Source organism: Primulina eburnea, chromosome 4 (assembly GCF_022965805.1).
Source record: "Primulina eburnea isolate SZY01 chromosome 4, ASM2296580v1, whole genome shotgun sequence".
NCBI classification, from domain to species: domain Eukaryota; kingdom Viridiplantae; phylum Streptophyta; class Magnoliopsida; order Lamiales; family Gesneriaceae; genus Primulina; species Primulina eburnea.
This window is the reverse complement of record NC_133104.1, coordinates 34,428,831-34,500,919: the sequence shown is the minus strand read 5'-3', so window position 1 is coordinate 34,500,919 and position 72,089 is coordinate 34,428,831. Positions and strand designations below refer to the sequence as shown.

General features: G+C 37.0%; 1 protein-coding gene and 1 pseudogene across 2 annotated transcripts; both read right to left on the bottom strand.

Annotated features, from left to right (window-relative positions):
• Positions 1-13,438: 13,438 nt before the first annotated feature.
• Positions 13,439-20,934, bottom strand: LOC140830992 (pumilio homolog 1-like; annotated as a pseudogene).
• Positions 20,935-43,748: 22,814 nt separating this feature from the next.
• LOC140830991 (cysteine-rich receptor-like protein kinase 29) lies at positions 43,749-70,563 on the bottom strand. 2 transcript variants are annotated; one of them, XM_073194624.1, is made up of 7 exons: positions 69,646-70,563; positions 45,859-45,996; positions 45,647-45,771; positions 45,023-45,233; positions 44,690-44,927; positions 44,442-44,593; positions 43,749-44,366 (listed from the first exon to the last, which is right to left on the bottom strand). In XM_073194624.1, the coding sequence occupies exons 1-7, from the start codon at positions 70,460-70,462 to the stop codon at positions 44,269-44,271; spliced, it is 1,779 nt and encodes a 592-aa protein (XP_073050725.1). In that variant the 5' UTR covers positions 70,463-70,563; the 3' UTR covers positions 43,749-44,268. The 2 variants fall into 2 exon arrangements, with proteins under 2 accessions (XP_073050725.1, XP_073050726.1); XM_073194625.1 differs by having other exon boundaries at positions 43,750-44,348; positions 69,646-70,562.
• Positions 70,564-72,089: the final 1,526 nt, after the last annotated feature.

The following is a 72,089-nucleotide window of genomic DNA, read 5'->3' as shown; positions in this document are numbered from 1 at the left end:
ATTTAAGCTTAAATAATTATTATAACTCCAAATTTCTAATTTGGGAATTTTATGCTAAGGTTTGATTTAATTCGAGATTTAAATGCATTAATACGTCACGTTTCAAGATTAAATTAAAAATTCCTCGATTTAAGCTAAATAAAAATATGAGGAAATTCATGTAAGCTTAAATAACTATTCAGGACATGTTGAAGTCAAGAAATCAAGAAAAAAAATCAGAAACGTAAAAATGTCACGATTAGGGGTAAAACGGTCTTTTTACACCCAAAATTAGTAAAGGTCATGGCAGTGCCCTAAATGCTGTTTTTATGATATTATGTTCATGTTCAAATGTTTAAGAAATGTTCATGATTTATTTTAAATGTCCATGAAATTTTATGATTAAAATTGACATTTAAAATACATGGTGCACGCTTGGTTTCAAAAGAAAATACATTCATGCATGATTTTATAAGGTGATGAAAACATGAAAATATTGATGAAGGTGAAGTAATTGTGACTACGAGGATTTGAGGTTATGATCAAGAATAGGCCAAGGCTCAGTTGACGATCTTGTGTCGCTGATGTCCCCGCCGCCCAGTACTGTGGTTTCATGTAGATGGTACCATCGTCATGTCATGTCATGTCAGGAATTGAGGATTTGAGGTTACGATCAAGAATAGGCCAAGGCTCAGTTGACGATCTTGTGTCGCTGATGTCCCCGCCGCCCAGTACTGTGGTTTCATGTAGATGGTATCATCGTCATGTCATGTCATGTCACGTCAGAAAAGTCACAATTAACGATCTGAATTCAATCAAGAGAAAGATAATGTTATGATCATGAAAAGAATCACGTCATGTTATCACGTCATGTTATTATGTCATGTTATAATTGAGGAAAAGATAAAGGTTCAGGTTCATGTTATGCATCATGAAAATATTTACGAAAATTTTCATGCTCAAGTTTATGCATTTTCATGAAATGATATTTTAAGTACAAGTATTTTCACTGTTGCATGTGATTTTATATCTGTTACTCGTTACAAAGATTTGGTGTATTGAGTCTTTAGACTCACTAGGTGTGATGGATGCAGGTGAGGTTGAGGGAGGGCTTGACGCATGAGATGACTGGACTGAAGGTGCACACAACCCGAGGACCAGCGCTTCTACTTTTTCCGCACTCACGATCATGATTACGTTTTTACGTTAAAAGATTTTTAAAACCATTTATTTATGCTTTAGAGTGGTTTTGGAGAGGAAAATACGTTTCACGATTATTGCTTTCTAGGTTTGGTAACTAATGCGATTATTTTATTTTATGACGTTTGCAATTGATTTTTAAATGCTAGCTAGCGAATGTTCGAGGTCATGGACAAAAATATTTTATTAAAATATTTTTACAAGGACCGAAATTTAAAAAAAAAAAAAATTTCTAGTACATTTTAAACGCAAGAACATGGGACGTTTCATTCACGATTGGTGGAGGAGCGGTGTCATGGAAATCTTCTAGGCAAACATGTATAGCTCGATCCACGATGGAATCCGAGTTTATTGCTTTGGACAAAGCAGGAGAAGAAGTCGAGTAGCTACGAAACTTCCTAGAAGATATTCCTTGTTGGAATAAACCAGTGTCTTCTATTGTTATTCATTGCGATAGTCAATCAGCAATAGGAAGAGCACAAAGCAGTATGTACAATGGTAAATCTCGACATATTCGTCGGAGACATAATACTATAAGACAATTGATCTCAAATGGGGTTGTTTCTGTTGAATATGTGAAATCAAAGGAAAACCTAGCGGATCTGTTTACTAAAGGTATAAATCGAGATCAATTATACAAACTAATAAGGGGAATGGGCTTGAAAGCCACAAAGTAAAAATGTTTATAGCGGTAACCCAACCTTGTGAATTGGAGATCCCAAAACCTTGGTTCAATGGGAAAACTAAGTTATAAATATTGGTTGAACACTTGGAAACAATGAAGGATCATTCCTAAAACGTCCAAGTAAAATGTACCTGCAACTTGTGGTGAGGTTAAAATTTTTTAATGATTCCTATACCTAAGAGGTAGAGTATGGCAGGATACTCTTGATAGGAGATCACCTATATAAGTGTGAAGTGATGGCCGCTTCAATAACACTTATGAATCTAGGATATGGTCCAGGGCCGAAACGGACACAGCATGAGAACAAAATATGTTAGAGCTATTGTTGTGTAAATGTTGTTGACTTGGTTTACATAAACGGTTGAATGGTTCAAGACATCGCGTCACCAAGCAACTAGTAAATCCGATAGTATTTTACTACGGAAGGTTCTAAGCCAAAAGCTACCTTTCCCGATGCAATAATAGTTCAAAAGAACTTTCAAGTGGATCTGCATACATGCATAAATTTCATTCATGTGGGGGATTGTTAGAGAAAATGTGAAAAAAATGGAAATGTGAATGGAAATGTGGTTGTCCGACATTGGAAGCTTAGAGAAAGGTTTTCTTCCTTATTAGTTCTAGGGTGGACTAAGGGTTTGGGCCCCAAGGGGTACCAAAGCTTTTAGAAGGGGGGAGATGTTACTAGGCTAGGTCTCGGTGAATTAAACACACAAGCGCGCGCCCGCCCGACCCGTCATGGCTCGGCGCGGTGCGGTGAGGTGAGGTGGGGTGTGGTGTGGTCTTTGACCAACATTAATCTTTTGGACTAAAATTATTTGAAGGAATAAATTTTATTGGTGTCCGAACAAAAGCTGAAGCGCCCTTGCACGTGTTCATGCGCGCAATATTGCACACAAACAGAAAGCAGCGCACGGCCGCGCATGATGTCGCGCAGCCGCGCGTGCCACACTATTTTTCAGTGTGCGCAGACAGAACAGGGCGCGCGGCCGCGCCAGTTCTCGCGTGGGTGCGCGCGCCTTGCTGTGCGGAAGAAGAACAAGGCGTTCCTTCACCGAAATCACATGTCTATTCACCCAAAGATTACACCTTTGTGCGAAAAGTTGTGCCCATTCTAGATAATCCTTGATGCTCTATAAATATCCTTTACATGCATTCATTTACACACTTTTGCACCAAATTCCTTCCCACATATTGCTGCAAAATTTCGTTCTACTCACTTGAAGGTTATTACAACTTTTGTTCGTTGCAATCTTGAGTTTGTTGTGCTACTACTCTTGATCGAAGTCGTTGTATCTTAGGGACGATTGCCGTTAACGTAAAGCACTTGTATACGGGCAATATCGTCTTGCGGATAAAGAATTTATATTTGCCTCGACTGAAAGAATCGTTGCTGCTTCCTTATCCCAGAGTTTCGAGAAGGACACCACCAGGTACAAACAACAATAACTAGATCCTCATCACAAGCTCATATTCACTTCCAAGATTTCACAATTTTGTTGTTGAATGTTTTTTTTTGTCACTGTAACTCAAATTTTGATCTTGGCAAATGGTTTGCGTTTTAATCTCTGAATGAATGGACGAATGATTTGGGTTGTCAGGTTATCTAGATAGCTGTGAGAGATTTCTTGCAGAAAAGGGAGAGGGAAAGGTTTGACAAATAAGAGGATGCTCAGAAGAAAAAAAATGGTAAGATGAGGAAAATCGGAGCTAGAGCTGGGCCTAGGGGATTTAAGCAGAAGATAACCATTTAACCCAATACATCAATCACAACTATCAAACCCTAACTCTACCATCCTTCAATATCTCAAGAACAAGAATAAAAACCACTTACCTTAGTCCCTTTTCCTTAGAAATATGAAGTTCCAACTTCGGATTAAAGATTAATTGCTTGAATCAAAGGGACAAAAGAAAGAAATAAGAACCCTAGCCAAGAACCGATGGAGAAGAGAAAGGGAGATGAAGGAAAATGAGTAAAAAGATGATCCCATCCAATTTTATGCCTTCCCAAACACCAAAACACGATTTTTAACATTGCTGGCCACCCGAGCGAACATCTTTTTCCGCCCGGGCGCGGAACTCCCGGCCAGAAATCCAAAATTTTCGAACCACGCTCGCCTGGGCGCACATCTTTTTCAGCCTGGACGCAGCTCTGCGCACAGCTACATCAAATATTGCTTCCGAAACACCTCTTCCCTTCAGAATTAGGAAAAGTGGTAAACATGAAAGTTGTAGCCCTATGTCTTTTCTTGACTCTCCCCAAATTTCAGGTCATTTGGAGGTCTGAGTAAAAAGTTATGCCCATTCTCCCAACATATGTCACTGGAGGAACGACGAAACACACGACACATTTCGGGGCACTTTTGGCTTATCTTCCACAATGATTTAAACAAAACCCATAACAAGAAAGTTATAGCCTTATGTCTTATGTTTCTAATTGAAGTGGCCTCACCTCATTTGGATCAATATATAAATTATCATGAATTTAATCGTAACGCCGGTACTATAACACTACACGTCATCTATAACCAACCATACTATAAATCATAAATCGAAACTCTTAACATCCAAACTATACTTAAACTTGACCAAGTAGTCAATAAACATATGAAATCTTATATCGTACTGTTCACCAGGCTTGGATATTACATGAACAATGTTTCTTTTGTTTGATTGTGCATCCCTTGTGAGGTAGAGGCATAAGGTGAAATCAAAGTAAATTGCTATGCAACAACCATTTATTTCCTTTTTCTGGTTCACCAGTACAACAATCATATTGTTGGAACTTTTTCAAGTTCGCAATCTTGATTTTGATGATAACAAAACTTGTTAATTGTGTTACTAATTATCTACCTTAGTCATGCAGAATCTAGGATCACTCTCGAGATGTTTACATCGCAAAACTGAAGAAACAACTGATCGCACAAATTGAATCAGTCTAACTGGCTACGTCATTTAAGCAGTACAGCTGATTGACCAGTTGATAGGTAATTCAGCAGGAAAATCTCAGAAGCCTGGCCAGCTGAAAGAGTGTTCAATTGAACCCAGCTGATCAGTCCAACTGAACGAATGTTAAATCAGTTCAACTGACGAGTCAACTGATTTCACCATCCCAACTGAAAGATCAGTTCAAACTGACCAGTTCGAAGCATCAGTTAGAATCCTTCAGTTTTTGATGATAAATTCCTTCGAGTGGATTCCAGCTGTGCGAGAAGGTACAAAGTCATTGTCCAGTCAAAGGACAATAATGGACGTTGCATCAGAGCATTAAAGACAAAACGCTTCAGAGGGACACTCAAAAAGAAATTGTTGGTTCAGTTGATAAGAAATTGTTCAAATTTTCAAAGAATGATCACATTTTACTTGTTCAAATTTATGTTGATGTCATTATATTTGGGTCAACTAACTTCAAATTATGTGAGAAATTTGCTAACTTGATGCAGGATAAATTTGAAATGAGCATGATGGGTAAAATGACATTTTTTCTTGGACTGCAAGTGAAGCAACTGGAGACATGCACTTTTATCAGTCAAACTAAATACACAAAGGAGTTGCTGAAAAAATTTGGAATGGAATCGTGTTCAGCTGCAAGTACTCCCATGAGCTCATCAGTTAACTAGACACTGATCAAGGGGGAATATCAGTTGAGGCGACACTTTACAGAGGTTTAATAGGTTCATTATTGTACAGAACTGCTAGTCGTCCTGATATTATATTTGATGTCTGTATGTGTGCCAGATTTCAAGCAAACCCTAAGCAATCATATTTTTCAGCTTCCAAACGTATTTTAAAATATTTGAAAGGCACTCAAAATGTTGAGTTATGGTATTCTAAAGACTCCTCTGTCAATCTAGTTGGCTATTCAGATGCAAATTATGCAGGATGTAAACTTGATCGAAAAAGTACAAGTGGATCATGTCAGTTTCTAGGAGACAGAATGATCTCTTGGTTCAGCAAGAAGCAGACATCCATTGCTACTTCCACAACTGTAGCAGAATAACTTGCTGCTGGAAGTTGATGTGCTCAACTGCTCTGGATTCAACAACTGAGAGACTATGGAGTCATTGTCAAAGAATCGCCCATATTTTGTGACAATACAAGCACGATTGCTATTACATACAATCCAGTTCTTCACTCTAGGACCAAACACATAGATGTCAGGTATCACTTCATCAGAGATCATGCCTTGAAGAAGGACATAAAACTGGAATATGTCTCAACTGAACAACAAGCAGCTGACATCTTCACCAAACCGTTGCTCGAGACTAAGTTTTCTCACTTTCGCAATATACTTGGATGAATTGATTTATCATAATCAGTTTTACTGCTAATATGTCAGTTGTTGATTAACTTGTGTTATATATCAGTTCTTAATTTCTAACTGATGTCAGTTTGTTATTTGTCAGTTATTATGTTTAGTTCGTGATTTATTTATCAACTGTTGAGATTAACTTTTGCAGGAAGATAAAAGACATAGATAAACTGATAAACATTTTATTCATCGAAAGAAATTAGCACGGAGTACATCAAAATATTCTTCTTCAATAGTATACCTCCACTTGGTCAACCAACGGGTTCAATCTCCGATGGAAGTCTTAAGGAAGCTATCTGAGTCAGATATACGCTCTAGGATCTTCCTTTCCTTCTGAAGCATTAGCTGGTAGACATATTCATCTTCGAAGATGTCCACCGTATCAGTAACGCGCAAGCGCTGCCGATACTTCTTTAATTTTGCCAACAGTTTGGGGGTGATAGCCTCTCCACACTCATAGAAGAACTGGATCCCTTGAAGCTCCTCCCAGTATCAAAGGATTTTGTGGAAGACTTCATCTTCCATAGAAGTTTATCTTTTTTCCAGAGCTGAGTTCATAAACGCCTTGGCCATATCTGGAGTCTTCGAGCTACTTGCATCTGTCATTATAGCTTCTGAATATTATTTGCTGATATGATTGAGACTAACCGAGTTACTCTTATTTATAGCCCAGGGTCAAGGAAGATGAAAGGACAAAGTCATTACGGCAGACGATTAACCCTGTAAGCATAAGATTTTATTTGATTCGTCTTGCTTAATTCTCGTAATCTTTATTTGCATTTATTAAGGGGGAATATTGGTTTAAAAGGTTAACTGAGAAGATAACAGTTAGTAAATCTTCAACTGAAAAGACACAGTGTTACAATTGCTCGTTCAGCTGATTATTTCACTAATCTTCTCACATAAGTTAACAAATTAACCTTTTTTAATTCCAAATTTAGTGACAAGACTGATTATCAAAGCATTAAATGCTATCTTTCAACAAATGATAGGTTGAAACGTGGACCCTTTTAATCCATGTATTTTCAACACACGCTTTTATCACACGTACACACGTCTTTTATTCAAAATTTCCTGGACTAACACGTGTCCAATAATTCGAACAGTCACGTACATAAGTTCTTTGCCCGCTCCATTTCAGTTTTTTTTCTTCCTTACGCTTACCTAAGATATTCAGAGCAAAAGCAAATTCAAGCCTTATTTTTCGCAGAAATTCAATCAGTTCTAATGGCAAATCAGATTCCCGCTCACATGTTGAATGTTATGGCTATCAATTTTGAATCATTTCTATCAGTCGGAGAGGCCGATGTCAAGAACGTTTTTCTTAAGCTAGAATCAGCTGGACTGAGGACATTTTTGGGCAATCTTCACAGGAGATCTACCCGAAGAAACTTCAGGATTTCTACTCTAATGAAAATATCAATTCTGATGGAAGCAACATCACTACTGTTAATGATCAGTTGTTGACCATTTTTGAAGAATCGTTTGTAGAAACGTTCTTTTTGCCTTCTGATGGGCTAGCAAACCTTGCTGAAGTTAAGGCATCTGATATTGAAGAGATACAAACTCTACTATCTGCTGATGGACGGAAAATCAAAGTTTCCGATCCAAAGAAGTTACTAAAGCACGAAGTTCAGTTGATGGCTGATATTGTAGCCAAGGGGCTATTAGCAAAAGCAGGATCATTTGCTGCACTAACCTTAGAAAAATTTCAATCCATTACTGTTATTATGGCTGATCGAAGACTGAACTGGAAGAACCTTATCTTCAATATCTTGAAGAATATGTTTCAATCTACCAAGCAATCCAAAGGTTTCGCAGTGCAGCTGAGCTATTTGATGAAAGTCAGAGGACTAGTGGCTGATGATTCAGAGAAATCATCAAAACTGAAAATCTTCAACGCCAAAAACATTCTGCCACCAAAATCAAAGATGGAAATGTCTCCTGAATAATTCTTGAAGATCAAGAAGGAGATTGGGACTGAACTAGCTCCTAAATCAGTCCAAAAGAAGAAAACTGTTCAGAAAAAGACAATCAAACGCAAGTTGATTGTAACTAAATCTGACTCTGAGGAGACTCCATCTCCAAAGATCATCAAAAAGCCACGGACTCTGAAGACCAAGCCTGCTGAAATAGTTGGCATTTTCCCAACTGATAGGGTGACTGCATCAGAAACTCAACAGCCCATCGATGATGTCCCTTTGAAAGCAATCCTAACTGAATCCTCAACTGAGGACCAGTTACCTCTATCCAAGATTCTACCTCAGAAGAAAGTCATTGAATCTAGTGACAAGAAGAAGCTTGTTGGAGTTACGGCTCCACTGATCAAAATCTCCGCATATAATCATTTCCCTTTTGCCAGACCGAAAGGTGTAGTGATCAGAGAAGGTATCGATGCAACCACTTCAGGATTAAGCATTCCACATATCCTGACTGATCCAAAGGGCAAAGAAAAGATACAAGAAGAGCCCAGACCCACAAATGATATATAGACACACATTGATCTCATTTGGCAGGAGATTAATGAATTTGCAGCAGAGAAGCTCAAAATTTTTGATGAATGGGTCAAATTCAGGACTCATGTCTTTGCCAAAGAACTTCAGAAGAAATCCAAACTGAGGAGATTTATTGATCTTGAAAAAGTGGTGATGAAGACAGTGAAGGCATCAACCATTGCTCAAGTTCTTGAAAGAAAGAAGTATTTCTTCTATCTTATGAGAGTACAAAGACTACAGAATTTAGTTGCTAAGCTGCGGAAAAACTATGATCCAACCAGTCCAATCGCATTCAATGATAAAGCAGTGCATGCTCAATTGGAAACGGATCTTATCAGACTGTAAACGGAAATCAAACATTGGGAAATGGATCAGGAGTTAATCATCCCAACAGTCGCTCAAGACTTTTCAACTGAAGATTCAGTTCAAGAGTCTCCTAAGGACAGTGTTGCTTCTTCTCAACAAGCAACTGTTCCTTCAACTTCAGATGCTCCAACATCACCAATTTCTGCACCTCCTACTGATAATCCAAAGCTTTACTCTGAAGCTGAACTGACATTGGCAAATCTAGATGAAGTCATCGAGTCAGTTTCGAATGACATTATGGCAGTCAGAACAGATGAACATGTGGCAATAACTGAAGAACCAGCAGATGTTCACACTGAAGCCACTGAAGAACAAGCCGAAATGTCTCATTTTGCAGTACTTTGTGAACCAGTTCAGTCGGAGGTTGTGACTGAACAGGCAGTTCTTAGTCCTCCAAAAGAGGCTCAACTAACTTCACCTTCAACTCAACACATGCAAACTGAAGAACCATTAGTTCAACCAACTGAAGAACCATCTTCTTTGGTGGATCCTCCAACTATCTCTTCTCCTCCACAGAATCTGCAAGAGCTGATGCATGCTGAAACGGAAGTTTCTGACAAGACCTTGGTGGTCTTTGATCAAACTACTGACGCACAAGAACCAGGGCCATCTGGACATATATCTCCTCATTCATCATCAGAAATGGAATTAGTCCTTGAATAGATTCAGGACATTCATCTCAATATGTCAAATATAATGCAAGAAATAAAGGAGATTCAAGGCACTCAGCTTGCTAACTCTCTGAAGCTGAACTCCTCTAGTGAATTCAACTTCGGAAAACTGAAATCTATTCAAACAGCTGTGACATCCATCTCTTTTGCGATCGACGAGTTTAAAAAGAACAGAGGCTTAGCTGAGAGTCTCTCCCTTACTCAAGACTCAATCAGCAAGAGAGTTGAATCTATGGAGACATCTTTCTCAAAGAAAATCGCCTTGCTGCAAACCACTGTGTTGACTGCTGTCAAAGATATTGCAGCTGATGTTAGGATTTTATCTCTCAAAGTTGATGTGCTTGACAAAAAAGGGGAATCAGATAGATTGATGAAGGAATAAGAGAGAATCAGAACTGAAGAGACAACTGGTGTCAGTTATTAGTCGAAGATTATTTGTTTTCTTTGTACGAATCTGTACACTAGAAAAATTATTTTATCTACAATGATTCAAAGCATTCTTTTACTTACACTGATCAGTTTAATAAATTCTGAGTTTTGTCAATCACCAAAAAGGGAGAAATCGTTGAAACCTAAATTTCAGTGATTTGAAAAACTAAGCATCGAATTTATTGGACTAACTGATCAAGTAACCAAGCTTCGCAAATCAACCATCAGTAGCCTAACTGAAGATTAATATGCTTAATATTAGAGGCAATTGATACCAACGCAACTGATTTACACAACTGAACGAGCAGACAACTGACTGATCAGTCGTAAACCTATCAGTCGATATATTCAGTTGTAAACCTTACAAGCTATTGCCCAGCAGCTAATCTCTCAGTTGTACACTTCATTAGTTGAGAACTACACCCGACAAATAGTACAACAGACTGCAACTAGTAGTGGAACGCCGCATTTCAGATATTGTAGTGTACGAATGTCAGAGAATACTGGCGTGGCAATTAACGGATATATGGATTCAAATGTTATTTAATATTACCGTTGAAAGGGAAGCCTATAAATAGGCGAGAAGAGCAGTCGAAGAATAACACGAACTACTATTCTATTTAAGCTTGTTGTTACTCTGCTAAAATCACCACTCATATTCAAATATCAAGAGCTCACTCTTATCAGATATATCAGTAGCAATCAAGGCTATATTTACGAGCTTGTTAGCACTTTGAAATTTTTGTTAGATTCATTCATTTGTGTTATATTCGGTCACGTACTGTAAAAGTTATTGTGAACTAAGAGTTTCAGTTTTGGCAGTGTTAATTCCAAACTGAAGTGGTTCAGTACAACATTTTTATTCGATCAAAGTCTTTTTTGTGAAAATCATATCTTCGTTATAGAAGCGGTGACGTAGGAATTATTCTATTCTCCGAACATCCAGAAACAAATCGTGTGCATTTTATTTTAGTTACTATCAGTTATTCTATCTTTCAGTCAGTTTACTTCCGCAACTGTTTTTCAATTAAACTGATTTTATCGACTGACGAGATACCGAGTGTCAGTTTGTCACTAAACTGAACCCAATCTTCGAAAAAAATTTATAATCCGTGAGTGTTTATTTAACCCCCTTTCTAAACACTTATCACCTACTAACCGATCCTTTCAATGGGCAACTGAGATTCGAATGCCAATCTTGTAACGGGCCTTGTATCCAGGTGGATAGCCATGTATCTTATAGCATGTGTCAACCGTGTGACCTGGAACATTACAGGTTGTGCAGTAGGGTCTCCTTTTTTGAAATTTTTGTGGTTTTCGACTACCTAGTTGTGTTTGAGTATGATCAGCTTTGAGTGTAAAAGCCATGCCTTGATTTGGAAGGTTGGTTCCTTGACGTCCTCCAATCTCCCTTTGTCGTTCTTCTTGGACAAATAAGGCCAAAATTGATTGGTGGCAAAAGATCATGGAGCAAGACTTGACTCCTGATGTGTGAACAAATCGTTGAGACCCATGCAGAATGTCATTGTATAATTCATTTGAACATGTCTCGACGTTCTTTACTCCACTGCAAATGCATTTCCCACAGTTGCACATGGGGCGAAAATGATTTAGCTCTTCCCAAAGAGCTTTAAGTTTGGTAAAATAGACATTAACCGAATCTTGATCTTGCCTAAGATTGAGCAAGTCGCGTGAAGTTGAAAATTTCTATGACCGTTGCTTTGCTGAAATCCATCCTTAAGATCATTCCATATTTCTGCAGCTGATTACGTAAAGAGAACGCTAGCTGATATATCTTTGGAGACAGAGTTCAATAGCCAGGAAATGTCTATGTTGTTACAACTCCAGGCATTCATCAAATTCGTTTCAGATTTTGATGGCTTGGGAATAGATCCATCGATGAATCCGAAAGTGCAATTTTCATTGCTCGGCTCCACCTATTAGTGGTTGGGAGACTAGCATGATTCCTGGATTATCATAATGATGAAGAAAGTATGGACTCAATGGATCATCGACGACAGATCGGACCGGTAAATTCCATGTTGATGAGCCTGTGTTTGCCATGAATTCTGGAGCACTTGATCCGAAAAAGGATTGAAAATAAGATGATGAAGTAGATCCGGTCGATAGAATCTAGCATCTCCGATCGAAAATGCAAGCGATTATCGGAACGGAAGCACTAATGATACCATATTACGGAGATTGAACGAGAAGTGCAGAAAAGCATCTTTGAAATCCGAGAGAAGAAAAAACAGATCATCTTTTACAATCCATGCTTTTAGTTATATATTTTGTTTCCAACCACCTGTAACTAACTTCTGACTGACTTAATGCTATGTTATCCAATCACAAGCTAAAGTTACTTAAAGTTACTCTAATACATTCAGAAACTTTTTGATCTCATCTTTTTCTGAACCAGGGATACACTGATGAACGGAAATTTGAAATGCAAATGTAGTCCTGCTATATTTTTTCGTTTATTTGACACTTGCAGTGGTTTAAAATTAACTACGTGTAGAAAAAGATAGTACCCATTTCTTGACCAAATGAATAAGGCGTTTTCTTTTTTAATCTTGAACGTATGCCAGACATTGTTTATTGGGATAAGTGAAACTAGCTAAGTAGGTGAGCAGCTAAATTTCCATGTTTTAGATTTGAGCAAGTATTTAAAAATAATAATTAAAATGACTCTAAAATATGGAGATAAATTTAAAATCAACTAAAATGCGGTTCACTGTCAAATAAATTTATCTAAACAGACAACAAACTGTTTGATTTATTATTATAAAGTTGAATCTTTAATTTCAACAATCTTGTGCACTAGACTTCGAGCTGCCAAAGATGGTAAGAAATTGAAATAGATTTGGCAATATTGGAATAAAAAAGAAGAAGAAGATGGCTTTCTATTTACTGATTCAGTCGCGTTCCATTGATTATTCGTGCAAACATGCATATTTGAATTTCCAGAGGTACTCTCCAGAGGACAGGCGAGGGGGTTTGCGTTGCGAAAACATTACTTAAAACCAAGCGACCCGTGTCAATCCCCTTCCATCGAATATTATAGTGTTGATATGCAATACAACTTGTGGAGTTTTGATTTCTAAATTCATGAATGACTCCAACCAGCCGACCCAATGCTACAGGTAGAAGAGCCTGGCAGATGCCATGCATACCAATCGCATCCCATTTCTAGGGGATTAAACACACACACGTCTACGCATTTGTCTCCAGAAGCCACCCAAGACCCGATTATATCAGCAATAAACATGCACACATCAGTTTCGATACTAAGTAATGAAATATGTGATAGAAATTTGAAGGGATTAACATATACTTTGGCCAAGTAAGAAAATTGTTTAATTACCATACAGGGCATTGCTCAGCCTCAACCTAGACAACCAATGTATCATTTTTGTACAGTCACATAGCGCACTGTAAACTACCTCACCTTTTTTTTTATATATTACACCCTCGCGCACTTGTAACTCCTCTACGGGGCATCAAGAATATTCGACATCTGAGCCTCAGCTTACTAGTCTCTTGTGTATATAAACTTAAGAACTAAACAATGTACATTTTTAGTACAGGCATTAACTTTATTTGCAAACACAACGTACCATCTTGAAAGAAAGATGAGAGAGGTAGCTCAAACTAGCCTCGGTTAGCTGTACAAAGTTCTTCCCTACAACATTTTAAGCCAGATACAACGACTGAGCAGCAATTCTCCTCTCTGTAAGAACAAACAAGGTGAGTGTTAGTTTAGTTGAGAAAACATAGGGGTAAAGTCAACAAGAATACTACTATATCAAACCATTTAATATAAAAAAATCAGGAAAGAAGAAGTCAGATTTTGGGTTCGGAAAAGATAAGAACTTAACTTAGAATACCAATTTATAAAGTTAAGTTTTTAAAGTGCTTTTTTAGAATAAAAAGCAAAAGCACTTTTATACTCGAGAATGATAGTAAAAAAAAACACTATTTTTATTTTTTTCAAAAGAAGCGGAAGCAAAAGTCCTTTAAGCCACACTATTATAACCTAACCAAACATCAACTCTTGTAATAAAAGGGCATACCTAGAAAAATCTTCTCCATCAGAATGCATAAATCGATTAATTTAATTTTTTGGGGGGAAGGAATTTGCTCCTACACATTCATTTCCAAAATATTCTCATGTAACAACAGCTTTAAGACACATTAATCTTTTTGTCCTCCATGGAAACGTAAGAAAGAGATAAAGTTTGGAGTTCCAGTGATTTAAGTTGAGTAACTAAATTGTTTTCAAGGAAAAAAAATCATGAGAAAAAATGAAAGGTGAGTTATGCATACCCCCAGCAGCAACAAGTTTCTCTACACGGGCTACAATGTGCTTCCCATACGTATATTTCTTCAATGCATTCAAGTGTACTCTTATTCTTGACATGATATGTTCACGCTCTTGATCACTACAAGTTTCGAGCACTTTCTGTACAACATAATTTGCGAACTGATCTTTCATCATAGCCTGGTTGTAGAGAAAAAGATATATAATGTAAAAATACGGATTTGGATAAAAAAAATTATAAACAATCACCAGAAAAACCTGCCTTTTTCACGAGAATATTGGATATACCTTACACTGGCAACTTGCCCAAACCTAAAACCTGCCGTTCTTGGACCGGAAAAATATCAACTCTCTCAATTTTCACTAATTACCTTGACCATTAATTTTTCATCACTTTCCTACACAATCCCAACTAGGAAGGCCATGATTTATAGCACACATCAAATAGCATAATCATTTGACAGCTTTATGGTCGTAATCATGTAAAAAATAAACGTAAAACAATCAAACTTTTTATGAAGGAATGAAGTTGAAGTTACTTCATATAATATAAAAATAGCAAGTAAATGCAACTTCATTTACTCAGCAATTGGCACAACCAAGTAAAATGCAATACGGTAATATTCATAACAGAAGTTGGGAATTTTTTCGCTGTTAGAAGTTGAACTAGTCAAACGAATCACATAGATAAGGAACAATGTAGAGTATACACTCCTCATCGGCACATGAAATATAACGCATATTTCGCACCCAGAGCAAAACATTACAGGGTGATTGCCATCAATTACCTTCAAATCCAATCGTTTAAAATAAAAAAAAATGGTCATCTGACCAAAAAATTTCTCCTTAATTCTTTCCAAACTTCCTTTCCTCAGCATCAACACATAACAGAAAAAGTTGAACAGAAGGTGGCTTCAGTGTCACTTCTATTGCTATCATTTGAAAATGTTACTGAAAACCCTTCTTTTGAAAACAACAATTTGACATTTCCAAGAAAACATTCAATACATGTTCTATTAGGAAATAAAAATTATTATTAAAAAAAACAAGTCATTCCCTCCATATTGTAACGCAAGCTATGCCCCACTGTCTGCCATATCCAACAGATGTGGCAGTAAAGGAGCTGCAAAGGATAATGCCAACACCTTCATCAACACTGGATCTGCTAGTGGTGGTAAGAGAGATTTGCAACAAGGAATACCAGGAAAAAGGAGGATGCAGCCACACATGGGTTGGGGGAGAGAACAGGTGACCGTGAAGTTGGAGATGATGGAGGCAGTGGCAAGTGGAGGAAAGAGAGAGAAACGAGTGAATTTTGCAACCATGTTTATCAGCCACTCTCAGCTCATCAAAGACTTTGACAATCTTCACAGTGAGGAGATTTTTACTTGTACTTAATACAGTCTGCTCTTAAGTGTGTTATTCATATACCAATCTAATTTGTATTTGCAGGACAAATCACTTCTATATAAGGGATATAAACGACACTTAAACGCTGGCCAAATATTTTGTACGCTAAGGAGTACATATTTATCCAAGACAAAACAAATAGTCAACTAAATAAAACTACAAACGATTTGATTTTCCCCGGTTCCCAAACCAAGGAACTACAACAAAATACATTCTCAAACCCCTTCAACATAATTGCCATTAAAATCTTGCGTGGAAAGTGAGAAATACTCTCAAAAAGGAATGGTTGACGATCTGAAATCAAATTCGGAGAAACTTAAACTTGTACCTGAAGAGGCTCATTTTCATCTGTTGTTCCCAGCATCTCGTTCACCAAGAGTTGGCGTTCATTTTGATCTCCAAAAGTCAAGCATTTCTCGACAACATTTGATGCAAACTTTTGTTGGCTCATTTGAACTATATTTCCCGCTAGTTCCTGAATTATAGCCGATCGCTCGTGTGGTTTTCCATGCTCCAGCACATGCTATTAAAAAGATACAAAATCTAATTTGTGAACTGTGGGAAAAACGGAGCAAAGACATGTATCCGGAGCAGCGAGTGTGCAATATCAGAGCATGAATATAAGCTAATAGATGGCCAATCCTGCTCACTAGATATAATCTTTGACTGCTTTTTTAGTTCTTGTTCATTCAAACATTACTTTTGCCTGTCGTCGTTTAGGATGGAAGATAAAGGTGAAAAAATGGAACACTAACGCGCATACTATTTCAGACACAAAAACAGATACATGCAAGATAAGAACACAAAAAATTATGTTAAACTCTCTGAAAATTCACATGGATTGCAAAATTCTTAGAAGATTTATGGACCTGAACAACATAATTTCCATACTGATCCTGTGCCAACATGCTTACAGATCCCAGAATCTCTTCCATCACTAATCTTTGGGTATTTTCGTTCTTGCAATGCTCCAGAACGCGCTGCCAAATAGAATGTTAATCTCAATATGCACATTTAAGCTCCTTACTTAGGTGAAAGCATAAAAATTTCAAGCATGCCACAATAATCTAACCTGTATCACTCGACATCCATACGGATGTGTTGCAAGAGTCACAACTTGGTCAAAAAATGTAGACACAATGAACTGAATATGCTTGTCCGGAACACACTCGATGCATTTCTGAATCACATGATTTCCATTTTGATCCCGTACACATCGCATCACATTCCCATCTAGCTCTCCAACCATCTTTATCTTCTGATCCACATCGACGACCTCAATTGCCTAAATAATCAGACAACATTACATTTCAATTAGTTGTGACACACTTACAAAAAATATACAGCAAAGAAACGAAGAATTAGCCGTAAATGATGCAGGACTGCTTAGTACTTCCATGCCATTTACTGGAGTTTATGAATTAACCGCATAATAACATAGATATAGATTTTCAGGAGTAATAGCTGTTAAAGACTGAGAATTCATATTGACCTTCTGTATCACACGACAACCATACATTTGAAGGCTCAAAGTAAGAACATGTCCAAAAAGCTTGCAAGCCAGTTCTCTTCTTTGGGATGCCATTCCATGCTCGAAAAACTGGAAAGACAGTAATATTAGCAGAGAAGCTGGATTCACAAAGTCTAAGCACTAGCTGTGATGAGTACAAAGCTGTGATCAGTACAATAGAAAAAAAACGATCGACTGAATGAATAACCATGCACTGGGTACCTTTTGGATCACATAATTACCGAACACATCAGTCATCAATGCAAGAGATTCAGGAAAAATTTCCTGGAAAACCATGTTTTTTTCTTCTGTTGTGGCAGTTTCAAGCTTTTGCTGGATGAACCGGCTCCCATATTGATCCGCACTAATCATGTTCATGAAGATTGGAACATTGAAAATCAGACTTGAACGAAAATAAGGATTCAAGGCTATTCAATAAAAAACTTGTACCTGAACTCAACAACGTGACCAACAATCTCAGAAAGTTCGAAGCATTTGGATTTGTTGCTCTTAAACTCCTCCAGTAGAGACGAAGCAAACCTGGCGTCCATGTTGTCCAAGTGCCATGGATTCATTATACCCCCAGCAACATTCCTCATCCCACCAGAAAATCTCATGTTGAACTCACCATGCATCATAGGGCTCCCAGGTCCTCCAGGAGAATTCGGGATCATGGGGTTTGCCAGGGGACTTCCAGGATATGATAATCCAATCCCAAATGCCGGATTTCCATAATAGCCATGAGGACTAGAACCACTGTTCTTGCCACCTAATGAGGCCCCATACTGTGATTTCTGTGGAGATATCAAATTTCCAAGATATGCGTTTTGGAGAAGGTCTATGTAGGAATTACCCATGTAGTTCCTATCCAAAGAGGCATCATTAAGAACTCCAGCTTGTGCTGCAGCATATTCAGCTGTTCTCAAGTATTGCAGATACAAAGGGTCAACAAAAGGTGCTTGCAGCGCACTCCCTGCCATTTGATTCCCCATTCTACCAAGGTTCTGCTCAGTGGTTGCTGCATTAAGATTTGATGCTCCTAGAATCCTAGAGTCTAATCCTGGTACAGCCATAGCAGCAGCAGCTGCTGCTGCAGCATTCTCAAACAGAGGAGGATAGCTAGAGCTTCCCAGCTGGCCTGAAATTGGACTCATAGGATAGCCACTGATCCCATAATTTGAGAATGATGAATTTGGGCTGTCCAAGTGCTGATACGGGGAAAGTAGGCCAACCCCACCATTAAATGCGTTATTAGAAGATCCTTTGCTGTACGGGTTATTAGAAGGAACACCATTTCTCTGCATCTCAGTATGAAGGGAGGTATTACTGAGATCAGATCCACCACCATTGTTAAGACCAGTCTCAAAATTGATCATTTTACCCAACTGATGAACAGCAGACGTATTAAATTGCCCGGTTTCAGGTTTCTTGGCATAAGCACGCTGATTCATGCTATTCGGGCCACCCTGAAGATTAAAAGGGTAATTTTTATGGTCCGCGACAGCTTCATCCATTCGAGATGACAAATTATTCTCCTCATCAATCACACCATTTGAAAGATTCATGCCAGATAAAGCAGTGACTAGATCTGTAGATTCATTTGTGTGAGAAGATACACCATTAAAGGAGTTTGGACTACTGATATTTCTTTTTTCAGAATTGCTCACCCTACCTCCTCCAATAGGAGTTAGGCAAGGACTAGGAGCTCTTGTAATGCGTTGAGGATCGGGAGTAGAGCTTCTTGACAAGGATGCACCAAGAGCTGCAGCATAAGAATAGGATGCAGGGGGTCCAGCATGTTGTGCAGCAGACGACCCCTGAATATTTAAATTACTGCGCGTAGGTTCTGATGATGTCAAATCACGACGCAAATGAGTTAACTCGGCCTCCACCGTATTCTCATCAAATGCATTCCTGCTAGATGGGCGTGAAAGGTGGCCAGAAACTGGAGTAGCACGGGTCAAGTCATCCTGCAAAGATATCATGTATTTTAATCAAAGAAAACAAGATGGGAGAGAGGAGGGATAACATGATTTGGAATCACAAAAGGTAACATCAATCAAAACATTTAAATATGTGGAATAGTAATCCAGCAATATTGGAGGCACCCAAAAATGCATGGGCATCTGCATATTAAAGCCTATACACACACACACACACACACATAAAAGGCCAGAGAAAGAATTGTAGCACTTTAAAGTCAATCAAATCAACAAGATACATGGATTTGAAAATACATCTCTTGGTGATTCACATGCATGGTTGCTCAAACGGAGAATGAACAAACTATAACAGCAGGATCAAACAAATTCTTACAAACAAAAAATTTAATTTTTTAAGCAAGCAAAGAACAGATTTCTAAAGCAACTATCACAACAGTAGGAAAAATGAAAAATGGGAAAAAAATTAATTCAAACCGCAAACAATTTGGACTAATGCAGCAAATATAATAACAAAGGACTGTATAATCCAAAAAAATAATCCAAAGACTCCAAACTCTTTAATTAGATCAAATTATCTTATCCCGACTATTTAATGCAAACACATCAATGAATGTGTACAAAATGGGAACTTCGACTCTGCCAATACTCCAGTCATTCATCTTCGAATGGAGATCATCTCACTGAATATCAAGAATATTCTTCTACATAATTAAATAAGTAGTTGAGAAAGAGGAAAGCAGAGCACATTCACATGATTGTCAATAGAATCTCCAGACAATCCTCGAGCATACAAAACAAGAAGTTAGTATTTCCAACTATCAGCACACCAAGCATCACATTAAAACATGAACGTCCTTCTGGGGTAAAAGAAGGATCCTGCAATTAGAAAGGCCACCATATTCTAGTAACTCACTTGAAACATCTCGACAAGACTCTTCTGCTTGTTACCAAGTCCTAATCCAGGCAAACCAATTAGTCCATCCCCACCCCACTCCACAGTACTCTGCAGTTTGTCCTTCTCATCCTCATCCTCTAGTTTCTTTGAATTGAACCCTGGTGGATTCGAAAACAAAGATCTCCCACCACTGCCATTGTCATTCCTACTATTAACCTTCCTCCTATCCCCAATTGTAGAATTCCCACCTTGCAACCTCTGTGCAAACCGCCAATCTTCTTTGGACATCATAGGAGGCGGCAGCCTCGGGTTCAAGTTGACGTTTGAGTAATAATAAGATAAATAAGCTGGATCAGACCTGAGCTCTTCGTCGGACATGCAACCATTACCATCTTTACTTCTAGCAAAGTCGGCAAAAGATGACGGGCCTCCTCCACCAACATCATGGTTGAACAGCCCACCAACGGCAGTCAGCGAGCCCTCAACAGTAGGCGGAGCTGATCCACTCCTATATAAATTCAGCTCACTTTCACGGTCATCCATCTCCTGCCTCCGCTGTTCACGAAGCAACAAGCCTAACTCCTTCTCCAAATCATCACCAAAGGAACTTTCGTTGTTCCTAGCTTTGGTCTCCTACCCATATCAGATAACATATTTATTCACAAACGGAGAACCCAAATTGTTCACTTTTTCATCCCACAAAAGGAAGAGATTTTAAGAAGAATCCAACACTGCACAACATAGAAAGCAACCGAAACAGAAAATTTCATTAATCAAACAATAAAATGAATAAAAAATAAAAACCCACGAGCACAAATAAAAAAAATCGAATCTTCAAGCTCATAAACATCCAGTTTTTCACCTTCAAGACTCAAGAAACTCCACACTCGAAGAAAAATACCAAGATCATCAGCTCAAACATACGGGAACCACTTACTTTCACCACGGATTCAGGGCCGGGAAAACAAAACAATCAATCCTCGAGCAAGAGCTCATGTTTCCTCGCTTCAGATTTCAAGAAAAGCAGCAATCAGAGTGTTACAAATGAAACCCAGAAAAAAAAAAAAGCTGAGCCCAGAAGCGAGTTGGGTGAGGGTTTGTGTACACAAAAGAGTGGTGACAGAGATGGCCTCGAGAACTTATAAAAACAGGAGATCAATCCGACGGCGAATTTTTTCTTACAAGGACCCCTTTAGGGTTTTGTTTTTAAACTACTGTTGCCCAATGAGTGTCAGATTTGTAATATTATTACAGGCAAGGCAAACTTCATTTTCATTTATCTTTTAACAAAATATTTAATTTTATACTTAGGCATGCCCACTTTCCATAGAGCACATACAAAGTAATTATTTATTTCACATCGAAGAAAAATATTTATTTATAAAAAATCCAAAATATTAAATAATAATTCAAAATAATAACTAATCTTTTCTTCTTTAAAACATCACCAGAGGTTAGAAACATAATAGTCGTTATTAACTGAAAAATATTTTAGCTCAGAATTTTTTTTTAATATAATAATTTTTTTATCTAATACAAAAATATAATCTAATAATATATGATTAATTTAATTCGAACGAATGAGATATAAGCACGACAGTATTTGTAATGGTATTAAGTATATTATCTAAGTAGTTAATTAGAGAAACGGTCATTTATAAATAATTTTTGAAGTGACATTTTTTCCCCTGTGGATAAGATTAAATTTCCTAATTATCGGGTGACTTCCTAAATTATGAGGTGGGGAGGACTCGAACTAGAGTCACTTACAAGGGAAAGAGGGGGAGACCACTTAAACCAAAGCCCGGTCTAAATTCAATTGTATTTTAATTTATAGATAAAGGGAATATTTGTAATAACTAATTTTTAAAGTGACATTTTTTTCCTTTGGATTAGATTTTAATCAATTAATTTTTTTGACGAAATTCAATTGTATTTTAATTTGTAGATAAAGGGAATCTTTGTACTTTAATAGGAATAAATATTACATACATATATATATAATATTACATACATATATATATAGGGTTATTTGACATTATTATTTCTTCATTTTTTTACTTTTAATTTACGACAAAAATCTATGTATTATATGTCATCGTGGAATAAGAAACAGAATGGCATTTACCTTTTGTAAAATACCTTTTGTAAACTTATAGAATAGTATTTGTTTTTCAGATTATTAATTGATTTATTAATTAATACTTTGTAAAGATCTATTTGTCCGTACTACAAGCTGTCTAATGAATAACATATCTTACCTTGTGCCCAATTGTGAGTAGAGTTGTGAAAATGGGTCGATTTATTCAGAATTGCCCACCATTTATTAAAAAAAATTTGGTTTTTTTATAAATAATTTAAAGTTAAAAATTTATTTCAAAAAAAAAATTTTGCTAAATACTTTAATTCGTGGTTATGAGGCACGTATCCTAGTCCACGCAAGCATTATCCGTGCTTCGAAAGCACGAATGCTCCACGTGGGCGAGCATCTGTGCTTACGAAGCATGGATGCTCCAATCCACGTGGAGATAACCCTTCCACCTGCACCTTATCTCTTTCACTCTCATCTCCTTCTTCCTCCTTCTTTACTCTTTCACTCTTTATTTCTCTGTAATGTTCGAAAATTCTCCCTTCCTCACCGAACAACCGTCAACTGTCATGAGTTCGTTGCTTACCTTATAACAAAATTTAGAAGATCGACAACTTATTTCAAAATGACAAATAATCGAGGTCCAGAATATCACATTGTCATATATTTACAAGCGACCCATATGCCATCTACAGTTTTTTCCGTAACCGTTGATGATATTGTCATAGTGAAGAGGTCAGACAATTTGATTTGGAAGTTATACACTGATAATTATATACACAATCATGTACTTGCATACTTGAATCATATGGGTTTTTATGGAGTTTTAGAATGTGGCTCACAAGTTTTTGATAATCATTTGATTAATGTTCTTGTTGAACGTTGCCAGCGCGAGACACACGTTTCATTTTACATTTGGTGAAGCAACTATCACGTTACAAGATGTTTCAATCATTTGAGGTCTAAAAATTGATGGTGATGCAGTCAGCGGAATAGATGTGTCACATATAGTTGAGGAATGATAACACATATGTTTGGATTTGTTGGGATTTGTGTCATCATCAAAATATTTGAAAAGTGGTCATTTGTCTATGACTGCACTACACGACCATTGGATGTCTAACCTTGTTAATGATGGTAGTTCAGAAGTAGATGTTGTGAAATATACACGTTGTGTAGCGTTAATGATTACTGGAGAAATATTATTCCATGATTATCAAGGAGGGTATGCTAGACTCATGTTTTGCAACTGCTATGGGATATTGATAACGTAAAATCTTATTGTTGGGGTAGTACAATTTTAGCATTTCTATACCGTGAGTTGTGTAACGCAACACGTATAGAGAAGACTACAATGGCTAGACCTTTATATATCATGCAGGTATAAATAATGTAATGTGATTATGTAACATGATTTTTTTGTTACTTTTGTTTAACTATTTTTATTATTATAAGAAGATATGGGCATGGAGCAAGATTAAATGTGTTAACCCCGACCGAGATGGGTTAACATTAGTTGTACCTCCCATTGATCTAGATAATATTATTCCAATTTTTTCATATGTTGCACGTTAATATTTAAAATTTATTGTGGTAATATCATGTATATATCTTTAAAAAATTTGATATGTAATTGTATTTGTTAAATTGTAGGTGGAAAATTAGATTTAGTTACACACATTCGTCCACAAATGCTGTAAGAATTATAAGGGATTATCTAGATCATATGAATAATAATGAGATATTATTGAATGTTTAGTATTTTATTCTGATTAAATGAATATTAAAGTTATTTATGATTAAATGAATGTTAAATTTTAACATTTATATTTTTTACAGTTTAATTGGATCGTTTATCAGAAGAATGACATAGATGTAAAGATGATTATTGATTCATACGATAACAAAATATGACGATGTGTTTGTCCCTTTATTTGCTTTGACATCTTCGAGATGCATCGTCCTAATCGGGTGATGTGACAATTCAAAAGACGACAATCGATTCCAGGGTCTGCTCTCGACAACGATGATCTACATAATATCACGAGAACACGTCATCGAAATACAAATTGGAGAGAATATCAAAAAAATTCAATTGAGTTGTGAAATAGTAGGTTGAGATATGTTGCTAAAGGGGGACGACACATGCGATCGATGCAAACTGACGAAGATTACGTTCTATGGTATAATCGAATAACTATATGCACCATATCACCAACAGTTAATGTTGTTGGTTTCAACCATATTCGTACAATACTTTTTCCGAGTAATTTAATGTCTACAAAATTTCAGTACACATTCTTCTTCTTCGCATCAGTCATCATTCGCATGGGGAAGTGATATGGTTAGGCAATCAAGTAGGTTTGCCACTACTGCTCTGTCAACTGAGTTGAATACTGCAGGACCCTCTACTACTCAACCTGGTTTTGTTAGTGATTCGGGGATTTCTGATTTACATTCGTTTGGTCACCAATATTATCAGACTCCATCTTGGAAAAACATAAAAAGTTTCACAAATCTGGTTAATGTTGGTCCTCAGCAGCTTGTCCATGATATACGACCACAGATGAATGTTATTTCACCTATCACTTTTCCAGGTACTCAAATGAGGAAAATCCTGAAGATGTGTCTCCCAACTCTTCTTTTTTCACGTCTAACCGGGTTGTGGTGCAAATCGAACATTGGAGGATCCCAGTATTGCTCATCTGCAATATGTTGAAATCTACCCTCGTACGTTGCTAAGTACTCAGATATATTATAACATGGCTGCATAAGTGTCGTGAGATCTAACGAGTGCCACTTAGCAGTGCAAATAACATGGGAACATGGGACTGCCAAAAATCGTCCATTTACCACTATGAACAATCACTCATTGATAGCTTGACCACCTGCATATGTTGGTCACGACTTGGTCTTCCTACAATAGCAACTGAAGCAGTTTGCTCACGTACATCATATTTGGCAACACGAGGTTCACTAGATTTTCTCGCCCATTTTTCATACTTCCGACATGCATAATCTGACCACAGTTGATTTTCCTGAACTATACGACCACCTCTTGTCACACGTTCGAGGAAATATTGTATGCACCTCAGAAGTGTCAAGTATACTACCGTAGATATAGGAAGTCTACAAGTACCCTTTAACACACTAATTTAAACACTCCGACATATTGGTTATCATCACCCACCCCATTACGCCAACCACCGTCATGAGCCAAACTCCATTTTTCTTTCGCAATTCTGGCCAAATATCTGTGCGCTAGAATGTTTTTTTGCTTGATTTCCTCCATTGTTGCTTCAAACTTACAAATTTGATTTTGTTTGCCTGCCTCCCAGCATAAATATTTCAAATGCACGTCTTTGAATTTTGCATTAAAATTTGAACACACATGTCTCAAACAAAAATGATGCATAACATAAGGAAGTTGAAAATATGTTAGATCTTCAGTTGCTCGCACAATTCTCTTATGCCTACCAGAAATTAGGCAAACACCATTTTCACCACAAACGACATGTCCGTCCTAGATTCTCCAAGAACCATTTCCAAGAATCAGATGTTTCTTCATCCACAATAGCAAATGCTAGCAGTAGAACCTGATTGTTCGCATCCAGAGTGACATCGATCAACATTTTGTGCTTGTTATTTGTATACGTACCATCGACACTAATTATTTTTTGACAATGCCGAAACCCATTAATACACGGCCTGGATGCCCAGAAAACATAGTTCGCCATGCCTTCATATACGAGATTTGATATCCATATTTATCTTTCACATTTTCAATGTTATACTTAATCTCGTACGAAGGATCACAACGAACAACTCTCAATAACGTATGTGTCACCATATCATTGTTCAAATTTTTATGATCTATACCAACAGAGGTAGATATATATATGTGTGAAGCCCTCCATATTTTGTTATTTTCAATAACCAGTTTTGGCCTTCAAAGAAGCGCGTAGTCCCCATCGACAAATGACCGTAGAAGAATGATTTCTGCAATGTAATTTCCATAAACTGTGTGTGCTATCCACAACACGGTACTTGACGTCTGACAACTCTAACAGAATAATCCTTTACATACGCAATAAGGTCATTCTTATCTTTAAATAACATATTAACGCATAATTCACCTCTCCTCGGATTATAATAGCTTGTTTGCATTCCAAAAGGTACACCGACAGAATCAGGAGGCTCTTCTCCATAAAAATTATTGAAAAATTATGGCATCTCAGAAGTGTTAGAAAAAAATGATACGGTTTGCCTCTATAATGTCTCACTAGGTGGTTCCGAGATGATGTTCCCTCATCAGGATTTGAAAATGTATTCACTTCTTCATCATCATTCACTTCTTATTCTTCAGACTCGCTATATGACATATCAGGTTCAGTATCACTCCTAGAAATATCATCATTAATGGCCAGATCCGGATAACATGCACTCGTATTTAATGTTGTATTCGACCAATATAGAGCGCCATTTTGTTCCGACGAGACAGTGATATATTGGTCTCAAGACCCACTTACATTATCGAAATTTGTATTACTGAGTCCTTCAGTAACCTGTGGAACATAAGATTCTAGATCCTAGAAACCACCATATGTAGAAGTATCGGGCTGGTTATTGAACCCTTGAATCGGTTGTATGTGGAACGTAGGATTCAAGATTATCAAATCTAACATCATGCTAAGTTGAATTTGCTTCCACGTATAAATGCAACATATGTATATTGTCACATTGCATTATACACTCTAAAGCATCATCATTATCGAGATTGACTTGAATTTCATGCCAATATGATCTTTCCACGAATGAATATTTGGTTGAAAACTTCAGAGTAAAATTCATTGGATCGATTTCTAACATTTTATGCACAACTTCAACCAATCCCAACAAATTAATAGATCATAATACTCGTATCGATCTAACAAATGGAATGCTATATTCAACCGATCCATTATCGATAACTACATGACCACCAAAATATAAGAGTACATCGATATTAGACATTTTGCCGAGGAAATTTGAGAGAAAATTTAAGCAGAATGCTCGAACAAGATATCTACTCAGAATATTGAAAAATTTATGCAGAATGCAGGAGAAATTTTACAACTCATTGAAATATGATCGAAATTCACAATATATAAATAGATTATAATACTCATCTATAATTTTAAAATTTTCATTGATTGATCTGACATATTTCAGTAATCACGTGAAACATTTGCAAAAGATTGAATTAGTTTTGCGAAATATGTAAATGATAATGTACTTCATATCGAATCTGTAAAGAATATGTAAGGAATCTGTAAAATTATTGAGCGAAAAAAAAAACAAATTTATTGAGTATATGTGCTTCGTAAGCACAGATATGGTGAGGTGGCGTATGAAAGCATGGATGCTCCACCTCATACGCCACCTCACCATATATTAAATTATTTGTGTAATTTTTTTTAATTATTTTTTAAATAAATTTTTAATTTTAAATTATTTATAAAAAACCCGAAAAGTTTAGTTTTTACAAAAATATTATTTTAACTGTAAATGTGTGTGAAAACTTATAATAATAATTTATATAAGTAAGGTTTGGAAATTTTCGAAAAAAAGTTGGTATAAATTTTTAAATTTTATTAAATGCTTGATTTTATATTTAATTTAATAATAATTCATAGAAATTAGTAAGAGACTGTGATGCAATTTGAGAGAAATAACATTAAAATAAGTTGCAATGACAATTTTGGGAAAAAAATGTTGATGTACTTACAATTTGAGAAACAAAAAATAATGTCATCTAGATGACATATTTTTTATATAATAGAATAGAAGTATAGATATCGTTTTTCTTCAAAAATCGACAAAATCTCGATATCCTAGACAAAGAATCATCAAGAATTTCAAAGGCTTTGTTTCATCTTTGGTATTTTTCTTCCTTATTATTCGTCTGATGATTATTTGGCACATCAAAAATTTATTTTTGTTAAAAAAAAAATTATTATCTTAAAGTTGTTTAGTTGTTTTGTTTGAGTTCGAGTCCCTCGCTACCTAGATAAATGTTTATATTGCTTCTCTTTTAAAAATTGTTTTGATGGAGTTTAAGTTCATTTTATCTTAGGTTTACTTATTTAAAAAATTCCTTTAAAGGCCAAATAAAAATTTTATTTAATTTTTTGGTAACTTGTTTTTAATTTCTGTTTTATTTATTAACGAAAGTAAAAAAATTAATTTTTTTTCAAATTATTATTTATAGATAATATTTATTGTAATTTTTTTATAATAGAACCCGAAGTGGGTTGGATTGGGCCGAGGTTTTTTCAGCTCGTCAATTTACAGGTCAGCCCGATCCGATTGTTTAATGGCGGGTTGTAGAGAGTCAGTGCGTGTTCGCCCGTTTCGACATCTCTAATTTTGAGATTCTCTCAAAAACTTTAGGAATGACTTGCAGATCCAATAATATTTGTGTAATTGCTGAAAATTGTGAATAAAATCTTTTAAATTTAGTTTAATTATCTTGATTAACTGATAATTTTTGTTTGACAATCTGAAAATATTATTTGATACTTAGAAAGAATATTGAAATTGTTAACATTGTTTCTTAGTTTTCTCATCTTAATTATATTTTTCTCAGAAGTGTTTAATAAAAGGTGGGTGATAATATGGTTATTTCTTGATATGAATTTTCTATTCGTCATTTGACCATAACCTTATTCCATTGGCACAAAATGAAAACACAGGCACTATTCAATGATTATTTAGATTTTTCGGATTTATAATTTGATTATATTATAAATATTTTGAATATAATATATTACTAGCATACCTAGGACATAAGTGTGATAAATTTTTATTTTATAAAATTTTGTTTTAGATAAAATATTTTTAATTACAATAATTTTGATTAAAATAAAATGTTTGAAAATTCAAGAAATTGATTTTTTTTTTTATAACATGAGAATCTGCATATGCTATGCTTCGGTGCGTACTGAATAAACCGTTCGAACTAACACAATAACATATAAAGTAAATTAGTTATGAAAATCATACCGGAAGAAATCAGATCATATTGATTAGATATGTGGTGGTTTATAAACTGCTATGGATGAAATATTGTTAGACAAACATTTGATGGTAGCTTAGAATAAAATGGGGATTTAAGGGTTTTCTGTCAAATTAAATTGAGGAAACAGAGAGTGAGTGAAAACTCAAGTCGTAGCATTATGAACTCAATGATAAAGAATACAAAGAATGATATTTATATAAATAAGGTAAACTACAAAAAGAATAAAATGACTAATCTATTCTTGAGAAATAATAATAATATTGTCACGCTCCGAGCCCGTGTCTGCGTGACTGCACAATAGGCTCCTATAGCAACTACTTCGTATTCGTCCTCGCTTTACGAAAATGATTAACCCAAGTTGCTATAGAAGTCCATTGTAAGCCATTATAAACTCATTTTAAATCTTGATTTTTTTCGATGTGGGACAAAGGTATCACAATCACCCCTCCTTCAGAACGCGACGTCCTCGTCGCGGCCTGACCCCTCGATCCACCAGCACCAAGAATCTAGAGATGGCTCCTACAGGTACAAGAGGTGGCTCCCGTCATGTAGCACTTTGCCCCGCAGGTTCAAGAGGTGGCTCCACGTAGCACTTTGCCCCGCATAGCACTTATTTCCCGGTGTTCCATGCTGGTGACCGGCTCTGATACCATTCTGTCACGCCCCGAGCCCGCGTCTGCATGACTGCACAATGGGCTCCTATAGCAACTACTTCGTATTCGTCCTCGCTTTACGAAAATGATTAACCCAAGTTGCTATAGAAGTCCATTGTAAGCCATTATAAACTCATTTTAAATCTTGATTTTTTTCGATGTGGGACAAAGGTATCACAATTCCCAAGTTCTGTATAGGGTTACACTACTACTGACCACGAGAAGCTCACGAAGACACGCCTTCGGTCTGTAAGTTTACAGTTCAGCATTTTATTTAAAGCATGGATTATTTTGCCAGCATGCTTCCATGAAATAATTTCGACCAGATTTTCAGTATTTCAGTGTTCATTTAAAATCAATTATGGAATTATGCATGTTAGTTACGTATGGGTTATGTTGGAACAGTATGCCCCCTAGACGCCAAGTAGGATGCCCGAGAGGCGGTGGTGGGCGCCGTCATGAGAATGAGTTCGATCAGAGACAAGAGAGACAGACACCTCCTCCTCCTCCTCCCTCCACCTGACATGAATGCCCAGATGCTAGCTGGGATGACGCAGTTCTTCGCACAGTTTGCAAGGGAACAATGCCAGCAGCCGTAGCCGCAGCCGCAGCCAGGCCGACAGGGCCCGAGGCTGTTTATGAGAGGTTTATGAAGATGCGTCCGAAGGAGTTTTCTGGGACGTCTGACCCCATGATTGCTGAGGGATGGATCAAATCCCTCGAGGTCATCTTCGAGTTTATGGAGCTGGGAGATGCCGACAGAGTCAGATGCGCCACTTATTTGTTCACTGGAGACGCCCGCTTATGGTGGGAAGGAGCGTCGTTAGCCCTGACCTTGGCTACACTATCATGGACCCGCTTTACGGAGGTTTTCTACTCCAAGTATTTTGCTGAGGAGGTTCGCACCAGGCTGACCACCGAGTTCATGAGCCTGCGACAGGGTGATATGACGGTTACTGGAGTTCATCCGTAAGTTCGAGAGGGGCTGTGACTTTGTGCCCTAGATAGCGAATGATGCCAGAGCCAAATTGATGCACTTCCTAGTGGGTTTACGGCCGATCTTGCGCCGGGATGTTAGGGTATCTGACCCTGCTACTTATGAGATTGCCGTCTCTAAGGCCCTAGCCGCAGAGCAGGATCTGCGGGACATCGAGAGGGATCGCCAGGGCAAGCGCCCCGTCCAAGTACCACACCGCCCTCCTCCTCATCAGCATCAGCAAGCAGAATAAGAGGCCATTTCATGGGCCGCCTAGAATCAGAGGCCAGCAGCCGCAGCCGCAGCAGCAGCAGGGGCGCCCAGCCCCGAGGACTTTTGAGCACCCAGTCTGTCCCAGGTGCTCACGCCGCCATCCTGGAGCGTGTATGGCTGGCTCAAAAAAGTGTTTTAAGTGTGGCAGTCCAGACTACGAGCTGCTGCAGTGCCCTCAGAGACATCTGCCTACTCAAGGCAGATTTTTTGCTCTCCATGCAGCGGAAACAAACCCGGAGACTATGTTGATGACAGGGAGAATTTTTATATCTGGTTCCGCTACCAAGGCCTTGATAGATTCGGGGGCCACTCACTCGTTTATTTCGGAGGTCTTTGCAAACTTTCTCAAGGTCAAGACCATTGGGCTAGACATAGCCTTTTCAGTAGTGTTGCCGTCAGGCGAGGAGATGGCAGCCACCAATGTTATCCGAGATATAGATATGGAGCTACACGGTAATCTTGTTTATGCGGATCTGATCGTGCTACCGATGCCAGAATTCGACATCATCCTAGGGATGGACTGGCTATTGAGGAACAGAGTGTTGATACACTTCCAGCGAAGATCTGTTCTTGTCCGACCGCCTGGGATGGAGCAATTCTTATTTGAGCCAGGACAGGTACTTTCCTTTACCGCGCATTATTCCATATGTTCAGGCTAGGAAGCTCATGCATAGAGGGTGTCGGGCATTTCTAGCAACCTTTTTATCTGTCCCCGAGGAATCCAACCAGTCAGCCTCAGATGTTCCGATTGTCAGAGATTTCTTAGACGTTTTTCCCGAAGACGTCTCTGGCATACCACCCGAGAGAGAGGTGGAGTTTTCCATCAAGCTTATGCCAGGTACGGCTCCGATATCCAAAGCGCCGTACCGACTAGCACCGACAGAGATGGCAGAGCTTAAGAAACAGATTCAGGAACTTCTCAACAAGGAGTTCATTCGCCCGAGCTTTTCTCCATGGGGCGCGCCGGTCTTATTTGTGAAGAAGAAGGATAGCTCGATGAGGCTTTGCATTGACTATCGGGAGTTGAACAGGGTTACAGTTAAGAACAAATACCCACTGCCGAGGATTGAGGATCTGTTTGACCAGTTGCAGGGAGCTTCGATTTTCTCCAAGATTGATCTGCGTTCTGGTTATCACCAGTTGAGGGTGAGAGATGCTGATGTTTCCAAGACTGCATTCAGGACTCGTTATGGCCACTACGAGTTCCTTGTGATGCCGTTCGGTTTGACCAATGCGCCAGCGATCTTCATGGATCTCATGAATCGCGTACTTCAGCCGTACCTCGACCAGTTTGTGATAGTGTTCATAGATGACATTCTCGTCTACTCCAAGAGTCGGGAGGATCACAGCAGACATCTGACCACAGTGCTGCAGACCTTGCAGAAGCACAAATTATTCGCAAAGTTCAGTAAGTGCGAATTCTGGTTAGAGAAGGTGGCGTTCTTAGGCCACATTGTTTCTAGCAGTGGCATTGAGGTAGACCCAGCGAAAGTCGTTGCAGTCAGAGATTGGGTTGTGCCGCAGAATGCATCCGAGATCCGCAGTTTTCTTGGGCTAGCAGGATATTACAAGAAATTCATTCAGGGATTCTCCTCCATTGTCGTTCCACTCACAGCACTGACCAAGAAAAATGCGAAGTTTGTGTGGAGCGATGACTGTCAGAAGAGCTTCGATACTTTGAAGCAAGCTCTTATTTCAGCACCAGTTTTGGCCACACCGTCAGGACCCGGCGAGTTTGTTCTGTATACCGATGCTTCGAAGCTCGGTCTTGGCACAGTATTGATGCAGAATGGGAGAGTGATAGCATATGCTTCTCGACAGCTGAAAATCCACGAGAAGAACTACCCCACCCATGATCTAGAGTTGGCAGCCGTAGTTTTTGCCTTGAAGAATTGGAGGCACTATCTGTATGGAGAGAAATGCCAGATCTTTACCGACCACAAGTGCCTCAAGTATTTCTTTACGCAGAAGGAGCTGAACATGCGTCAGAGGCGTTGGTTGGAGCTTGTGAAAGACTACGATTGTGACATTAGCTACCACCCGGGTAAAGCTAATGTAGTTGCGGATGCTTTGAGCAGGAAAGTCGCAGTGATGGCTCATTTGACGATGCAGAAACCTTCTTCAGATTGAGATGCAGAGGTTTGATCTTGAGACTTACCCTCGAGGTAGAGTTCCTCGTCTATCTACCTTGACCATTCAGTCTTCCCTTTTGGACCGTATTCGCAGTGGTCAGGCCGCAGATGAGCAGTTGGCACAGTGGAAGAAGAGAGATGAAGCCAAGGGCAGTGTTTTGTATACAGTCACCGACGGTATTGTGAGATACCGAGACAGGATGTGTGTTCCTAGCAGTGATTCTATCCGAGCCGACATCTTATCAGAGGCCCATATGTTGCCGTACTCTATTCACCCTGGGAGTACGAAGATGTACAAAGATCTGCGACTATTGTATTGATGGCCTGGTATGAAGAAGGACATTAGACGGTTTGTATCCGAGTGCCTGACTTGCCAGTTAGTGAAGGCCGAGCATCAGAGACCACCAGGTTTGCTCAAGCCTCTTCCTATTCCCGAGTGGAAGTGGGAGAACATTACCATGGATTTTGTGACCGGTTTGCCGAAGTCAGCCAGGGGATCGAATGCCATTTGGGTGATTGTAGATCGTCTTACCAAATCAGCACACTTCTTGCCTATTAAGACGACTTTCACCATGATTCAGTATGCAGAGCTGTATAACCGAGAGATAGTCCGACCTCATGGTGTTCCAGTTTCGATCGTATCTGACAGAGACCCTAGATTCACTTCCTCATTTTGGAAGAGTTTGCATTCGACTTTGGGTACTAAGTTGCTGTTTAGCACAGCTTTCCATCCGCAGACAGATGGGCAGTCGGAGCGAGTTATTCAGATTTTGGAGGATCTTCTCCGTGCTTGCGTCATTGATTTCTCTGGGAGTTGGGAGTCGAACTTACCATTGGCTGAGTTCACCTATAACAACAGTTTCTAGTCGTCTATAGGTATGGCTCCGTATGAAGCACTGTATGGCCGCAAGTGCAGATCTCCAGTTCATTGGAATGAGGTAGGAGAGAGAGCAGAGTTGGGTCCAGAGATTGTTCAACAGGCAGCAGATGTAGTAGTCAAGATCCGTGATAGGATGAGGACTGCTCAGAGCCGACAGAAGAGTTATGCCGATCAGCGAAGGAGAGATTTAGAGTTTGCAGTGGGCGATCATGTCTTTGTGAAAGTGGCACCTATGAAGGGTGTCATGAGATTTGGGAAGAAAGAGAAGCTCAGTCCGAGATTCATTGGACCGTTTGAGATCCTCGACAGAGTTGGGACGCTAGCGTATCGTGTGGCTCTTCCGCCGAATCTGGCCGGAGTACACAATGTGTTCCACGTCTCCATGCTGAGGAAGTATATGGCAAATCCTTCGCATGTGCTGAATTTAGAGTCGTTGCAGCTTACTCCGAACTTATATTATGAGGAGAGACCAGTGCAGATCTTAGACAGACAGGAGAAGAAGCTTCGGAACAAGCTGGTTAAGCGAGTCAAAGTCAAATAGCTCAACCATTCAGAGGAGGAAGCTACGTGGGAATCTGAGCCGGAGATGAGAGATCGTTACCCAGAGTTATTCGGTGAGTTCTAATTTCGAGGACGAAATTTTTTTTAAGGGGGGAAGGATTGTAGAACCCGTAAATCAGTCTACGTATAAGCCATGCATAATTCTAGATTTTAAAATTTAATTGACTTCATTGCATGATTATTTTAAATGCATTTCTTTGAAGTTAGTTATTTTATTATTTCAGTTCAGTAGTTTGATTTTTATCACTTCAGTTATTTCAGTGAGGTCAGACTGGAGTTGGAGCTTTGAGATAGAATTTAAGATTCGATAAATATTTCCAGACTTTATTTTAGCTAGCAAGTAAGTTCATTTAAGTTAAAAAGGGAGTTTAAAGAATTATTTAAGTTACTTGAGGTGAATAAGAAATAAGCTCATTTAAGTTACTTAATTAAGGGTTTTATTCACTAAATTAATTAAAGGATTAGTGAGGATTTTAAGGGTTATAAATTTACTAGTTAGATAATAATTTCCCCTCCTTTTAATAGATGAATTTTTGGCCCCTTAGATGACTAAGCATTATCTTGCCAACTCAACACCTTTGACATTTCTTTGTATTTAATTAGTAGAATAATCTCTTCATTCTTTTCTAGCACCATTTAATTAATGATCAATCTTATCCAAGCCTTGTTGGACATGCAAGAATCGGCCATGCACCTCTAATATTTCCCCCCACCAATATTTGATAGCAACAAGAATTCAAAATTCAAAAAGGGGGAGACTTGGTCTTGATTTTGCCCTATATTTTTGCACTCATTCTCCTCACCCTCTTAATCACCATTCCTCCTCCCTTAGTCTCGAAATTCAGAGTGATTTTGGAGAGAAATTTCGTGGGTTTCATAGCTAGAAAGAGGAGAGAAAAATCGAGAGCAAGGAAAGGTAGAGAAGCTGCTCCACTCCTCCGCGCCGCGTCGTCGTCGTTTCGTTCACTTTATTTCGAAACGCAACCAAGCATGCCTAGATTTCTTTCAAACCTCAATCAAGTCATATTATTAATTATTTTTCAGTACATGATCAGGTTTTATCATTGTAAAAACCGAAAATTTCAGTAGACAAGAAACGAAAATTCTGCACAGATTTTTATCGACTTTCATGCTTCACGTGTGGGTATGTTTTGTTTCGATTTCAGGGATGGATCGTTCCAGGGGCTCAAAGCTGCATATGGACATGTACTAGGACATGTTAGGGTCATGATAGAACGTTGGTTCCAGCCCCATACACAATAGAATTCGTCAATGACAGCACATCCCCCATGAGTGTCATATTGAGCATCAAAAATTCAGATTTTTGTCCAAGGGAAGGGATTTGATCTTGGTTGCCCAAGGGCCTATAGCCATGGTTGGATCACTCTCCTATCAAGTCTAAGACGTGACTAAGTCGCCCTTTTGGTGGCTTGGTCCATGGCTCATCGGTTTTTACTGCAAAACATCAAAACAGCCCCCTCCCCTTCTCGCCCCTTCGGTTGGACAGCACTTGTGCTTCGGGTTTGGTTGGTTTGGTGTGGATCTTGGTTGGCCTATGGCCCTTAGCCACGGTTCATACCATGCCCCTAGATGTCTAGATCGTGCCATGGTCAATCAAATGGCCACTGGAACGACACGAGACATCGATCAAAGCAAAACACTACACACGCATACACGCAAGTTCTCGGTTGGATCCTTCAGTTGAGTTATGGTGTGATGCGGATTGTGGCTGGCCTAGGGCCCTTAGTCATGGTTCGAATCATTCCTTGGGACGTTGTGGAGAGGCTTTGGTCGGTGGTTCAAGCCCCAATGGCCAAAAGTCTCGCAAACGACGCGATGCAAGCAAGGTTGCAGCTGCTGGAAAATTACAGCAAGTTGCTGTGTTGGTTCGGAGGCTCGTTAGAGTTCTCGGTCGGCTTTTAGACTATGGCCTTGGACTGGACAGTGCCCCATTGAGTTAGGAAGGTCATGTTTTTGACCGTTTGTGATTCGGATCATTTTTGAGGTCGTACGAGAATTTACGGTGTGATGTGCCAAATTGACTCTCGAAAGAGCGTTTCACTGTTTTGGCCTCCATTCACCTAGATTTCGACCCTCATCATTTTAGGAGCATAAGTTCATAATTTTAAGCGTATTTTAATCATGACTATACATCGGTTCAGTGTTGGTTCGGGTTGGTTAGGAGTAATGATTAAATACGAAGTCGTTAGACGTAATTGTCGCATTTTCAAACTTAATTGCATAGTTCGGTCAAGTATAAGATATTGCATATTTTTCATGGCAGTTAGGTTGCAGTGAGCCTGGGGACGATCCAATCCAATCCAGTTGGTAAAATACACATGATATTTTCATTATGCCAGTTAATTATTTTACGTGCATGAAAATAGAAAATAATTATTTTGAGATTTATGCGATATTGCTTGTGGTCAATTCACTATGATGGGAGCATTATTTTATTCGGTCGCCAGTGACCGATCAGTTCAGTTTGGTACCACCCGGTCGCCAGTGACCGGCCAGATCAGTTCAGTTTTATACTCCCCGGTAGCCAGTTACCGACCAGTTCAGCTTAGTGCAGGGGCCACAGGCGTAGACCATAATCTCAACAGAAAATTTTAACAGTTATTTCAGTACAGGGCTCCAAGGAGCAAATATTTTTACTGTGATTTTCAGTTAAGTTATGCACGTATTATAATTGCTCAGTACAGATTATTTCAGCATGCCTCATGACATGATATTTTATCCCATACATATTTTACTTCAGATTTTACTCGTTACCTGCGATATATGCATGCTGAGTCTTTAGGCTCACTAGACTTGATTGTTGTAGGTACTGATGAGGCCAGGGCCGAGGGCGGGGACCAGTGAGCCAGCTTGGGTCGGCAGTAGTGGCACCCGAGGACCTCAGTGCAGCAGTTGTTATTTTTTTCGCAAACAATTTTATCAGTCGTTGGATAAATTTTAAATTTTTGTTGTTGACAAACATTATTTTTCCGATGCTATATTTTAAACATTGAACTTGAGTTATCAGTTGATTTTATGAATGAGGCACTCCATTTATTTTTTTTTTAAAAAAGAAAATTTTTAATTTTTCGCAAATTTTCAAGTAAGGATTTTCGGGCCTTCACAAATTTATTCTAAAGTTTTGCCAAATTAATTACAAATTCATTAGTAAATTATATTGGCCTTGAGTCAAGATACAACATGTACAACATATAAATCAACGCTTTTACCTAGAGCGCTACTACTAAAACCAAATGCATACATAATTAAAAAGCTAAATAAACATATATCATATCCTATATAAATCCACAATACATCTGAATATCAAATAAAAGTAATTATCTTATAATCAAATTGAATACCATAATTTAAATCCAAAATAAACAACCGATAACCTCCTCATGTCTGGGTCTCGTCTAATCGATATATTAGGATTGGTGAAGGTGTTTTAGAAAGAGATTGAATAAACACATCATTTTTTTATTCCAAATAAAAATGGTAACTTCTATTGGTGTTGTTAACATAAGTATGGTCTCGTTCTTCAAAGGCCAACACACAATTCATATTGCAATGCAGAATGAGCAATAAAACTCTATGAACATATGAAACAGTGATAAGGCTAAAAATAAGATTTGAGGATTATTTCTGAAAGTTCGAAGGATAAAAACCTTTTATATCTCAACTTCTTATGTTTCCAGAAGATATCCACTAAAAAAACTTTGATATTGACAGCTTCTGTAAATACCCACTTCAGCAGAACTTAACATTGTCTATTGAAACTCTTAGTATCAACATCTTCATAACTTTTAAATAAACTTTTGAACATAAAGTGAAATGTCTACTGCTTAAAATAACTAGTTTAAATATTTTTTAAAAAAAACTCTTTTCGGAAATACTCAAACACATGCATAAAATAAAATCAATCAATCACGTATTTTAAAAAAAATCGACTTTTTATGGAAATACAAAAAATACGTTGCATGCTTGATTTTAAGGAAATTTACGTACATGCATTATTTTTAGAAGTGATGAATATGATGATATGTTTTGAAGGATAGGAGTTTGTTGTGATTAATACGAACACGAACATGAGCATGTAAGGCCAAAGCTCAGTGGGGTAATACTGTCGTTGATGTCCCCGCCGTCGGGTACTGCAGTTATACATAGATGGATCCATCGACTAGAGCTGATACGAAAGTCACATCTAATGATCTGAATTCAAATAAAGAAAAATGAACACGTATATATTGATACGATGATATATGTTATGGACACGCTATGCTTTGATATGCTATGTTTAAATTCATACTTTTAAGATCATGAAATGTATGTTAATTACGGTATTTTCACTGTTGCATGTTATGTATATGTACTTGTTATATCGATTCAGGTATGTTAAGTCTTTAGACTCACAAGGTGTGAATGATGGAGGTGAGCATGATGATGTGGAGACTGGAGTGGCTGAATACTGAGTAGGCGGAGCTGGGTGTGTGCACGTTGACCCGAGGACCTTGCATTTTTCCGCATTTTATGTTTATGAGTCAGGGTTGATACATTATGTTTTCACGTTTCGCATTGTTTTACATGTTGAGGATTTGACATTAATTCGATTATTGCTTTGAAGTTCTTTTAAAACAGTAGTTTAGGAATTTGATAAATTTAGATTTTTATTTAACTGCAGTATTTTCTTTCAGTAGCTAAGTACTTTTTAAATGATGGATTGATAGCTTTTATTTCATGCATGACTTTGATTATTTCGAAGAGAGCTTTAAAAAAAAATTCTAGCAGTATTTTAGTAGTAGACGTTACAGGTTGAATATCAAGAAAATAACTAATGTTGAAGAGTAAGAGGTTGAATATAACGATTCTGAAATTAAGAAGAAGCAAATGAGAGAGAGTGTTCTAAAGTCATACAAAGGTGTGAATGGGTTTCAGCGGGAGAAAAGAGTTGTCAAAGGGATTGGACATTTAAGAGTCCCGCGATGTTTGACTACCAACTGTGTGAAAACCCAAAATTTCGGCGAATCTGATAACAAACTTGGCAATTTCAGCATATCCATTGATTTCAACAAATTGTTTTAGCATACTGAATTTAAGCGAACTATTTTCAGCCATCAAGTTTCAGCTTGACATCCCAACATTCAACATCAATTTCAAATCCTATAACTGAAGTATTAATTCAAAATTTTATAAGTCAGATTTCTGACTTAAAATAACAGATTTCTTAGTCAATATGTTATTTTACGAGTCAATAAAAACTCAAGATCAGATTGAAATTTTATGAGTCAATAGTAAATAAGAGGCTAACAGTCAGATTTTTTTCCTATAAATAGCTCACGAATTTATGAACCATTGTTACACAAAATTCTTAACAAATCACTCTAAAAATTCAAGCAAAGAATAGCCTTACTCGAGCATCATTCCAGTAGCAAGATCGGATTTTTGTCAATCATCAACCGGAAATTCAATAAACTTTTTACTTTAACTGGGCTTTCTATTTTAACTCATGCAGTCTGATTTAATAGTGACTATCATGTATTTGATCTATTTAAAGTACTCTGATTCTTGAAATCTGTATATTTGAAAAAAAAAGTTTGTGAACAATTGATATGAATATTTATTTTGAAGGCTCCTGATTCCTATCCCACCCTTTATAGGATTAAAATGAAAATGACTAATATCAGTTATCCATGAAATTTATAGTTTGTTCAGTGCATAATTTTGATACCTATTTGTCCAGAAAATCAGAATATTTATATATGTATATATGTTATTACTATCATGTTGGACAACTCAGATCGAAGAAGCCGAGAAAATTCAGTTCTTGGGCTGGTGAAGGAGATTCATTTATTGATGTTGTTTAGTTTTTTTTTTTTTTTTTTTTTATAATCACATGCGCTTGTTTGACATTTTATTGTTTTTGTCATTGATTTGACTGATTTCTGAAATTTTTAATTTTCAGGTTTTTTATTTCCAATGTTTAATTTTAGAACAACGCTGGCCTCTCACGACAGCTCAGGTGTGGGGCGTGACAAATATCAGAGACAGATGTATTCTAGGGCTGTACTGGGCTGTAGCCCAGCCCACTTTTTTTTTATTTTTTAATAATTTAGCGACGGTTTTTCAACAACCGTCGCTAATATTGCCGACGGTTTTAGTAAAACCGTCGCCGATGTAGATCGGCGACGGTTTTAATTACACCGTCGCTACTAGCGACGGTTTATTCAAATAGTCGCTAATAACAGTCGCTATTAGTACAGCTAATAACAGTCGCTATCATTACCACTTTGATGTTTTAATGCAGCAATAGATTTCATTTTGATGGAGTTAAATACTCGGTTCAATGAGTCATCGGTGGAACTTATTTCTCTTAGTACAGCTTTAGATCCTAAAAATTCATTTGACTCATTTAACAATGATGATATTTGCAAGCTTGCGAAGAAGTTTTATCCTTGAGATTTCACAGATCAAGAAATTGTTGCTTTGGAGTATGAATTGATACATTATAAACTTGATGTGATGCAGAATTTAAAGGTTTCTACACTTGTTGAGTTGTGTCAGCAATTGACCGAGAGTGGACGGTCAAGTGTTTATGTTATGTTGACTAGATTGATTCATCTTGTTTTGACATTACTTGTGTCTACTGCCACTATTGAGCGGGCTTTTTCAGCAATGAAGCATGTGAAGACGGCACTTCGCAATAAAATGGAGGATGACTTTCTTGCCGATTGTTGGACACTCTATATTGAACGAGATTTAGCTAAACATATTGATGTAAATTCTATTATTGATGAATTTTATGTTTTAAAATCTCGTAGGGCACAACTTCGTTGAATGATATAATGTAATTTTTTTTGATAATATATAACTTATCATATTGAGTTCAAGCCCCCCCCCCCCCCCAACTTTTATTCCTGGATCCGTTCCTGACAAACATGAGTCAGAGCCCAGCACCTCCAGTCTTGTCGACATCGAACTCACCTGCATCACACACGCCTATTGAGTCTAAAGACTCAACACACATGTACCAGGAATAACGAATACATATACAGGCACACAACAGTGAAAAATATCATACTCAACATAACTTTCGTGAACTTAAAACATGAACATAAACGTCTCGTGTAAAATCATGTCGTGTCAAAGCATGTCATTTCATATCATCGTATACATAAACATTTTCTTTTTAATTGAATTCAGTTCATTAGTTGTGACTTTTGTATCAGCTCTATCGATGGATCCATCTACGTATAACCACGGTACCGGGCGACGGGGACATCAGCGACAACATTACCCATCCACTGAGCCTTGGCCTCAACTCATCATATCTCATGTCATCGTTAGTCACAACCAAATCCCATCCTTCAGAAATAACATCATATTCACCACTTAATAAAAACATGCATGTACGTAACTTTTTTCCTTAAAACCAAGCATGCAACGTATTTCTCATAATTGCGTAAAATCGTAAACATGATGCATAAACATTTTAAAAATATCGTAAATTTGTGCTCAGGGCGCTGTCTTGACCAAAATCTCATCTCGGTTGCAAAATGTCCATTTTGACCCTGGAAACCCGAAAATTATTGTTTCACCCCTGGACGTATAAAATTGACCCGAAGCTTACCAAACTCCTTAAACAAGCAGCCCCTTGCACCACATATCAGCAAAACGTGAGTACCGATCAAAGAATAGCATGAACACATGCAAACCAAACATATAATTCAAGTACATGGCTGGATCGAAGGTTTTGCATGCATACGTACCTATATATCAGTAATATAACGTGAATGATGCGAGAATGATTTTACAAAGCATGCCTGATGATGATTGATGAACAAAACAAGAAGAGGGAGACACCGAATGAATTTCTTTGCAAGAATAATTGACCACCGAAGGCTTCCTCGATGAAATGCTCCGAAAACCGTGAGGAAAAGCTGAGGGAGAGGGGAGGTGTCGGCTAGATGTCTTAGGTTTAGGTTAAAGAATGATTTGGGTGCTTAATTATATAATAAAAAACTAGTTAATGAGCCCTAATTGGTTTAATTAAAAGCTTAAAAGAGTTTTAGCCCAATAAGCTTAAAAGTAAGCTCATTAAATCCAAACACACTCCCGTAAAATATTTCGTGTTGGAAAGATTTTGAAAATATTAGCCGAACTCTCAAAAAGTCTCCTGATTCGATAGAATTTGCGTACCGGATAAAAATAAAATTATGCGGGTGAAAATACCCAATAAAATCCCATTTTTGCAAAACGCACTTAAAAACACCTTAAATAAATTAATAAAATTTAATCATATAATAAAACAATTTTTCTGATAATACTCCGGTCTCCGTTCCTCGTTCGAGTGCGAACTGCAACTTAAAAATCTTTATGCATGAACTTTAAATAAACCATGAATTAAAACACAAATTAATGAAAAAAACATGCATTTAATGCCTTAAAATAATTTAATAAAATACCAAAGAAATTTAATAACTTGCATATGCACGTGGTTTACGTAGACCTTTAAATTTTCAGTGCGCTACAAAAATTGTTAGAGAAGGTATCTAGAAAACCAATTGTAGAACGTGTTTTTTGATATTTTAATGAACATTCTTTTCTAATTCTATTTGATGTCATATTTGTTTTTAATAAAATTTAAGCGATGTACATTGTTGTATATACAAAGATTTTGAGATTATTAATATATTTGTGGTTGTGTAATCGTTAGCAACAATGAAATAATTGCAGCCTTTAAAAGTGTTCTTGGTTCTGAGCTAGCTAACGAATAAGGATATAGACGAGATTCGTGTTATATCGATGATGAGTTTCATCAATTAGGATTATAGTATTTCAAATTTGGTGTGATTTTAAGTCGGGGTAGGAGTTTGTGTATTGTGATTGATGATATGATGATAATTTTGTTACAAGAATGAAGCAAAAAATACATTTTATTTTCTTTACAATTCTCAAACCAGTGCGTAAATCTATGTTCAATGGAAAGTGGAAAATAAAAAGTAGACCTACTCATAAATTGCTTTACCTTATTTATATGTATCTTTTGAAAGGAAAATGAAAACATTCAAATTACCATTGCAATTTGCATGCATGCATTGTTGTCCACTACCTTCCCTCTTCCCAATCCGACTCTGGCCATCATCGTGGATGTAACTCAGTGAATGAAAGATCATTTTTGGATAAATGAGTAGGTTGATCGGGTATGTTGTCGGAATATGATTTGGTAGACTCGGAATCTTTGGAGGTGTACCCTCGCAAGAGTGTTGCATTGTCCAAATCACTAGAAGTGGGAACAAAAAATGCAGGTTGTGATGGCAGTGGCAAACTAAAATTTGGATTGCTGATCATTTGAATAACTGGCAGCCATTGTTGGTCTTTGTGCAGGGTTTTCTTGCACAGATAAGAAAGCAATGTGGATGCATTTCAACATGTCATCCACAATACCACAACTGGTTCTCAGCACGGGATCTATCATGTCCGCAGTTGTACCTTTTCTCCAATGCTTCCATGCCTGTAAGAGATTTGAATTCTTAAGTACAAAAAAAAATGAACATGAAAAATATGCAATTCTCCAGGCTTGGTGACAGTATGTGTCCCTACTCACCGAGCTTAAGAGGTACTTCTATATTCTCTCCATTCCGAATGGAGTTATTTTTTTGACCCCGCATTATTTCCAGGACTAGCACACCGAAGCTAAATACGTCCGACTTAACAGAAAATTCCCCATGCATTGCATACTCAGGTGCCATGTATCCACTACAACATTAAGATGCGGGATAAATAAAGAAAGACACGAAAAAAAGAGAGGATAATTATTTTTCTTTTGAATTATATTGTCTCAAAATGACATACTAAGTTCCAACAATCTTGCTGGTATTGCCTTCCGTTTCATCAGACAGAAACAACCTTGCCAAGCCAAAATCTGCAATTTTCGGGTTCATATCTCCATCCAAAAGTACTTTACTAGCTTTGAGATCACGGTGAATTATTTTGAGTCTAGATTCTTCGTGCAAGTAGAGAAGTCCCTTGGCGATGCCCATTATGATTTTGTAACGCTGATCCCATCCCAAATCTGAACGTTTTACTGGGTCTATACATATGTCATGTGCATAATCAAGCTTATGTTGAAGAACATGAAACAAACAAAAATAAAGTATTCAGGGAGACAAAAAAGCTAAGGTGTACCAAATATAAATCTGTCGAGACTTGCATTTTTAACGAACTCATACACTAGAAGCTTCTCCCTCCCTTGAATGGAGAAACCCATGAGTCTAACAAGATTCCTATGCTGAAGCTTTGCCATTAACAATACCTCATTCTTGAATTCCACGTCACCTTGTTTAGAATCCCAGGACAACCTCTTCACTGCTAGTTCTTGACCATCTGGAAGGTTTCCCTGAAATTTATTCACAGGGGGTGTGTTCAAAATTTCAAGTTCTTGATATATATTTTGGGCAAATTTTAAAATAGTATAGTAAATTGGCTAGTGTTGGCTTTTTGTCACGTAAGTAGTCAAAGTTTCGTTTCCATCCAAGTGCTAACATCGTATCGGACATGTCAATTACATTTTTGTCGACATGTCTGTAATTTTTAGATATCACATCAACAGCATATCATGTCAAGCAACAATGTGCTGAAAATGACCAAAAAAAAAAAAAATTAACTTATTGGAGGACAATCAATCTTTACTATTTACATGATTAAAACAAAAATAGACCAAATTAAAGGAATTTTTTTTTTTTTTTTTTTTTGCCATTTTCCCTATATTTTGATGTTTACAAACAGAGAGAAATAAATCTTTTCAATTACCAAGTAAACATTCCCGAATCCACCTTTCCCCAGCTTTTTAGCATCAGAAAAATCATCTGTTGCAGCTTTGATTTTGCCAAAATCGTAATGCAGAGATTCCGTACTAGAGCTAATCTCCTGTACGACTACACAGCCAAAGAAAACATTTTTCATCTAAGTTGGTACCAAAACCTTGCAGGAGAACTTTGGTAAAAGAAATAAAATGAACTTACTCTCAAGTTCTTCCTTCGACTTCTTCTTTTTCCACTTCATTACCAAGATACCAGAACAAGCAGCTAGGGTTAAACTTGCAGCAATTGAAACAAGAGTGACGACTATGATAGTTCGAGATCTATTATCATCTTTCTTTCCTGAGTAAATAAGAGGAATTTGAATGGTTTTGATGCTCTATACCAAAAAATAATATATGAATATGTTAAGATCGAGACTTTGATCTAACTCAAACCCAAAAGTAGTTCAAGGGGGAAGGATTGTTCAAGCCCATATATAAAACTCCCAGGTTATTTATCCAACCGATGTGGGACAATTAACACACTCCTCTCACATCCATGAATGAACATCTGGAGCTCCAAGCCCATATATACAACTCCCAAGTTATTTATCCAACCGATGTGGGACAATTAACACACCCCTCTCACGCCCATGAATGAACATTTGGAGCGTGTATTTTACAAATGACCCAATTATGGGCAGAACGGGTGTCCTAATTATAGTCCAACACATAACGATGAAATCCGGACTCTGATACCATGTTAAGATTGAGGCTTGGACCTAACTCAAACCGAAAAGCTAGCTCAAGGGGGAGGATTGTCCAAGCCCGTATATACAACTCTCATGTTATTTATCCAACTGATGTGAGACAATTAACGTAATATAGTTTTTCCTTTAATTTGTATCATTAATTATCTTAGTTTTTTCCCAAGTTGCTGTGCACAAATTTTATCTTACCTGCTGGTCATTGATTCGTAGGGATTTAGATTTGTAAAAATCTGTCTTTATAAAATTATATCTTGATAATTTTATATTGACAAGTTTATCATCTTTTGAAATTTAAAATATCTCATCATAATAAGCCAGACATAATTCAAACTTCGTCGATCATGTACGAGTTTTCTATAAATAGTCAGGTTTGGGGTCCTTAAGTATAACACTAAAAGTTACACAACACTATCAATTGTAAGGTTTGAAGTGCTTAGAAGACTCTCAAATATAGAATAAATTCAAAAGAGATGTTCAAAGTATTCTTCATATTCAATCGATCTGTTTTTCTGCATTCAATATCATATTATTAATTTTAAAACATGAATAAATTCTTACATTTGAATTATTAAATTTTGTGCAATTTTCGGCATTCATACAAAATGAGACAAAAACTCTGACTTTCAAATGACTCATGGAGACCATCGTATGGAACCCAACTTTGGTAATTGGACCCACAGACGGACAGCCAACGTCCGGCCGACTCTTTCTACATCGCTTGCCAGAGCAATACATCGGAAAAATGGCCAATGTTCGCGATTTGGTCCACGTGTTAGAGTAGATGCCCTGTAAACCAATTGTTGGCTTACAGGGCATCTACTCTAACACGTGGAACAAATGGCTGAGAAATTTATTGACTCAAATGTAATAAACAATTTTTATTTTAATATAATTTACTTTTTAATGGTTTCGTTTTACTTTATCTGTATATCCATGCAATCAGCATAGATAAAGTCCTTGATTATGCTGTAATACAAATAAATCGTAATTCGATGTTAAAACTCATTTGTAAACACTGCTTATTCTAAATTCGTTCCTAGTCGATACAGCCGCCTAAAATAAAGATAAAGACCACTTGAGCTCGAGACTAGCATCTGTGATGTTGTGATGGGTAGTCATATGATGATTATACCGAACAACTCTCCCTCGGACTTTTCAAGTGGTTATCATTCATCGAGATGATAAGTCCGTGGTTATGATTGTGCACCATTAGTCCTTACGACCCGGGACAACACTGAGGCTCTATATGCTAGGGCTGTGCTTTGACTCGTTTACCGGCTCCAGGAGAGTCATCAGGTGGCAAGGTTGGGTATAGTTGCGACACATAGGAGCCAGTGCATTGTAGTCGGGGATTCACCGCTCACCTACGGGTGTGGATATCCTATGTGATCTAATGAAATAATAGTGCGTGGAATATCTGGCCAGAGTATGAGATGTACATTAGAGAAGGAGTTCTCCAATGGTACATGCGATGCCACTATTTATATTTATCACATAGTTATCGAATTAATATGCAACTCTCGATGAACCAATGGTTGCAGTTTCTGTCGGGATATATGAGATGAAGAGACCGTACTGTACGCTAATCATAATTGTCTGATTATTGCAGGCACTATCAGTGATACCGAGGGAATCATGGGGCGATGCTACTAGACGCTCTTACCATGGTTCGATGGGTTTAATCAGAAATATGACTTCTGACATTCTCATGATCAATTGTTGATACATAGAATGGGGAAAATAAGGGTAAGCCCGAATAAAGGATTATGTCCTGAATCACAAGCAGTTGTGAACCCACGGCTAGCTGTATCCCTGAACCATTGAGAGTCACACAAATACTAGGTTGTTTTGTCCCCGTTGAGATAATAAATTCAAGGAGTTGGATTTATATAAAACGTTGAGAGAATAAATTCAAGGGTTTGAATTTATATTATGATATAGTAAATTCAAGGAGTTGAATTATGATAACTAAATTTTGAGAAAATAAATTTAAGGAGTTGAATTTTTGATATAGTAAATTCAAGAAGTTGAATTTATGAAATTTGGAGAGAATAAATTCAAGGAATTGAATTTATAAAATTTGAGAATTTAATTATGAAACTCAAAAATTGAGTTTATTAAATATTAAATTTTGGAAGTGATAAATTCAATGAGTTGAATTTATAATTTAAATATTAATTTAATTGTTGAATTTATAAAAGATTTAAATTAAATGTAATGGGTGTATGTATTGTAGGAGTACAAGATCAACATAGAAATTATTAAGGTTCTTAATTGGGCTTTGAAATGATTAATTAATTAATTAAACTAGTTGGACTAGAATAATTAATTGATTAAGCCCATTAAGTATTTAATTTATTTAATGAGCCCTAAGCTTATATATAAGTGAATTTGGTTTAGGGTTAGAATTAATTCATTCACAATTTTTGAAACCCTAACCTCCAAGCCAAGGATTTCAAAAATCCTCCTCCTCTCCTGTCGAAATTTTCGTCCTCCTCTCATTTAATTAATCTCAACGAAAAATCCTTCTAATTTTCTAGTGCAAGTTATAAGAGGAACAAGTAATTCGGTCGTGGACCTGATTCGAAGATTGAAGAAAGGAGATTGGAAGAATGTACGTGGGATTTACAATAAGAGCGACGTTCGCTTATACCGACGTAGTTGGAGCCAATTGAAAATTCACTAAAGGTATATTACTAAACATCCTATGTATGTTTGTTCTTTAAAACCATACGAGTGTTCAAAAAAATACATCTTGAATGTCAAGATCTAAAATTTTTAAAATATCCGCTGCGTTTGGGCACGAAAAAACCGAGATCCAATAGTGATATCAGAGCCAAGGTTTCTCTTGATCGTATGGTTTTGATATTGAATAATTTATTTCTAACCACACAAGAAAATTTTTCAGAAAATTATAGCACAAAAAAAAATATTTTTTTGAAATAAAAAAAATTGGGTTTGCCCGGAAGTGTTCCAGGCAGACCGTGCGCTGCCCTACGCACAGGGCTCTGCGCCCAGCGCCCGGCTGCACGAACTGTGTGCGCGGGCAGCGCGGCACGGCGTGCGGAGCGTCAGCACGCCGTGCACCGCCCTGCGCGACGCAGCGCACGCCTGTGCGCGCAGGAGACTTGCCACTGCATGAAACGTTCGGGCAGCGCGGGCGGTTGCCCTGGAGCGTCTCGAGAACCGTACTGGATGATGGCCTTGAATTGTTTGGGCCTGGGGTGTAATTTTCCGATTTTTCAAATTTTTGGGTAAAATTGATATTTTTGAAAATTGGTTTCATTTTTCTTTTGGAAAATTAAATTTTACAAAATTAATAGTTCTCTTGTAAAATAAATAATTAGAATATGTTTTTAATTATTTCTTGTAAGAATGAGTTTTTAGAAGAAATCAATTATTATTGATTTAATTGGAACTTAAATTAAGGTGTTTATTTATTTTATTAAATTTTTTAATAATTGTGGTAGTTAGTGATAAAATTATTTGATGTATGCTTTAGCAATTAATTAAATTTATTTAATTAAACTTATGTTAATATTTGATATTAAAATGCATGAAGGATGATCGAGATGCTTGAACAATGTGTTAGGTGTATGTTAAGATATTTTACTTTTTATTCATTTTTTTAATATTTGATATTATTAAAGTGGGCCTGGTTTATGGCTCGTTCCCACCCTCATGAGATGTATCCCTTATGTGGCATGGCTATTTAAATGTAATTATTAGAAATATTGGGAGATCAAAACTGGAAGATGGTGGGCCCGACGAACAAGATGAAGACATGTAAAATATGGGAAGCTCTTGTAATAGTTGCATTTGCATCCCTGCATTCATCTAGGTTTTGGTCCTGGATCCATGTATGGCCCACAAATGATCTAATAGTATTGCGATCGATCATCTTTATTTATTGTTGAATGTCATATTATGATATATGCAATATATAGTAGTATGCATGCATGTATATTAAAAAATAATATAGTTGCATGAATCCAGCAAACATACAAACTCGTGGCACACGATTTTAAATTAAAATGATGAGACAATTTTAAAATTACAAATCCCTCATTTTGAATAAAATTCAAAATTTATATCAAACCAGAAAAGTAAAAATTAAAAAAGTTTAATTTATTCTTGCCTTCCATCAACCGTGGTTGCATGTTGATCGCTACCCGCGGACTGTGTCTGACTCATATTATTGGGGAGGCCTGGACGCCGGAAAGCTGTGACTTCCACCGGACATATGATGTTAATTGAGTGGAACTCCCATGACTTCGGCTCATATTATTGGGGGAACTCATAGCGACCGTTTACTACAATTCAACATTGATGGGTCGGTTTGACACGCGAAAATAAACGGCGTCATATTTTTGGGTCATTATTAAACGTGAGGCTAAACACGCGAAGGTTGTATAGGGATGCAATTGAATCCTACCTTTTAAAAATTATAATTGGCTGATATTATTCGGGATTATGATTGGTTAATTGGACTCTACGTGCCCACTAAGGAAATACGATTTCTTTTTTTCATCAGAGGGCGGTGAAAATGTCAAAATAGTGGGAGGGAGATTTATAAAATAAAATCCGTATTTTATATCTTAAAATTATTTTAAAATAATCAGCAACTATTATTCTGTTTTTATATCAGTATATTTTCGATTTCGTCACATAATCCAATTTTTTTATTAACAAGCTAACCGAATCTAATTTTCAAGACTGGTTGGGAAAATTGTTCTGAATTCGGAGAAAATTGCATACACACTAATGTCAGTCCTGATGGACTGATAAAACATGCAAGATGATAGGACCATAGTATACAAGCTAAAGTGTAACATATTCGCTTTTATGTCAAATGAACTGTAGGGACAGTTTGAGGAAATTTTGAATGCTGCTGACATTCGAATGCACGTGCAAGAGTTGTATGGTGCATAAAACTATGCAAACCATTTTCAAGGAGCTCATGACTACATGCATGCAAGACAGGGGTTTGGCCCATGAGCGTGGTGTACATAAGATTGGGCTTATTGAGAATGTGGTGGGTCTGGAATATGTGATTCCTAACGAGTTAATTGACATCAATTTGTTGTTTTTATCTTCCTCATTTGACGGGGTTATGGTGAACTTCAATTTGAATAAGATAGATGATAGCCTTAAAGAGCTAGTCAATACGCTTATAACTTATGAGGACACCATAAAACAGGAAATTATTGTTTTTTCTTATGGGCCTCTCGTTAGGAGAAAAATGGCCCACAAGGTAAGGGAAAGAAATGTTCTGCCCCTCACAAAAAAAACAATCCCAATAAGAGGCAAAATCTGAAGGACATTAAAGGGCCTACAAAGCCCGATAAGTAAGAACATATTTATTTCACTACAAGAAGTCTGGACATAAGAAATTATATGTCCCAGAAATGTTCTGGAAATAATAAGTGAATGTCCAAGTAAACACGATTTCAACAACAAACAAAAGAAAGTTAGATGATCCAAATCCCGCACAAATATGGCACGCTAGACTATGTCACATTTCCCATAGAATGATGCACAAACTAGTGGGAGAAAGCATGTTTGACTTGTCAAACATAAATTCTCTACTTACTTGCGAGTTCTGTCTAAAATGAAAAATGACCAAGACTCCATTCGATAGAAACGTGGAACGTGCGCATGATCTACTGGATTTGATCCATACAGACGTTTGTGGCCCGCTAAGTGTTAGCACAAAATATGGGCAATCCTATTTCATTACCTTCACTGATGACCATTTGAGGTATGCGTATTTTTATATGATGAAACACAAATCTGAAGTATTTGAAAGGTTCAAATAATTCAGATCTGAAGTAGTAAAACAACTAGAAAGAAGTATTAAGACACTTCGATTTGATCGAGGTGGAGAATACTCGAGTGCTGAATTTTTGGGTTATCTAAAAGAGAATGAGATTCTCTCTCAGTGGACTCCACCAGCAACACCATAATTGAATGGTGTTTCTGCACGTCGTAATCGAACCTTCATTGACATGATTCGATCCATGATGGGATTAACTGAATTGCCTACATCGTTTTGGGGCTTTGCACTTGAAACTACGACAATGTCAGTGGATAAAACATCATATGAGATATGGATGGAAAAAACTCCCAAATATTTTTACATGAGAATATGGGGATGTCGTGCTTACGTGAAACAGACAGTGGGAGAAAAATTGAATAGTAGATCCACTTTGTAGGATATCGAAAGAATTCAGTTGGATATTATTTCTATCACTCCAATGAAGCAAAAGTGTTTGTTTCAAGAAATGCCATATTTTTGGAAAAAGGAATTTCTATTAGATAGAAAAGGCAAGATGATATAACTTGAAGAAATTCAAGATACTCCCTCAACTATAGTAGGTGAACCTAATCCCTAACAACCAGTAGATGAAATACATGCTCCTAGAAGGTCTGGTAGGGTTATTAGACCACTTGCTAGATATACGCTTCTTCATGAACAAGACCATGATGAGTCTTGTGTTGGATGTGATCCAATGAACTTTAAAGAAGCAATATCTGATACTGATTCATCCAAATGGCTTGAAGCCAATGCAGTCTGAGATGGACTATATGTATCCAAACCAAGTCAAGACATTGGTGGATCCACCTTAGGGAATCATTCCCATAGGATGCAAATGGATATCTAAAAGAAAGCTTGGGGTGGACTGGAAGGTATTGACCTTCAAAGTAAGACTGGTTGCAAAAGGTTATACTCAAAGACAAGGAGTTGACTATGAGAAAATTTTTTTACCAGTTGCTATGTTTAAGTCTATTAGAATACTATTAGCAATAGCAACATGGTATGACTATGAGATATGACAAATTGATATAAAACTGCATTCCTCAATGGAGACATCAAAGAAGAAATTTATATGTCTCAACCTGAGGGATACACATCAGTAGGAAGTGAAAATAAGATATGCAAACTTCAGAGATCAATATATGATCTCAAGCAGACGTCAAGGAGTTGGAACCTCAGATTTGATAGCACTATCAAAGAGTTTGGTTTTGCTAAAAATCCTGAGGAACCATGCGTGTACAAGAAAGTTAGTGGGAGTGCAGTGACATTCCTAGTATTTTATGTTGATGATATCCTACTAATTGGGAATGATGTAGGATTACTACAATCAACTAAAGTATGGTTGGAAAGTAAATTCTCCATGAAAGACATGGGTAAAGCATCCTATGTATTGATAATACAAATCTATAGAGATATATCAAAGAGGATGTTGGGGCTCACCCAAGCGACTTATATCGATATCATCATTAAAAGATTCTCTATGGAAGAGTCTAAGAGATGATACTTACCAATGTGTCATGGTGTTACTCTATCTAAAGCAATGTGCCCCAAGACTGATGAAGAGATAGAGATGATGACACGTATTTCATATGCGTCAGCCATTGGTAGTATCATGTATGGTATGATATCGACACGTCCTAATGTTGCTTACGCTCTGAGTATTACAAGCAGATATCAGGCGAACCCTGGTCCAATACATTGGAAGGCCGTGAAAGATATTCTTAAGTATTTAAGAAGGACTAAGAACTTGTTCATGGTCTATGGAGGTGAAAAATTTAAATTGGAAGGCTACACTGATTATAGCTTCTAATGTGACGTAGATGATTCGAAATCAACCTCTGTTTTTGTATTCATGCTTAATGGTGTGGCTGTCTCTTTGAAGAGTTCCAAGCAAGACACTGTTGCGGATTCCACCACTAAATCTGAATACATTGCTGTATCAGCTGTAGCCAAAGAGGCAGTTTGGATGAGGAATCTTGTCCAAGAGTTGGGCGTAATTTCTAATGAAGCTGATCCAGTCCCAGTGTACTGCAACAACACTGGTGCCGTTGCGGAAGCAAATGAACCAATGTCTCATCAAAGATCCAAACATATACTGAGGAAGTTCCACATCATCCGGGAGATTGTGGGAAGAGGAGATATATCAGTCGAAAGAGTCTCCTCTACAGATAATGTTGCTGATCCACTTACAAAGCCCTTTCCAGGACCATTGTTTGAAAAGCATCGCGAAGCAATGAGATTAAAGTTTATGGGTAGTTGGCTCTAGGGCAAGTGGAAGATTGTTAGAATAGATTCCTTGGAAGCCAACTGTTGGCTGAGGAATTTATTGACTCAAGTGTAATAAACAATCTTTATTTCAATATAATTACTTTTTAATATTTCGTTTTACTTTATATGTATATCAATGCAATCACGATAGATAAAATCCTTGATTATGCTTTAATACAAGTAAATCGTAATTCGATGTTGAAACTCATTTGTAAACACTGCATATTCTAAATTCGTTCCTAGTCGATTCAGCCACCTAAAATAAGGATAAATGCCGCTTGATCTCGAGACTAGCATCTATGATGTTGTGTACTGAGTTTCTTGGTAAGGGTATAGAGATGCCCAAACATGAAAATGGGTAGTTATATGATGATTATACCGAACAACACTCCCTCGGACTTTTCAAGTGGTACCATTCATCGAGAGGATAAGTCCGTGGTTATGATTGTGCACCATTAGTCCTTACGACCCGGGACAATACCGAGGCTCTATATGTTAGGGCTATGCTTTGACTCGTTTACCGGCTCTAGGAGAGTCATCAGGTGGCGAGGTTGGCATAGTTGCGACACATATAGGAGCCAGTGCATTGTAGTCGGGGATTCACCGCTCACCTACGGGTGTGGATATCCTATGTGATCTAATGAAATAATAGTGCGTGGAATCTCTGGCCAGAGTATGAGATGTACATTAGAGAAGGAGTTCTCCAATGGTACATGCGATGCCACTATTTATATTTATCACATAGTTATTGTTGGTACCACGTGCGAAATTTGAGATAGTAAAACCCGAAAATAAAGAATAAACTGGACACCGAGATTACATGGAAAACCCCTAAAAATTATTAGGGTAAAAACCACGGGCAAGATGAAAAGAATTCCACTATAATATTTTGTGGTGTACAACTCACTCACTGTGTTTCTAAAGAGAACACACACTCTCTTAATACAGGAGAACAAACACCTCACAAATATTATAGAACTAATAAGAGAAATAAGAAATCACAAGAAGAAACTTGTGAATGGGATGCTTATGAATTGCAAAATGGGTACATATTTATAGGTGCTTGGCCATGTGTGAACAATGAAATTGCCACACAATTTCATCACGCAATTCCATCCAACTTTGTTGACCCACGAAATTATTCAGCTAATTTCAACCAATTCCCCCGACATGCAATAAATACTTTCTTTGACCATTATTCCTCTGCCGACATTTCTCCCACTTGGAGATTTGATTGAGAATCAAACACATCTCCACACATCCTTTCAATCTTGCCATTCCCTGCTGCTTACGTTTCCGCTAGGCCACTTGAGGATCTAACCACTCAAACTTATCAGTGTTCACTGGCTTGGTCAGAAAATCAGCTATGTTGTCCTTCGTATTGATCTTCTGCATATCCACGCTTCCTTCTTCTACTACTTCTCGCACAAAATGAAATTGGACTCCAATGTGTTTTGTCCCGGAAAGAAAGGCTGGATTTCTTGCAATATGCAAGGCACTCTAACTGTCACAAAACAAAGAAACATTTTCTTGTTTGTGCCTGATCTCCTCCAATAACCTTTTGATCCATATTACCTCCTTGCAACCTTGAGTAGTTGCCATGTATTTTGCCTCTGTTGTAGATAACGCAACAACTGTTTGCAGTTTTGAAACCCAGCTTACTGCTTCTCCTGCAAGTGTAAACACATAACTAGTAGTAGATTTCCTCTTATCAGGATCACATGCATAATCTGAACCGACATAGCCCCTGAGTATAAAATCTGATCCTCCATAACATAATGCAGCATTCGAGGTACCCTTAATGTATCTAAGGATCCTCTTAACAGTACTCCAGTGCTCTCGTCCAGGATTCGCCATATACCAACTAACTGCTCCCACTGCTTGAGCAATGTCTGGTCAAGTACAGATCATGGCGAACATCAAACTTCCCACTGCTGATTCATATGGTACTCGAGACATCTCTATCCTCTCTGCTTCACTGCTAGGACACATCTCGGAGGATAACTTGAAGTTAACAGGAAGAGGGGACGATATTGGCCTGCTATCTTGCATGTTGAAGCGTTGCAAGACTTTCTTCAAATAATTTTTCTGGGAAAGCCAAATCTTTCTGTTACTTCTGTCTTGGTGAACTTGCATCCCTAGAATCTTGTTTGCTGGTCCCAAGTCCTTCATATCAAATTCTTCCTAGCCAACTGTGCCTTCAATCCTTGGACCTGATCTTTGTTGGGGCCTGCTACCAACATGTCGTCGACATACAACAGCAAAATAATATAATCATCACCAGACCTCTTGAAATACGTACAAGGGTCTGCACTTAGTCTGTTGTATCTAAGGCTCATGATATAGGAATCAAATCTCTTGTACCAACACCTCGGCGCCTGTTTGAGACCGTACAGAGATTTGTTCAACCTGCAAACCAAGTTCTCTTTGCCTTTTTCCGCAAAACCTTCTGGCTGGAGCATATAGATTTCTTCTTCAAGATCTCCATGAAGAAATGCCGTTTTTACATCTAGCTGTTCTAGATGAAGGTCAAACACCGCACACAATGCCAACACCACTCTGACTGTTGTAAGCCAAACCACAGGAGAAAATATCTCCTTGAAGTCAATGCCTTCTTTCTGAGCATACCTTTTTACCACCAACCTAGCACGAAACCGCTCCACTTGGTTATTTCCATCACGCTTGATCTTATAGACCCATCTATTTCCAATGACTTTTCTCCCTCGTGGTAGTGTAACAAGATCCCAAGTTTTATTTCTGTCTAATGCCTCCAACTCTTCTTGCATTGCTATCATCCATAAGGATACATCCGAGCTTTGAGTAGCCTCGTGAAAACTCGATGGCTCACCATCCTATGATAATAGACAATATGCAATGTTGCTTTCAATGACATAATCTGAAAGCCAACCTGGTGGTCTTTTGTCTCGAGTTGACTGTCTCACATTGGAAACCTCAGACTCAACATGTTCTTGTTCTTCGTGCTCTGGTACTGCTTCACAAGAAACTTGACCTTCGTTCGTCTTATTCTCCACCTGAAAAATAGTAGTTTCTGAATTCAGTTTGCCTTTGTCTCCCTTTACTTTATTTTCCTCGAAGATAACATCGCTGCTGATGGCAAGCTTGTGAACAGTAGGATCCCACAAGCGAAACCCCTTTACTCTATCAGCATAACCCAAGAAGATACATTTTCTGGATTTCGAATCCAACTTTGATCTTTCTTGCTCATTGTACATAACGTACACCGGACTTCCAAATGTATGCAAATGAGAATAATCTGTCGGCTTCTCGGTCCACATCTCCATCGGAGTCTTCAGATCAATCGCCACTGAAGGAGAACGATTAATGATATAACAAGCGTTTTGACTGCTTCCGCCCATTATGACTTTTCTAGACCTGCAGTCCTCAACATAGCTCTTGTTCTGTCCAACAAGTTTCTGTTCATCCGCTCCGCCACTCCATTCTGTTGATGTGTGTAAGCCATCGTGAATTGTCTTTTGATGCCCTCATGTTGACAATATGCATCAAATTCGTCACTGGTATATTCTCCTCCATTGTCAGTCCTTAGACACTTGATTTTCTTTTCAGAATCAAGTTCAACTCGCGCTTTGAAATCTTTGAAGACTTGGAAAACATCTGATTTCTTCTTGATTGGATACACCCAAGATATCCTAGAGAAATCAACAATGAACGAGACAAAGTATCTTGCTTCTCCTAGGGATACAACCGGTGCTTGCCAAACATCCGAATGAATCAGCTCCAATATACTTTTGCTCCTGGCAGTAGAAGTGCCAAACTTTAATCTGCGTTGTTTACTGGTAACACAGTGCTCACAAAAGAGTAGTGACACTTTTGTAAGTCCTGGCAGCAGCTTCCGTTCTGAAAGAATTTTCAACCCTCGTTCTTACATATGCCCGAGCTTTCTATGCCATAACACTGTTAATTCTTCTCTTGAACCATTTGATGAAACAACTAGTTCTGGCTCTTTGTGTGTTTCTCCCAAAAGTACATACAGATTTGCAGCAACCTTTTTCTCCTTCATAACCACAAGCGCGCCCTTCACAATTTTCATGATCTCGTTCTCGATACGAGTTTTGCACCCGATGTCATCCAATTGCCCCAAGGACAAAGATTTTTCGTCAGTCCTTTCACATGTCGTACCTCCTGTATGGTGCGAATGGTGCCATCAAACATTTTAATTTTGACAGTACCGACCCCAGCGATTTCCAAGGCATGATCATTTCCCATGAATACAGATCCTCCTGAGACTGGTTCATAATGATCAAACCATTCTCTCTGAGACGTCATGTGCCACGTCGCTCCTGAATCCATAATCCGTGTGTCACAAAATTTGTGCCTGCCTTCTGCAACAGTTGCTGCTTCGCTGAATAATATTTCACCACTGCCTGAAGTACTGGTCACATTTCCTTAAGAACTTTTATCGATACTCGTACACTCTTTCTTGAAGTGCCTTTTACCGCCACATTTAAAGTAGTAAATATTTTTCTTCTTACTTCTTGACTTTGATCTACCTCGTCTTTGGTTCCCTCTGGAGTCACGGTCCATAAATCTTCCTCTTATCATCGGCAAAGCCTCTGCCTGCTTCGAGGTTACTAACCTATCTTCCTTATTCTTGCGCCGGCTTTCTTCTCCGAGAACCGCAGTTAAGACATCGTCGAATCTTAGAAAGCCCATAAGAATATTGTTGGTTATGTTGATGATAACTTGATCATATGAATCTGGTAGACTTTGAAGTAGATGCTCCGCACGTTCATTTTTCCCTATTTTATGCCCCATGGAAGTGAGTTGGGCAAATAGATTATTTAGTGTATTGATATGGTCGGTCATCGATGATGATTCCGCCATCCGAAGAGTATAAAGCCTTATCTTTAGGAAAATCATGTTGTGTAGCGACTTGAACTCGTACATCTTTGTTAGAGTATCACATATAACTTTGGCTGTATTTATCTCAGAGATACTTGACAAAACTTCGTCAGCTATAGCCAAGTGTAAATTGGCAATAACATTATCATTCATCTCGTTCCACTTTCCATCATCTGTAATCTCCACCGGTCTATCTCCAATAGCTGCCAAGCAATTCTCTTTTCTTGAAACGGCTTGTAGCTTTATTTTCCACAGCATAAAATTGCTTCCGTTGAACTTTGCTATCTCGTACCTTCCCGCTATTATGTCTACAACAATTTTATAGACTGGACAAAATAATCCCGCCTTAAATAAAAAATCTCAAAAAATCTTTTCTGATGTGGAAGATCAGTCTAGGATGCAACCACAGAGCATACTCAGAATTTTAAGAAATTTTAAACCAAGGCTCTGATACCACTTGTTGGTCTCACGTGCGGAGTTTGAGATAATAAAACCCGAAAATAAAGAATAAACTGGACACCGAGATTTACGTGGAAAACCCCTAAAAATTATTAGGGTAAAAACCACGGGCAAGATGAAAAAAATTCTACTATAGTATTTTGTGGTATACAACTCACTCACTGTGTTTCCAAAGAGAACACACACTCTCTTAATACAGGAGAACAAACACCTCACAAATATTATAGAACTAATAAGAGAAATAAGAAATCACAAGAAGAAACTTGTGAATGGGATGATTATGAATTGCAAAATGGGTACATATTTATAGGTGCTTGGCCATGTGTGAACAATGAAATTGCCGCACAATTTCATCACGTAATTCCATCCAACTTTGTTGACCCATGAAATTATTCAGCTAATTTCAACCAATTCCCCCGACATGCAATAAATACTTTATTTGACCATTATTCTTCTGCCGACAGTTATCGAATTAATATGCAACCCTCGATGAACCAATGGTTGCAGTTTCGATCGGGATATATGAGATGAAGGGAACGTACTGTATGCTAATCATAATTGACTGATTATTGCAGGCACTATCAGTGATATCTAGGGAATCATGGTGCGATATTACTAGACGCTCTTACCATGGTTCGATGGGTTTAATCAGAAATATGATTTCTGACATTCTCATGATCAATTGTTGTTACATAGAATGGGGCAAATAATGGTAAGCCCGAATAAAGGATTATGTCCTGAATCACAAAGAGTTGTGAACCACAGCTAGCTGTATCCCTGAACCATTGAGAGTCACACAAGTACTGGATTATTTTGTCAGGAGTTGAATTTATATAAAACGTTGAGAGAATAAATTCAAGGAGTTGAATTTATATTATGATATAGTAAATTAAATGAGTTGAATTTATGATAATTAAAATTTGAGAAAATAAATTCAAGGAGTTGAATTTATGAGATAGTAAATTTAAGAAGTTGAATTTATGAAATTTGGAGAGAATAAATTCAAGGAATTAAATTTATAAAATTTGATAATTTAATTATTAAACTCAGAAGTTGAGTTTATTAAATATTAAATTTTGGAAGTGATAAATTCAAGGAGTTGAATTTATAATTTAAATATTAAATTTTAATTGTTGAATTTATAAAAGATTTAAATTAAATGTAATGGGTGTATGTATTATGGGCTTGTAGGAGTACAAGACCAACATATAAATTATTAAGGTTCTTAATTGGGCTTTAAAATGATTAATTAATTAATTTAACTAGTTGGACTAGAATAATTAATTGATTAAGCCCATTAAATATTTAATTTATTTAATGGGCCCTAAGCTTATATATAAGTGTATTAGGTTTAGGATTAGAATTAATTCATTCACAATTTTTGAAACCCTAGCCTCCAAGCCAAGGATTTCAAAAATCCTCCTCCTCTCATCTCGAAATTTTCGTCCTCCTCTCGTTTAATTAATCTCAACAAAAAATCCTTCTAATTTTCTAGTGCAAGTTAGAAGAGGAATAGTAATCCGGTTGTGGACCTAATTCGAGTATTGAAGAAATGAGATTGGAAGAATGTACGTGGGACAAAAAGAGCTACGTTCGCTTATACCCCTGTAGTTGGAGCCAAGTGAAATTTCACTAAAGATATATTACTAAACATCATATGTATGTTTGTTCTTTAAAACCATGCGAGTGCTCAAAAAAATACATTTTGAATACCAAGATCTAAAATTTTTAAAATTTCCGCTGCGGTTTGGGCACGAGAAAACCGAGATCCAACACCACGTGCATCTAGCCACTCTTTTTGGTGAAATTTCTTGATCAACGCAGATTTAGAGAGTGACTATAGAGGGAAAAAGGTCGCCCAGATGTCCCCTCACGATGGCACTTATACTCAACCGTATATCGCCGTGTATTGACCGGAATTTTCAAGAAACTGATCGCCTTACTGCCCCAGTTTGAAAACAAAATTGATTTTTTTCGAGCAATAGAATGACAGTGAGAAGAAGCGAAGGTTTTGTCATGGTTGGCTGTCCATGATCGACGGTCGAAGGCAGATGATTTCACCGGAGAAATGTTGTTCTGTCTAGGAGTTAGTATTTAAAGGCTGCGTTTGGTAGGAGGATAAAATAAACTAATGATTAGTATGTAAATGATAAAAAATGAATGTGATAGAAATGTAATATCTGATGTAAAATAGTATTATGTTTGTTATGATTTTTAAGTATGAGATAATTTTGAATTTTATGATGAAATGACAAAATTTCCCGTTTCTTTATTTTTTCTTCTTTATTCCGGCGACGGCCCGGCAATGGAGGTGGTCCGATGGCCGGCGGCGGTCGGCGACGGGAGGCGGTTCGACGACGGTAGGCGGTTGGTCGCACCGGGAGGTGGTCCGACAGCTGGCAGAGGTCGGCGGCGGGCCGGCAACGGAGGTAGTTCGACTGCTGGTGGCGGTCGGAGGTCCGCGTCGGTCCAGTGGAGGCTCGACGGCGGTCCGCGGCGGAGGTAGTCCGGTGTTGGTGAAAGAGAAATGGTAAAATTGGAAAGAGGGTAGGGATAGAGGAAGGATAAATAATCCTAGGAGGGAAGGAGGTATTATTTAATCACACCTAATACAACCTAATCATTCATAGGAGGGATTGAGTTGGTTAAATAAAAATCGCAGCAAACATTAGATTAGGTGGGTTAAAAATCATAAACCCACCTAATCATGCATACCAAACACACAGCCTTAGCCCTACCTATATTTTATGTGGGCACTTTTGAAAAGTTTTAATTATGCTATTAAATAATTAAGTTAAGCCAAATTTTTGTCTAGTAAATCATATTTTTTTAAATAATTGAAGTTTAGCCACAATACTTTTAACTATGCAAAATTATACATTAAATGGATTTGATACACATTATAGATAAAATTTTGATTAATTATATTATAATAAATTTTACCCCATATAGACTTCTATTATACCATTAATTAGGATAAAATTTCAAAATATATTTTTCTTAATTTACCTGCAGGAGTTAAGAAAAGTTATTTTGATATTTATATTATAAAGTTTCATAAAATCTTTTGAATTAAATTTTTTTAGCCAATATGCACGTTTTATGTCACTAGATTTTTTTATACATGATATACATAGAAAACAAATGAAATTTTCCTCAAAATTTTTTAGCAATAAGCATGTTTATTAAATTTCTTTATATTAAATCTATTAATTTATTTGATATAAGTTGTGATATCCCCAAACTCAAAAGGAATAATTATAAAGTCTGGAAGGAAAGAGCTATCCTTCAATTAGGATGAATGTATATTGACTATGCTAAGAAAAAATAAACCACCTGCCAAAGATGAATTCAACGAACCTAAGGAGATTGATCTTTATGAAAATTGGGAGCATCTAATCGCCTTTGCGTTATATTTATAAAGATCAATATCTCTGTTGGTATTGGTGGTTCGACTGAGGAGCATGAAAAAGTCAATGAACTACTTAAGGCAATTGATGAACAATTTGCAACTTCGGACAAGGTCCTTGCCAACACCTTAATAATGGAGTTCTCTTGATTAAGGCTCACAAAGTTGAAAGGTATACAAGAGCACATCATGAATATGAGGGACATATCGGCTCGATTGAAAAGATTTGAGTTGAAAATATCTGATAACTTTCTTGTGCACTTCATTCTATATAGTCTTCCACAACAATATGGATCCTTCAAAATTTCTTGCAACATACATAAGAATAAGTGGTCAATCAACGAGTTAATAACCATGTGTGTTCAATAGGAATGAATATTGTTTATGAAAACAAGTAATAATGATTTATGATTTCACAAAGAAAGTCTAAGAAGCAAGCCAAAGTCAAAAGAAAAAGGAAAGGAAAAATTTCACCCCAACCTGACATCAAGAAAAAATCCAAATATTTATTCTGTAAAAAGACAAGACAAATGAAGAAGGACTACAACAAATTTAAGGATTGACCTGAAAAGAAAGATATTCATATTTCATTTGTTTGTTATGATTAATTCTAATATGTTTAATACAATTTATAACACATGGTGAATTGATTCTGATTCTACAATCCATGTCACAAATATTTTGCAGGATATGCAAAGCCTAAGGAAGCTAGTGGAAAGTGAGCAGAGCATCTATTTGGGAAACAAGATGCATTCATATAGAGGCAATAGGGACTTGCAATTTAGTTTTGGATAATGGTTTCATTTTGGTTTTGGAGAAAAAAAATTTATGTTCCATGTTTTTCTAGAATTTAATTTCAATTTCAAGTATTGTACTTTCTCATTTCAATTTTTGGATAATTCTATAAATTTATATTACAAATTAAACCTTGTTCATAATGGTACTATGATTGATGGTATTTTTTTAATTTTTTTGCAAAATGATATCAAAACCACTATGCATGTTCAACCTGGTATTAAAAGATGTGTTATAAATGAAAATTCCTCTATATTGTGGCATCGGTGATTGAGATATATATCCACAGAGAGGATTAATATATTAGTAAAAGATGGTGTACTTAATACTTTAGATTTTACTAATTTTGAGACTTGTGTGGACTGCATTAAGGGTAAACAGATTAACAAATTCAAAAAAGGTGCCAAGATGAGTGCCAAATTTTTAGAGATCATACCTTCAGATATATGTTGTCAGACATGGACATACAAAGTCCGAAATATTTCATTACTTTCATTGATGATTACTCTTGATATATTCATATCTACTTGCTTCATAATAAGCACGAATTGTTGAATGCCTTTAAAGTTTTTCAGGATGAAGTAGAAAAACAATGTAATAAAAATTAAGATCGTGAGAACTGATATATCTGGTCAATATTATGGTATATACACAAGAAATGGACAAGCTCTTGGACCGTTTGAGAAGTTTCTACAAAAAAATTTGATTGTTGCCTAATGTAATGCCTGGTTCTCCAGACCAAAATGATGTGGCTGAAAGAAGAAACCGAAATTTAATTGATATAGTTAGGATTATGAAGAGTAACTCAAAACATCCCAAGTACTTGTGGATTGAAGCTCTTAAAAATACAGTGTATATATTAAACCGAATTGCAAACAAGACTGTATCAAATACACCATTTGAATAATGACTTGATTAGTGGGAATTGTAATCTTTGAGATATAGTTCTTGATTGAGATCACACTAATGATCAACCCTTTTATTCAAGTGATCCATTGGTTTTCTGTCGCATCCGTAGACCCCAACGCATGATGGAGAACCAAGTGTTGAAGATCAATGAGACATTGATATAAATCTTATCGATCAAACTGTTAATGGGGAACAAGAAACAATTCTTGAGTAAACAATTTATCAATAATTTCTCCAAGATGGCAACTTAAAAAGATATACTAGAATAAGAAAATCAACAATACTATCACTACAACAAAAATGACTGGTCACAACGTGCAAATGGGCTTTCCGCAGCGCGCATTGCATGCTGCACAGTTAATAGATGTTGAAATTCATAGGTATTTACAGCGAACAATGCTTGCTGCGAATAATAGTATTGACAGCGTTCACCGCACGTCGAGGATACAAGAGTCGACGATGTGAACTGCAAGTCGTGTATAGAATAATCGACAGTGCGGACCGAACATCGTGGATACGAGAATCGACAACATGCAACGCACGCTGCGAATAATAAGAGTTTACGGTGTGCACCGCACGTCATGTATAGAAGAATCGACAGCGCGCACCACACGTCGTGGATACAAGCATCGATAGCGCGCACCGCACGTCGTGAATAAGAACATCAACTGAGTATGTTTGCATGCCGTTAAAAGAAAATTTGTAAAAAGAAATTCAATTTCATTTGCCTAGTGCCTAGACACTAGGATGTAGCGCCTAGGTGCGAAATGTTAGACATTAACATAGGAGCCGAAAATGACCCTGAACCGTTTTCACAAGCCATAAGTTGTAGTGAATCAAAATTATGTATGATTTCATGAAGGAAAAAATGAATTTGATGTCATCAAATCGAGTTTCTTATCCAGTTTCTTGATGGTACAAAGACCATTGGAGGTAAATGGATCTTCAAAACAAAAAGAGACTCATTGGGAAACATTGGAAGATATAAAACAAAACATGTTTGCTAAGGGACTCAGTCAAAGGGAAGGAATCAACTATAAGGAGAACTTTTTCTTTTGTCTCCAAGAAAGATTCTCTTCGAATAATTATGACATTAGTGGAACATTTTTACCTCAAGATGCAAAAAAAAAAGGGTGTGAAAACTGAAGGATCGAGTGTGCTAGTGCCTTCGAAGGCATTTCAAACACTACATTCTCCAATGAGCAGCAATAGCTTGTGTTCTAAGAATGTTAACATCGATGAATTAAATCGAGTTTGGTTTTAAAATCAAGCGGAATAAACTCGAAGTAATCTTTTGTGAAGAAGACTGTTATATTAGAAAAAATTTAACTTATGTAAACTATTTTTAACTGAAAAAGGGTAGATTAGTTTTTGCATTCATCAGTTTAGTTATGGTGACAACTGAATTGACAGATATTCTAATTGATTCAAACAGTTTTAAAAGCAGTTAATCAGTTAATTACACAAGATATGTTTATGGATGTTCGGAGACTTCAACTGCTCTTATGTCACCCCTTCTACCACCTCGGGTAGGATCCACTAGAAGACTTTGATTTATACAACTACTTGTACAAACCCACTCAGCTTAGGACTTAATCACTGCCTAACTAAGCTACTAGTCTAGACTGAAAGCAACACCTTTCAGCCAACATTTCTTTTACGTATATGTTTGAAAGACTAAATACACAAGTTTAACTTCTTTGTGCAAGACTGTATTTGAGTGATGGTGAGAGTGTTTGTGTGTGTGAGAACTGAACAAATATTTTCTCACACACTGAGGGAAATAAGCTTCTAACCTAAGCTGATATGACTGTGAAAAGTTCTCTCTGGGCTTATTGCTTATGAAAGCTGATGTGCAATGTGCGTGCCCTTTCTTTTCTCTCGTATTTGCATTGAAACTTCTTGTTTCTGTATGTTGAGTCTTCACTGATCTTCTCTTTATATAGGCGGGAAAACTGATCGTACAGTGAGACTCAATTATTGTATCCGTTGCATCTTGAATTCGTTTCTTGGACTTTGTGTCTCGACTTTTCGACTGTCCTTCTGAAACGTTTTGTATTTAATGCTCTGATGCAACGTCCATTATTGTCCTTTGACTGGACAACTACTTTGTAATTTTGTGTATAGCTGGAATCCTCATAAAGAGTTTGTCTTTTCATCTACAGCTGAAAGATTCTGACTGATGCTCCGAGCTGGTCAGCTGAACTGATCTTCAGTTGGGCTGGTGAAATCAGTTGACTCGTCGGTTGAACTGATTTCACTTTCGTTCAGATGAACTGATCAGCTGGGTTTCTTCATCAGTTGAACACCCCTTCGGCTGGCCAGGGTTCTGAGGTTCTCCTGCTGAACCACGTATCAACTGGACAATCAGCTGGACTGCTCAATTGACGTAACAGTTAGACTTATTCAGTTTGTGGAATCAGTTGAGTCCTCAGTTTGCGATGTAAACAGCTCGTGACTGATCCTCCTAGCTTCTGCAAACTAAGGTAGATTTTTAGTAACACAAATTAACAAGTTTTGTTAACATCAAAATCAAGATTGCGAACTTGAAATGTTTCAACAAAAACGATATTTCTCTATTGTGATATAGAGGAAGAGGTTTATATGAAACAAACAGAAAGATTTTCCTCTACTAATGGGGAGCAATTGGTGTGCAAGTTTAAGAAATTTATATATGGATTGAAACAAGTCTCTCGTCAGTAGTATCTAAAATTTCATTACGTCATCTCTTCATTTCGTTCGTAGAGAGCATCATGGACCAATGTATATAACAGAATATCTGTGGGAGCAAGATTTGTTTCCTTACCCTATATGTGACTAATATATTACTTGCAACCAATGATAAGGGATTGATATTTGAGTGAAAAAATTTTATCTAAATTTTTTTAATATGAAGGATATGGGTGATGCATCTTTTCATTGGAATCAAGGTACAAAGAGATATATCTCTAGGGATCTTAGGATTGTCTCAAGAGACCTATATCGGCAAATTTTTAGATAGATATTGGATGAAAAATCGTTCACCAAGTTTGGCTCCCGTTTTGAAGGGAGACAAACTCAATTTGGATCAATGTCCGAAAAATGAATTTGAAAGGAACAAATGAAAAACATTCTTTATGCTTCTGTTGTTAAAATCTTGATGCATGCTCAAGTTTTCAGTAGACCTGACATAGCATATATAGTTGGAATGTCAGGAAGATATCAGAAAAATCCTCAAGTTGATTTATGCTAAAGTTTTCACTGGAAAGCTGCAAAGAAAATGATGAGATATTTTCAAGGGACCAAAGATTGCATGATAATTTTCAGAAGAACTGAGAATTTGGAAGTGACTGACTACTCTGATTCAGACTACGCTGGCTACTCTGATTCAAGAAAATCCACTTCTGGTTATATTTTATTTCTAGTCGGTGGAGTTGTATCCTGGAGTAGCACAAAACAAACTTTGACTGCTACTATGGAGGCTGAGTTCAATTATTATTTTGAGTTCACATCACATGGTGTTTGAATGAAAAGTTTCATTTCATGGCTTAGAATCGTGAATTATATTTCTAGGCCACTGAAGAAATTTTGTGAAAAATCAACTGCTATTTTTATTGCTAAGAATAACATAATTCAAAGTCGAAGCAAGTACATCGACTTTAAGTATTTAATCATCAGAGAATGTATTAAAGATAAAACAATAGTTATTGAGTACATTAACACTGAATTGATGATTGTTGATCCTTTGACTAAAAGCATGCTACCTCATAAATTTAAGAAACATGTAGAAAGTACGAGACTTGGTTCCGTTATTTAATTTTTATTGTAAGATCAAATTCAGTTATTAAAATATTTAATTATGCACAAACTGGCCATAGATTTGTAAAGATTTAAATAAGCAAAACTCTATCTTTATAAAATTATATCTTGATAAGTTTATCATCTTTTTAAATTCAAAATATCTCATCATGATAAGTAACACTTAATACAAACTTACTCGATGATGGTACATAGTTTCTATAAATATGGGCGTTTGAGGTCCTTAAACATACACACCAAAAGCTACACTACACTACACCATCAATTGTGAGGTTTTGGAATGTTTAGAAGACTCTCGAAACAAATGGCATAAATTCAAAAGAGGTGTTCAAGGCGCTCTTGATATTCAATGGCTGGAGGTAACATTTGATCTATTTTTCTGCATTCTGTATCATGTTATTGATTTTATAACATGAATAAATTCTTTTAGCAAGTCCTCTTATCTTATTGTTTTGCTCTGAGTTACTTCCTCTTCTTCGCTTAATTTCGATTCGTTAAACTGAAGAATTCAACAATAAGATCAACATTTCGTAATATATTTTAGTATATAACTTCTATCCCATATTTACTGTTTATGCATATATGGTCATTGAATATATGTTTTATTTTATGACGTAATTATGACGCTTTATTAATTTATGATTGATTTTATTTAATGATTAAATTAGTTGGGTTTGTATGGCTTGAAATTAACATAGTAATTTGTAAATATTAAGTATCTATAATCATTATAAAATTTTTTGTTAAGACAGTGTCATGTGTTAGAGAAATATTCTATTTAGATTATCTATAAAAAAAATATTAATTTTTATGTCAAAAATATTATTCATTATTATAAATATGGACAGAATTGACACCATTACGTTTAGCCAGACCTACTTACTATATAAAGAATTCGATTACCTTGAGGCCGTGGCAATGAAGGCACGGGCGAAGGCATAATCGATGGTGTGGCCTCTGATTCGTTTGTTTCTAATTCTTGAAGTCTGGTTACGTTGTAAAAGGGTCTGACCTCATAACGAATATTGCAGATAGGCGTTAATACTCTACAACATTTCTTCCCGTCGCAAAAATCCAGAACAGATAAGGCGGCATCAATTAAACAACTGCTGCAATTCTCAAAAGACAAATCCGGGGGGGTACATTGGACCAGCGCAAAAATAGTCTGAGAATTTGATGTACTTGTATTTGCAGCCGCAACTTTTTGCCGAGAACCACCCGAAGCCGCTCGGCCACGAAGATCTAGTAGTAGCGTATTGAGAACATCCCTCTGAAATTTTTGGGGAGCAGATGCATTCTGGGCATTGAACCAGAACCACTTTCCTGGAGTATCCTTGATCCAGAACATGGATTCATCATAGTACCGCAACGTGCAGAATTCATTAAACTGAACTGCTTGTTTGTAATTTTGACACGATCTTACTATTTCAGTCGCGGCATCTCGGGTACAGTAACGGCATGTGTTGAGCTGAACGTCCCCTCTACAAAGCACAGACGCATAGACCGTATCGGGGTTCTGCCCAACGGAGGCGTTGTAGAATCCATAGTCATCGACGTTCGTAGATAAAGAAGAGAGGAGGGCGTCAAGGTTACTCCGGTATGGGCTATTATTCGTGTAATTGCCGTTGTGAAAGCACCAAGATTGCCCCGCGGCTGAGGCTAAAAGATTTGCGAGAAACAGTAAAACAAAAGCCAGCGGCCATATTCTTTCACAACCCATTTTTCAGTTCTGAATTTTGAGGAAAAGGAATAAAAAAGTAATGAATAAAGCAGCTCCTCTTCCACTGATTTATGAAAAGTCCGCCCGTCTCTTAATTAGTATACGCAAAACTTGGTGAGTACCTTCAACCAATTAATTAATTTTTTTTTGTTAAATATGGCCTTCCTTTTTCTAAAATCTTGAGAACCTCGTTTCGATGAAAATTAATATTCAAAATATGTGCATTGAATATTTGAATATTGAATATTTGAATGTTGAAAACAAGAGTTGTAAAAATTAGAAATTTGTGCGTGATGACAAAAGTAATGATGTAATTTATTTTTTGGATTATTACCAAAGAAACCTTATAAATAGCCTCACCAAGAAATTCACAATTGAGTTGAGAGAAAAATATTATAAAGTGTAATTTGATAATTTTGAGAGTTTGATATTTTTATTTTTTTATCATAAATTTTTATTTTTTCATAACACGTTTGTTATTTTTTATGTGCTTTACACAAACTCAAATGATAACTCAATAGCATGCAATCAAGCTAATCAAATAAATTAGATTGGACAAACTCGGTGTCACAACTCAAAGCTGGGATGAGATGGATTGAACTCTTGGCTCTTGGTAGGGACTCACAATATCCTACTATCCAATCTATCCCTTGAGGCTAGATTATAGTCTTCCTTTTGAGGAAAGATTTAGCTACAGTGGTAAATCCCACTGTATGAGTCAGAGATCGCTTGAACCAAACGAGAATGTAAGTCGAGGGATGTGCACGAGTAGGCAAATATTCGAGAAAGGACGACAAATACCGACCCCAGAGCATACCCTACACAATATTATAGTAAGAAATATGCTCCACAAGAGAACTGATCATGCGGTCGGAGAATATCAATCCACGTTATCCCAAGTTTTATCAACTCGCTTATGCCCATTGAGGGCGCAAATTATAGTCTTCCTTGATTACAAGCACGTACGATCCAACCTACCGCAGTTTGCACGATGTTACTTCTTACGGAGGTCATTTTATAAAATTGAATTTTGTATAAAATCATTAATCAAAATCTTCCACAAAACCCGGCCTACTCGAACGATCAATCGACCAGGATCCCTAACCGGTGCTGATAATTAATAGAGATTATTAACATTTAATGTTACTAGTCCAATTAACATAAAATCAAATTTAAAAGTGCATAGCTTCATTAAAAATACGTATAAATACAATGAATAGTTTAATATCAGCGATAATATTATGGTAGTCTTGCCCTCCGATAATTTTGTATTATATGTTTTTTATTATGTTATGATTATTTTTTAATATGATCGAAACAAATAAAGGCAATTCGATGCATGGGAAAATAACAAAATATTGTTCGATAAATCGAAATGTATAGTGATTGATTTAATTCGGTTTAATATTAACTGTAAACGAAAATCCTACAAGTTACCAAGTCCACAATCGGAATCCACCGGTTTGACCGACGGATTCTGATCTCCTTTTTGGTTTATTTCATATTATTTATGTGGGCGTTGCCCCATGATAGGACAAATATTGGCCAAGATTTTTCCATTCATATATAAGACCCACTTTTTTTTTTTTTAAATTGTATGTGTGACAAGATCTTAACCGTTGAAATG

What these genes read in the sequence shown, in the direction of transcription:
- LOC140830991 (XM_073194624.1), bottom strand. Translation starts at nt 70,462, where the DNA reads ATGGGTTGTGAAAGAATATGGCCGCTGGCTTTTGTTTTACTGTTTCTC. An exon ending in GATTCGGGAATGTTTACTTG is followed by an intron (nt 45,234 to 45,646) that starts GTAATTGAAAAG and finishes AATAAATTTCAG; the next exon opens with GGAAACCTTCCAGATGGTCA. An exon ending in AGCAAGATTGTTGGAACTTA is followed by an intron (nt 44,594 to 44,689) that starts GTATGTCATTTT and finishes TTAATGTTGTAG; the next exon opens with TGGATACATGGCACCTGAGT.